At 38.7% G+C, this 68,011-nt stretch overlaps 5 protein-coding genes across 5 annotated transcripts in view; 1 reads left to right on the top strand and 4 right to left on the bottom strand.

Annotated features, from left to right (window-relative positions):
• Positions 1-6,443, bottom strand: part of LOC134825086 (uncharacterized) — a 10,497-nt gene extending 4,054 nt beyond the window's left edge. The window contains exons 1-6 of the mRNA XM_063837216.1: positions 6,334-6,443; positions 5,892-6,069; positions 5,114-5,279; positions 4,732-4,804; positions 3,639-3,825; positions 1,405-1,538 (exon numbers count right to left, since the gene is read on the bottom strand). Of these exons, the coding sequence (XP_063693286.1) occupies positions 1,405-1,538; positions 3,639-3,825; positions 4,732-4,804; positions 5,114-5,279; positions 5,892-5,993 (662 nt within the window). The 5' untranslated portion in view covers positions 5,994-6,069; positions 6,334-6,443. The remainder of the gene's footprint in view (positions 1-1,404; positions 1,539-3,638; positions 3,826-4,731; positions 4,805-5,113; positions 5,280-5,891; positions 6,070-6,333) is intronic.
• Positions 6,444-9,028: 2,585 nt separating this feature from the next.
• LOC134825110 (uncharacterized) lies at positions 9,029-10,991 on the bottom strand. The gene has a single exon (XM_063837249.1). It carries the CDS (start codon positions 10,797-10,799, stop codon positions 9,171-9,173), a length of 1,629 nt encoding a protein of 542 aa, XP_063693319.1. The 5' UTR covers positions 10,800-10,991; the 3' UTR covers positions 9,029-9,170.
• Positions 10,992-27,924: 16,933 nt separating this feature from the next.
• On the top strand, positions 27,925-29,529 carry LOC134825170 (U-reduvitoxin-Pr10a-like). Its single transcript, XM_063837320.1, has 3 exons — positions 27,925-28,011; positions 28,441-28,541; positions 28,883-29,529. Exons 1-3 carry the CDS (start codon positions 27,953-27,955, stop codon positions 29,152-29,154), a joined length of 432 nt encoding a protein of 143 aa, XP_063693390.1. The 5' UTR covers positions 27,925-27,952; the 3' UTR covers positions 29,155-29,529.
• A 675-nt stretch (positions 29,530-30,204) lies between these two features.
• LOC134825243 (adhesion G-protein coupled receptor G7-like) lies at positions 30,205-39,506 on the bottom strand. The gene is made up of 22 exons (XM_063837393.1): positions 38,716-39,506; positions 38,361-38,485; positions 37,919-38,126; positions 37,596-37,682; positions 37,182-37,351; positions 36,753-36,921; positions 36,278-36,442; positions 35,925-36,005; positions 35,635-35,813; positions 35,378-35,509; positions 34,984-35,084; positions 34,584-34,668; positions 34,295-34,417; positions 33,913-34,158; positions 33,542-33,730; positions 33,283-33,414; positions 33,007-33,117; positions 32,495-32,657; positions 32,216-32,318; positions 31,299-31,452; positions 31,004-31,138; positions 30,205-30,897 (listed from the first exon to the last, which is right to left on the bottom strand). The coding sequence occupies exons 2-22, from the start codon at positions 38,373-38,375 to the stop codon at positions 30,619-30,621; spliced, it is 3,027 nt and encodes a 1,008-aa protein (XP_063693463.1). The 5' UTR covers positions 38,376-38,485; positions 38,716-39,506; the 3' UTR covers positions 30,205-30,618.
• A 12,229-nt stretch (positions 39,507-51,735) lies between these two features.
• On the bottom strand, positions 51,736-60,509 carry LOC134825114 (aquaporin-1-like). The gene is made up of 6 exons (XM_063837253.1): positions 60,370-60,509; positions 59,923-60,009; positions 54,041-54,193; positions 53,531-53,736; positions 52,961-53,044; positions 51,736-52,722 (listed from the first exon to the last, which is right to left on the bottom strand). Exons 1-6 carry the CDS (start codon positions 60,491-60,493, stop codon positions 52,597-52,599), a joined length of 780 nt encoding a protein of 259 aa, XP_063693323.1. The 5' UTR covers positions 60,494-60,509; the 3' UTR covers positions 51,736-52,596.
• Positions 60,510-68,011: the final 7,502 nt, after the last annotated feature.

The raw sequence follows: 68,011 nt of genomic DNA, 5'->3' as shown, positions 1-68,011 counted from the left end.
ACTTGAAACTTTTTTCACAGTCGATTTTGGTCAACATCTACACGCCCTGCAAAATTTCAGATCTCTAACTCAATTTTAACATGATTTTTAAGGCACCTGAATATGGCGATTTTGGGTTATGTAAATGTACCAAATTTTGTACAACAGTTCTGGCGCGTATTTTCCGCAAATTTCTTAAAAAACCTCCACATGACTAATTTTTATTTTTGTCATTTTTGACATTCAATTAGAATTTTTTTGAACTTAAAATATGCCTGCTAAACTACTTTTGGTGAGACTTTGCCTGAAAAACAGTAAAGGGGTATAACTGGGGTCCGGACTCTAGGGCGTAAGACTCTAGGGCGTAAGACTCTAGGGTCTTAGGGTTAGGGTTAGGGTTAGGGTTAGGGTTTGGGTTTGGGTCAGGGTTAGGGTTAGGGTTAGGATAAGGGTTAGGGTTAGGGTTAGGGTGATGGTTAGGGTTAGGGCGCCGCCCTAAAGTCTCACGCCCTAGAGTCTTACTCTTACTCTTACGCCCTAGAGTCCTGGACCCGGTATAACTGTAAAATACATTGAGTCTAGTTAGACACGCCGCACGAAGTAATCTATTTGAGATAGAATTCGCGCAGCGGATTCTATTTGATAAAAAGCTACAAGTGCGCGCTAGCGCACGAGTTGACTTTCTCAGGTGTAAACCTGAGCGGGAGCGAGTGTTTACACTTAAATAAATATTGAGGGCGGAGTGTCTATGTATTACAGATGAGTCCGGGATTTTGAGTGAGAGTGTATAATCGCTATTGATCCTTATTTAGTTGCTTAATTTCGAGTAACTCGTTCAGGTTGAACATAATTTATTAGTATCTATCCTGATGTCAAATCGAGGATCAACACTATATAGTTATACTGCTAGCGGGAAGGGGCTGTGACCAACTGTTTGGCATAGCGGAGGTATTCAGATGGAAAACTTGTTTCACCCAGTTTCCAAGCAGGGATATAGCCGCACGTTGGCAGGTCATGTGACGTACGCACTTGTCACATGACGCGAAAACTAGTTGTTCAGTGGTCGCGCGCAAGTCACGTGCAAAACACTGCCTGACACACTCACTCATGCACCGCGCGTTGAGGGAATTCCCATAAAAGCACAGTATCTCGATTAACGGAATGATATTTAGATTAACGGAACGGATTAAATTTAATTAGACACGCTTGACAAGTTGAAAATGTGCTATCGAGGGATTCTGCGTGGGTGTCTATTGCTCTATTTGATAATATCCCGGCTCTTCCCGCGAATTGTCACTCAAAAACCCGGACGAATCTATAATAGTATAGGGCCGGGTAAATAGTTTAGTGAGTATAATTGCAACGGTCATGTTTGCCACTGTGATATTCGAATAATCGCAGAATAAAATGGGTTGAGCTACTAACTTTGAATCCACTTTGACTGCCGGACGCTTTGATTTCTCTGTAACTTGTGCTCCGAGGTCTATCTTGCGTCCCTCATATTTATCCGGCCCCGTATCATATCTATCGTGGACGGCTTGGTTAAATAAAACCTTAATCTGAAAATAGTACTCATTTAGTCATTAATCTGCTATGGTGGCTCAGACTCATCACCGTTTTTAAATTAATTTGCGGAAAATCAATAACAAATCAATTTCTGCTTAAATACCTACTTTAAAGCTTTAAGTTTAACTTTAATAATAATATAAAATTAGAATTTTATGGCTCAGATCCGCTACCGTTTTAAAATTGATTTGGAATAAAATACAAATACAAAGTAAATGAAAATCGATACAAATTTATTTTCAATTCGTTAGTTATCTCACTCACTAATTATGGTTTGTTAATAACATAGTCAACGTGCTGTAGTCTAGTTGTACTGTGTCATGTGGACGACCTTCCTTACCGACCCAACGGACCGGACTGTCAGCCGACACAGTGATGACGAGTTTGAGTTCAGATCACATTCTAGTAACTAGTAAGAACGTATTCTCAACACTCCATCGGGCCGACAGGTAGCGGCACCGCTACCGTAAGTTCTAAAGAGAGCTACCTGGCAAAACCACAGAGCACAGGTACACACTTAGTTAGTAAAAATCCAAAAAGGTGGTCAAAATTTGCCCTTCTTTGCTTAAAGTTTAAATAATTTTCTGCAGTTGTATTAAATCAATCCAAAAATAGTCACATCGTGTTTGCCTAAATTTTTCCTTTCCGAGAAGTACCCGCTTCATATACTTTATCGAAGTTTGAATATTGTCACTCCGCAAAAGCATTTTAGTACAGGGAAATCCGTCTGAAACAAAAATTTCGCCGCGGTTAAACCACGCACGATCAATTTTTACCTGGGGACCCCAGGCTATTCTGTTCATTAACATATAAAATAGAGATTAGGCGGCGCGGAATGACAGGCTGAGCGCGGCCCAGTAAGATCAATTTTCCCTACTTGTATTTTGTACCATTAATTCTTTCGAGTGAAAAGTGTGACTAGGGAAAAAATAATAAATGAGTGGGATTCGCGCATGGTAAAATTTATAAAAATTGACGATTTATTTGACCAATGTACTATGTAGCGCCGCGCGCATCAACAATAAATAAATCCAGAAAATTGCGGAAAATAACTTTGCGAAGGAGGAACTTCACTGTAATTAATTAACACATGGCTAGCGTCGCGCGCAGCATAACAGACCCTTCCAATACACACAATTATAGGGGAGTGGTCTATATTGCGAAGGAGCAGACTTTTGTCGACATCGTAGGACCGTCGGGCCACCTCATATATCCACTTTTTACCACCTTAAGATACTATTGGACACGTGAGGGCACTCCGAATAGAATTGCTCACCTAATGCGGGTTTTGACTCAGCGGGTAATTACTCCTACCCTTTTTAACTGCGGCAGTGAAAACCGCTCCTCTATTGTTGTTTTCAGCGTCTGATCCAAAACCAAATCCTGGGGTAACACGAGACATTGTAGCCTGTGAGCGTGTCAAATCCTGGGGTTACACGAGACGTGGTAGCCTGTGAACGTGTCAAATCTTGGGATTATACGAGACGTGGTAGCCTGTGAGCGTGTAGACCGCTCCTCTATCGATATTTTTGAGTGTCCGATCCAAAACCAAAGGGGTACTCCTAGGAGTTGCAAGTAGCAGGCCATGACCTCCCCTGGAAGTCCCTGTCTCTCCGTTGTTAACCCGGCGGGGTTGCACCAGGAGCGGTGGTAACAGAACTTCAAGACTCTCGGAGTCTGTTGTCGATATCTATGTTTAATGTATTTATGGTATATAATTTAGGAGTCTCTCTCTCCAGCAGCAGGAGTTGGGAAAACGCAGCAGGAGTTGGGGAAACGCGTTGTGAAAGCCATTGTAGGGAAGGCTTACTGTCGACGCCGACCAATCAAAAGAAGCCTAATTCACAAGGTTGTTCAGCATTTAGTAAAGTTGTAATACTGGTAAATGCCATTTACCCTTTGCAAGAAAAGCGATGGGCAAATTGTTTTCTCGAATATTTGCTGTATACGTAATAGCACAGCCACAAGGAAAACGTTGCAATGCTGGTGTAGTTAATATGTAGTAATATTATTAAAAAACTAGTCGAAAAGTCAAAACATATCAATAGATAACAATAATTAGGGGGCATCTGATATTAAGGAAAATAGCTCACCGTTTTCTTTGAAAAAAATTCAACGTCGTGCTGCAGCGGTTGTGCGTTGAATATCCAATTAGCTAAACGGCGATTATCATTCTTGAGGATCAAGTCGAAATCTTCACCAGCTTTGCAGGAGGTAAGGTTTTTTTGTATGTTACCATGAAGAAGAACTCGCTTCTGCTTCGTTTTTCTGTCGAGAACCCTGGACAGTTTTACTTATAAAGTTATACAGACTAGGTCTAGAGATGACTAGGGACGGACAGGGACGGACAGGGACGGACAGGTACGGACAGGAACAGATAGGGGCGGACAGGGACGGACATGGACGGACAGGGACGGACAGGGACGGACAGCTGGTACGGACAGGGACGTACAGGGGCGGACAGGGACGGACAGGGACGGACAGATACGGACAGGTACGGACAGGGACGGATAGGGGCGGACAGGGGCGGACATGGACGGACATGAACGGACAGGGGCGGACAGGGGCGGACTGGTACGGACAGGTACGGACAGGTACGGACAGGTACGGACATGGACGGACATGGATGGACATGAACGGACAGGGTCGGACAGGGACGGACAGGGATGGACAGGGACGGACATAAACGGACACTGGACAGGGTCGGACATGGACAGACATGAACGGACATGAACGGACAGGGTCGGACATGAATGGACATGGACGGACAGAGACGGACATGAACGGACAGGTTCGGACAGTGACGGACGTGAACGGACAGGGTCGGACATGAATGGACAGAGATGGACAGGGACGGACATAAACGGACACTGGACAGGGTCGGACATGGACAGATATGAACGGACATGAACGGACAGGGTCGGACATGAATGGACATGGACGGACAGAGACGGACATGAACGGACAGGTTCGGACAGTGACGGACATGAACGGACAGGGTCGGACATGAATGGACATAGATGGACAGGGACGGACAGGGACGGATAGGGACGGACAGGGACGGACAGGGGCGGACAGAGACGGACAGGGACGGACAGGGGCGGGCAGGGGCGGACAGGTACGGACAGGTACGGCCAAAACGATCAGTGACAAGGACGGAGGGAAGCATCTTCAATAAAAACTCACCAGTTTCTCCAAGTTCCACTATCACAGTTGATCACGGTTTTGTAAATAAGCTCTTTGCCACGATACAGTCCCGCTGAAAGGTTAATCATTACTCGAGCATTATAATTTCACTGTCTGATTCGTTTTCCCGATACCACAAATACTCTAAGATAATTTACTTTTGTGTTCGTTTTCTTATACAGCAAAACCCTATAAATTAAATGCACCTGTAAATCAGCTGCAAACCACAATTCACTATTTACTGCGGCCGGTATTTTCTTTTTCCCAAACTGTGTCTATTTGAAAATTGAGGTTTGGCCAGATATTTTGGTGTCGTTTCGATTTTTAGTATGAGTTGACATCAAAATAATAGGATATAATTGATTAATTCATGATCATTTACCTGAAATAGTGGTATCCTCTCCATTTGATTCGCCGATAAATTTTCCAAAAATGTAAAAGTTCCTATTCCAAAACACTTTAGTTATTTCGTCTTTGTTATTTATTTTTATTACGTCTTCGCTCCAGTAGCCAGCCTCGTTAGAATGTGGTATACGGTAGTCGTAGCCCTAAAAATAAATGTTGGATATCAATCAATCCTTTTATATTTGCTATTTATCGGACATTATTTGACCGGAAATTACGTGAACAAACATAATTTTGTACGGACATTAAGGGTTTCGACCTTAAGTTATAAGTTATAAAAAGTTGGTTTCATTAAAATATTGATATTTGACCAATTTACGGGACAAAATCAATCAAATATGGTGAGTATGCCCAAATATAGCTGTATGGTTTTTGGCTCATAACTCAGTAATTTTTTGTCTAATCTTGATGAAAATTTATATACGAGTTCAGGGACAACCAGCTAGAAGTACAGTACCTAAAATTTGGGTTTTAATCATGTTAACGTGATTTGGCATGATTGGGCATAATTGCGACCAAAAATGGGCCTTCCGCTTCGTTTTAACACTGAATATGCTGATGATGTCGACTTCAATGATGAAGACAACTTGGCAACGTATGTTGACAACGCGGCGGTTCGTCTTCGACAAATGTAGTCAAAACGTTTACAATACAAATTGTATTTCGTTTTACCGTGATAAATGATATTTATCAATATCATTTATGATCGCTCAAGAGAGCGAAAAACAAAAAAATAAAATATTATGAATTATCACCTGGCGATCTTTGGCGTCGAGATCAAAATCATCTATACACCCCACGCTGTAAGTTGAGCATGTCAAAAACAGTGAAAACACCACAACTAGTGACCGGATCATCTTCAGCTCTTCAAGAGCAAAGAATTTCAATATCAGCTAGTAGAGTTTCCAAAGGAAATCGTGTTGAATTGAGGGACTGAAATAAACAATAAATGAACATCCGCAAAATTCTACTTACCATAGCTCTTTTTTGGTGTCAAAATTATTCTAAAAGTAATTTTTCTTCATTCGAATAGAGCTATAGATCGAATCGGAATTGCGCAATAATCAATATAATTATAAAATAATAGTGAAGCTTTAAAATCAGCTTGATAAAGGTTAAAAAACCAAACTAACATAGATCACAACTCTTTAGTTTAGAATAAATACAATTCTATTAGCAGTCTTAATCTGGAATTACCTGTTTTTGGAGACAACAGATAATAACCAGTAGTACCAAGGTAATTAAACACTAAGAAAATGTTCGACTCATACAAAATGGTGAATAAATATCAAATAGCGTGTAATATTTTTAAAATTGCATTTGTTGTCGGACTCCTTGATGAAAGCAGTCCACATCGTTCTATGATAACAATGGATAAATAAAATTGCGTTTGCTTACTCGGTAACAATTGAATAATAGCATTAAATTAACCACAAAATAACCATCCCGTGTGCACTAATGGTACTGGTAACAAAGTAGTTGTACTATATTAATATGACCACCGCCGCCCGAACATAGATTCATGCGACACGCCATGCTCGATTAGTATTACCTGGGGACCCAGGCTATAATGTTCATAAACATAGATTAGAGATTCAGCGGAATGACAAGCTGAGCGCCGCCCAGTAAGATTAGTTCAATTTTGTCAAACCATGTATTTAAAATTTTAATTTAGTAACTAGGACCTGCAAAGTTGTTGAACTTGAAGTTGACAGAAGAAGTGAATCTAAATTTCTTAACGATATTAATTTTAAATGGCTCAGGCAAAACAACGACAATTCTCAGTGCTCCATCACCATGAGACTTAGCATTTCCATTTTCCACTACTGTACTAATTTATTTCTAATTATTTTACGGAAGGTTCCTGTCCTTGTTATTATGTCAACTCCATTGAGTCCATGACTTAGTGTTAAAATACTTCCCCGAGGAGTTATTGACAAAAAACTGTTTTGGTCACGTGACGGTAAAACACCAATCCTATAACTTTGTATGGTATTGGTAAGGGTTAGGATTGTGTGACATATTTAAACATATTATATTCACGGCGTGATGCTGCCTTTATGCTTTATGGGACGCAAATTTTTGCTATTCATTTTAAGTTAAGGGCGGCACCGCCCCAAACTTAAAATGGATAAAACACAACCCTAACAAGAATTGTCTAAAAAGAACCAAGATTTGTATGTGCAAAATTGTTATTTCATTTGCATGGTAACAATTAAGTTTCGAATGAAATAACTTGTGATTTATCTAATTGCTTACACAGGACGCACCACCATGATTACGTAGCGCTACTAGCATACTAGCATTTACGTACTACCAGCGCAGTGCTGTTAAACTAATCATGACCTCACATTTTAAGGGTTCAGTTAGCCATCAAATGTTAATTAGGATCATTTTTTACTCTGATCATGTGTTAGTTCAATATTCACATTTCGATTGTTTAAAGAAATAGACTCATTGATAGGTCTGACATCATGTGCTTTACGTTGTATTATTATATACAGCTAGTAGTAGTAACCATGTTAACGTGACAATTTGATGATGTGACAATAAATTATAAGAGATCTTTTATCCTCAAAGTACTGCACGATGTTTCATGAATACAACAATAAAAGTTTACAGCTACTCACCCAGGGACAATCAGTAATACTAATAGTATAAATTATAACTTTCAATTAAACTATTTATTTAGGGGGGGGGGGGGGGGGGGGGGGGGCCAACCGCCAAACGGTGACAGCGGGGCAGCCACGCCATATTTGGTCCAAATTAGGCCCAATTTAGCCAATTACCCTGAACATACCCAAAACCCAGGTTTATGGTGCTCTACTTGTAGCTAGTGGTCTCCTGAATTCGTATATGAAATTTCATCAAGATTGTACAAAAATGACTGAGTAATGAGCCAAAAACCATATGCCCATATTTGGGCATAAGCACCAAGTTTGGTAGATTTCGTTCCATAAATTGGTCAAATATCAATATTTTTCAATGAAACTTACTTTTTATAACAGGTAAGCCTAAACTACATATTCTCTGTAATTTTGAAAACTAACTGAGTTGTTAAAATTTTAATGAGATCAATTCCGCGAATATCGCAAACCAAGATACGGGCAATTTAGTTCATTTTTTGTGGTCTTTTCGCCTTAGTATCCACATTTAAACAGATATAAAGCTTCTACGAAGAAGAAGAGGTCAGCCTACATCTAAGCGAATCTGACTTTATGATATTCTTATTATAACTTTATAAATAACTAGAAAGCCCGTGGTCACAGGGAGGAAGCTATTAGTAATACTAATAGTATTCTTTGGTAGTCAGTTTTTATAGCATCAACAAATATCCATCACAACCGTTCAAGATACAGCCAATTAAAAGGTAGCTAGCACTAAACACAACGTAATTACCACAAAACCGATCAAAATGCCCCTCTCAAATCCTTGCACGTGCAAGTGCACTTTTAAGACCGTTACCATGGTTACTACGCAAGTTCATATTTCATATAATTTGCACGTGGGCGGTCGTACAGACAGCAGAAATAATTCTTTGAATTATAGTATAGATAATTAGTATTCTCAATTTTGTACGATATTCTGCATATCCTATTTTTAAATAAAATACTAATAAAGCTATTCAGAGGGTAGGTTTTCTGGATAATACTTTGCACACAATTTCGAAACACTTAATCATATATATACTATATTACTTGATTGTCCATGTCGAAGCATGCAAATTTTATAATTTGTTTATTTATCTTTTATTTTTAATTTTACATGTTGGGACTTTACTTTTTGTGAAGTTTGTCATTTTATTCAAAACGTCATTTATAAAATAATGTTCAATGAAACCAGGTGTATAGTCTTTGAATGGCTGTTCTAAGGTTAAATAATACAAAAATCAAAGTACAACAACTTTATTTATATTTTCATTATCAATACCATTCATAATCATAAGAAAAAAATTTAGATTTGAAAAGTCTCCAAAGATTAAACAGTTAGTAATCAACAACAACTGCGATGTTTTTTCTTCTATTTTCTCAGATTTAACATCTGTAAGTATATGAGGTTTTCTTCTTGTCCTTCTTTGCCTTCTCAATCGATTCCTTCATCTCACACTTCAGTACACCATCCTTATCGGCGCACGTCAGCGTTTTACACTTACCGTAAGCAGCACACGCTGCCTTAGCTGCATCCAGATCCCCCACAATATATCCCAAACTTCCGCTGTCCTTATAACTGGTATTCTTCTCAGTTTTCCAGCAGTCTGGTTTGTGAGCGTCCACGTCCAGATCATCTCCTCTACAGTGGATAGCACCGTGTCTCCAAGCTGCTTCCCCACTGTCGAACACAACATCTCCGCCAGGAATGAGACTGAACAAGTCCTTGTAGGCCACCATCACTGCTCCAGCTTCCCACATCTCATCTGGAATCTTCTCACAGAAAGTTCCTTCAGCGTAAAGCTTTGTCACCTGATCATCGCTCAGCTTTGATCGGAACATGTTCAGGTTGTACAGACTCCCTGCAAAAGCCTTGTTTGCATCGTAACCTCCTCCAACTGAGTCCTGCTCCTGTCCCACATTCATCACACCACCAGCATTTTGTGTCTTTCCCGTGGCTAGAGCACCTTCTTTTACTTTCGCCCCGTCCACGTAGATCGCAGCACCACTGTCTGAAGCCCATGTAAAACACAGGTGATACCAAGTCTGCTGGTCTAGTAAAATGTCTGTCAGGATTTTCTCTCCGCTTACCCAGAAGCCAAGGGTGGCCTGTTCACCTAGGATGATGGAATTATCCAGACCTGAAACTGCGTAACTCAGGAAGTACCTAGACTGGTCTCCGTATGTCTTGAAGAACCAGGTGCAGATGGAGAACTCTGCGAAATCGTCTGCTTCGAAGTTGGGAGTGAACTGCAAGAAGTTTTTCGTGCTAGCTTTCGACTGTGGAGGGAACCTCATGATTTGCCCTTCACTTGGATCCTCAAGGTCAATGCAGAGCCCATCAACAACGGCCAAATTTCCTGTCATATCCTGGCCCAGAATATCAGCATAAGAGATGATGGGGTCCTCCTCAGTGGAGCCGAATCCACAAAGACCTGTCTCGTAAAGGAATGACACTTCAGTGGAGTTGAGAGCGTAATTCCACACGTTGATGTTGTAAAGTCTGCCAACGTACGCTTGGCTAGCGTCGAAGCCTCCTCCTACAGAATCCTGCTCCTGTCCGATAACCAAGTTACCTGCTGCACTCACGCTAGCGCCCTTTTTAAAGTTCTCTTGCGTTGCTGCTGCTTCTCCGTTGACACTGATGACGGCTACTCCACTTTCTGAATCCCAGGCTGCACAGACGTGCACCCACTGGTTCTCTAAACTCCCCACGTTAGCTCCAAAGTTGCTTCCAGCAAAGTAGAAGACGTAGACACCCTTTTCCCTCTCTCCCAAGAGAATCTCGTTGGTTGATCCTGAGACCGCGTAGCTGAACCAGCATCTTTTATCATCGGAGTAACTCTTCTGCTGCCAGGCACACACGGTCAATCCAGTCATAGCAGGTAGATCAGTCTTGTAGCTGATGTAGTTGGCAATGGAGGCTGAGGGGAAGTTGAGAAGCTTGTTGTGTCCAACCCCATCACCGGTCACCAGTCCCACCACTGCTAGTAAAGTTGTCAATGCAAACATCATCCTGCTGATATCAAAATGAGTGAGCTGTGTTACTGTGTTATTTAGAATGCTGCTAGGTAGTGTGAGGTATGATATACAAGAAATAGATCATTTCTCTAGTAAACAAAATCAGAAGTCAGCAACTACAGTAAATACAGAATAGTTCTCTCAATGTAAACAAAAGACGTGGCAAACGTAACGTGGCTCCCTGCCGCTCCCGTTCCAATCACAGTACCAGGAGCGCAGTTACCCGTAAATAAACATGAAACAAATCGCCGCAGGAGGGTGAAATCAGGGTAAGTGACTAAAGGACAGAGGGCGCCAAGGAATGTAAAGCGATCCAATGCAGGGTACAACGTCTCACCCCCTAAAGAATTGGAATAATTTAACTTGAAAAATATTATGACAAACAACTCTTAAGTGGCCTAACAAACTTTAAGAAGAATCTTAAAACAGGAGAACTCTATAAAACTAATCATCATCCAAAGTATTCATCGTCCGAATAACCGACATTTTAAAAACCTCATGCGATAATAAAGTCCTCAATAATAACAATTCATAATAAAGTTCATATAAGGACACGTTCATTGAAGTTTGAGGATATTGGTAAATTTCTAAAATAGCATTTAGTGGCTTAATTTTAGCATCAATCAATCTAGCGTATTCATAAGTTCTGAACATTAGCCACGTGACCCATACTCCTATATGCACTGCTCAGAAATAAAATTTATTGCTTTTAGGCACTATAATGTAAAAAATGTCACATTTTTGTGACATGGTTTACCATAGCTGCTCAATTAGCATTTTTTGGTCTAAAATATAGTAGATAAGGTCAATCTAACAATTATGATACAACGTAGGCCTAAAGGGCAGTGATCGAACGGCTTTAAAACAATATTTCGTAAACTTTGTCACACTCAGAAAACGAGACCTCTTTTATAATTTCTGTCACATTATATGGAATTTGAAATTCTGGGTGAATTTCCGAAATCATTTATATCTGATTTTGGTTTGGAAGGCGGGAAAACTCTATATAAGGACGATACACGGATACAGTTGATTCAAGTATAGGGCTGTTGATGTAAACATCGTCATGATACGACATCGTAAATAGGTTAAATTTGAAAAAACTATGATTATTATAGAATGAAATAGTCTGTGATTAACATATTACGTGCATTATAAAATGGGCATGTGTTTTTATATTTCCTGTATCTCTGTATTAATCATTTCAGGCTATAATTAGAACTGTTCACGTGAAAAAAATTGTATCTTAATTTTACAATGACGTATGTGACGAAATTTACATTTCTTGACCCTTTTTTGAAGAACCATACCTCGGTTAGAATTCAATGTTCTTCCAGGAATTATTGGTTGGTTATTGCTCAGCAAATTAGAACTCAAGTTTAGCAATGCTGAGTTTAATTTTACTAAGTTACTGAAATGTGACGAAATTCACTTTTCCTGCCCCAACAGTATAATTTCAATGTGACGAAAAATTGGCATCATGGGTTTCAACATTTCTTGTATAAATCCATTCCAACTATAATAAGGACTGTTGATATGAAAGAAAATCTATCTAAATTTTAAAATGACATATGTGACGGAATTGACATTTCTTGCCCCTATTTTGAAGAACTATACCTATTTATTAAAAATAACAGAATCTAATTTTGTTCACGATAATTATCGCAAATCAAAGAAGGGAGCGGATGCCTTAAATGGATACAGTCTGGGCGAGAGTCATCAATAGATAACCATTCGTTGAAATATCATCCCAGAGTCTTAAACAAAGAACTTAAACTTAAAGAGAACTAAATGTTAGTGAACTGGAAGTGGAGCAGCTATACAAGGACAGCTGTGCTCATCATAATTGGTCTCAACATTCCTCCTTATCTGCTTACTTGTATCAAGATATATATCTGTAGTCTCGTAGTATTCAAACTGTGCTACACTTCAGTCTGTTACTATGATCTATGATAAATTTAAATTTGTAAATGTCCAAGTAAAAGAAGGCTGTTCTAAATAAGAATTCCACTGTAGTTTGCTTGCATCAAGAATCAAGATACTTTGGCCTTACTAGCTTGCATCAAGATGTAACTTATAGTATGGTAGGTAAACTGTGCTACACTTCAGTATGTTACTATGATCTGTAATAAATTTGAATTAAATTAATTCATTTGGGTTTTTATATTTCCTGTATCTCTGTATTAATCATTTCAGCCTATCATTAGGACTGTTCACGTGAAAGAAATTGTATCTTAATTTTACAATGACGTATCTGACGAAATTTACATTTCTTGACCCTATTTTGAAGAACCATACCTCGGTTAGAATTCAATGTTCTTCCAGGAATTATTGGTTGGTTATTGTTCAGCAAATTAGAACTCAAGTTTAACAATGCTGAGTTTAATTTTACTAAGTTACTGAAATGTGACGAAATTTACTTTTCCTGCCCCAACAGTATAATTTCAATGTGATGAAAAATTGGCATGGGTTCCTATATTTCCTGTATAAATCCATTCCACCTATAATAAGGACTGTTGATATGAAATCTATCTAACTAATGCAATGGCTGATGTGACGAAATTTATATTTCTTGCCCCTATTTTGAAGAATCATACCTCGATAAGGATATAATGTTACTTTATTATCATACCTATGTCGATAAACTAGACTAATTATTTTGCCAACAAAAAGCAAATAAAGTTATAATATTTTTTTGTGACGAAATTTACAAATTTTGGCCATGTTCACTGAACATGGCCAAAATTTGTAAATTTCGTCACAAAAAAATATTGTTCAGGTGTTGAAATTTTTCCAATGTTAACATATCACTGCCATAGTATAATAATTTATACATGACCGGTGTGTGGTTGAAATATTGTTAACTTATCCATAGTAGTACGTAATATAGGGTGTTTAAGTTGGTATACTAATATTTACTCAATTTCACACATGTTGAGATATCATACAAATGTATGTGACAAAGTTAACCTATTTCTGCCTTCTGTATTTGTATTTGCCTATAACAATGAAATATGTGAACAATTCCGAACACATTTAGCTCACAAATAATGCTAGACTATTCGGCATTTCTTGTCAGGATGTCATAAACATCCCTCATATAAATTTCTTAAATTTGTGACGGAGTTTACATGGTGCTACCATTTAACGAAAAAAGTCGCTAAATATGTAGATAATAGTCATATGCAACTATCCTATGAATTGGAAATTCGAAAATTTGGTCAAACACGGCAACAAGGGGTCCATATAAACTCTGTCACGGTTTTATAGTGTGACAAAGTTTACAACTCACTGCCGGCAGCATTTAAGCGATATCTTATCGTCTGATAAAGACATCGTTATGCGACAAAGCTTATCTAGACGAGGAAATGATTATCCTAGGCAGAGAGGGTTTATATAATGTCATAGTGTGACACATTTTACATCTTCGTGCCATTCAGTAGGGTCACTAATATTTACCAATATCCTCAAACTTCAATGAACGTGTCCATAACTCTGAACGTTCGATAAACAGTCCACGATCTGACTCTAGACTCTTGTAGACTCGTAGGTGCTAGTCTCCTTGTCGTAGCCAGAGGTTGTAGTGTGTAGATGATGATCCTTCTTCCTTTCTCCAAAACTGAGTTTTTAGAAAAACTCATTCGTCTTGATGCAGTAGGTACGCAGAGTGCCTAATGAGGTATCAGACTGTCAGTGATATAATCTGATGATCATTTCAAACTGACTGTAACTGATTACAAGCTGTAACTGACTGTAACTGATTACAAATGAAGCAATACTGCATGAATACCCTGCATATTCACCGTAATCCACAGTGACTTACGTCATTCTGAAATATGTGTCCAAAGTACTTCATGAGACGTGTACTAAGATGTGCATCAACTTGCACGGTTAAACCAATCAATGATATGGTTATAGCTGGGGCTTGTAGTTTAACGACTTACTTCCCCAGCGCAAGGTCGGCACATACTAACGCTCTATCCGTAGCTCTTCGTACCCCTAAATAGCTGTAGGAAGTTCGGTGCATTTCTGGCTCGGGTAGGATTTCTTCTGGGAGGTGCTGCTGTTGTATCCGCAGTTAGCTCCACGAATAGATTGAAGAATGGATTGTAGTTTGCACATTTTTCTGTGATGAATATTCCCTTCGTTTCCGTTTAACGATTGGTCCAGACAGCATGTGCTTCATAACCAGCTTGTGGATTGTAGTTAAGTAGTTACTGAAGACAAATAACGTGCTGGAGAAACGCAAACATTTTCATGTGGCCAAATATATGAATATTTAGTTACTTATAAGCTTATATACGGTCGGAAAACTAATTCTCACAATAAAGGAGCTGGTAACTAAATGCTAAAGTAGCTTCAATTATTAGTTACATTAAACAGACGGCACGTTTTTTTGTAGACGAATCCTGCCGATAAATGACGAGACGTGGTGGTCTGATTACTAATGGACACCGTACTCTGAGTTCTGACTCTGAACTGCACCGTTCAAAATGGAGTACGAGATGGAATTGGAATTCAAGCCAATGTTCAAATTCCATAACCAAATAATGCCCGTTTTATGGAATCCACGCCCAGAATCCGGACCTATTAATAATTCTTTACGCTGATACTTTGTCTCTCGCTGATACTTCTCGATGATACATTGTCTCTCTTGTCTCTCTTAAGACTTAGTTATGATCTACATTTAACATTCCAGATTTTTCTAAATGAGCCACAGGCAGTTGAAACCAACTTAATCAACGTATTCTTGGACGATATTTGAGAATCACCCCACATGAGTCATGACAAAACGCTTCTCTGACAAGTTTTAGTTACCAGCAAGAAACTGTTTCGTTCACGTGATAGACCATATAATGAAGTTAAATTTCTTGTTAGAGTTAGTTTGGGCATTTGCTTGGGTTAGGGAGTCGGTTATAACGTTAGGATAGGCGTCTGAGTACAGCACTTATAGGGTTTTGGTCTGTAGGTTGTAGAATCCGAATATATTATTTTGAAGTCCAATATATGACTCCATAGTCTATACCACTGATCTATGAGAAAGAACTGGAATAATGATTTTTTTGTACATCCAATGCGTGTAGGAGGACAAGGTTTTTATTATTTGCTACAAGTGGTTCTGAAAGTGTACATGTTTAACTGTTGTTTAACTGCTGCAGTCTTTTCCAAATTTGTAATTATTAAATACACCAAATTTCAAAAGTTTGATCGGAAAATGATCCAAAGACTGCATATGTGCCGAACCGCAATGCCGACAAGAATTTTCAAAGTATCATCATGAATCTGAGGGGAGAAAACCTGATAGTCACTCAATATCGTTAAACTTATATTTTTATCCAACCGGAACCGGTATAAATGAAACGATAAGTTTCATTTAACAATTCTTTATTCATAGCAAGTGGTTGATTAAAATGAGATAGGGTCGGTTTCCCAATGATCTTAGAAAAAGAATCAGCTTCTCTGTGATCTTAAAAAGATAATTAATTTAAAAAATGAAGTTTTAATCTAGTGGTCAAGTTTTTATAATTTAATTAACACCATTTCAGAATATGATTATGACGTAGAAATGTCGATACGTTATTCAGCTATTTATTTCCATCGGTCTTCACTGAATCTATTCAGAAACAATCATTAAATTTGAATGAAAGAAGCATCAAATCATGAAACTCAATAACACTACACGATTTAATCAGTTTTTATAATTTTCATTTCTATTATTTCAGGATTGCCATCATTGGCTTTAATGGTGTTTTGGTTCTCTTTCGAATCTATATTTTGTGAACAAATTCCTACCACTTTTTCGTAACATCTTCCCGAAAGAACGGAAAAGAAATCATTATAAAGTACAGGGTTGATGACAGAGTTGATTGGAAGGAAGACTATAGAAATGAGGGCATAATAGCGAGTTGCGTCGATAACACCCCACGAGTGTAGGCCAGAAGCTATGGTAACCGGTAGCCAGCAGAAAAAGTCTGTCCCAATAATAAGTGATATTTTGCGCTGTAATCTTCTGTTTCTTTTCCTGATCTCATGTCCTGCTTTCTCCTGAGTGAGCACTTTGGAAGTGGCACGGGCCCGGATATTAATGAAGATGTAACATACTGAGATTATTGCAAAGCAAATCATGTTCATTGATATGACAACCCATGCATAAATTCTCTGGGGGTCATCTGATTTTACAAAGAATTTGAAAAGACAAACCCCTTCATTGCCGTAGAAATTCAATCTCTTTCGACCAAGTGCATCTTCTCCATAATATTTGGTAAACATACCATCAACTAGATCATTTATCCTCCTCCATTTCAGATTTTTCTCCTTTATTTTTCCATAGTACTCCTGTAGGGTATCAAGATGGAGTCCTTTCCCAGGAGCTCCGATAAAAAGTTTTATTGAAGGTTTATAAGTCATTCCATTGACGAAGAAGTCTTCAAATTGAGGCACCAAAGGAACTACGGCTATTGCAGTAGACATCAGAAAAATAACCATTGTAATTAAACAAATGTTCCGAATAGCCGACCTGGAAACTTCACCGCTGATCCGTGCCCCATGTTTTACTTCCACCAGCCTGGTTATGCCAAGAGTTGCCATGGATAGGAGAGACATTTCGTAACCAAATGTGCTGATGACACCAAGTATGTCACAATGCACACTTGATAGCCAATTCAGCTGTTCAAAGCAGTAGCTACTCCCATAGATTACCGTATCCGTAACCGCAATATGAAATAGATACACTCCAATAAAGAGATCGCCCACATTAATGAGAATTATCAGAATTTTATTGTTGAGAGCCGCCTTTGACATTTCTTTATTCAAGCCTGTTAAAGTTCGTAAAACCGAAATCATGTTCAGAGTAATTGCTGCCACGGATATACACCAACATGTGATCTTGAGAAACGGGCTCTGTATGATTTCTTTGCCACAGTCAGAGTTACACTCGTCCGAGAAGTCAAGACAGTCAATTTCTCCATCACACTTTTCAGTTATTGGGATCAGCTGATCTTTAGATTCACACAAAAACACATTGGTACAGTATTGTTCGTCAGAACCATCTCCACAATCATCTACCACATTGCAAACCTTGTCATAGTTCAAGCAAACGTTATTGTCACAACGGAAAAAATCATGTTTGTAATCATTTCCTGATTTGATTACAAATGTAAGAAAGTTATTTTCAGCGACTGTATATATTCTTTTGGAATATTGCTGAGGGCAAGAATCGTACTGTATCCTGTTTTTTAAAGGGCAAATCGAATTTTCACAAAACCCTGCGCAACTCAGTATCAGGTAAAGTTCTCCGAAAGTATAGTCACAGTTAATCATTTTATCAGGGTGAACAATAGACAAAATGGTTTGGACTCCGAAAACGTCAAAACCCGAAAGGTTGACTTCACTGCTAACACATTGGATTGCTAGTTCATCCATACTCTCAAGACCAGGCAAACAATACAGCAAAATTTTAATTGCTCCAGATGATGTTTTAACAGTTATTGCTTTCTCAAATGTTTGACTGATCATATGCGATATCTCACACATTCTCTTTTCGTTACCACAGGTATCAATTCCGTCACAGAGATCTTTGAACTCTATGAATGTTGCTTGATCATTTTTACAGAGAAAAACCTCCTTGCACGGTTCATCGGCTGAAACCACATATCGTTTAGTCGCATCAATACCACAAGTTTGCCACTCATCCTCCTCATCCATTCCGTCTAAACAATCCTCCACACCATCTCTCACCCATTTTAAAGGTATTTCCAGTGCATGCTCGTGCTTATAGGCTCTGTTACATACCTTCTCCGACATGGAGAAACAGATAACCAATTTCTCGTCAGCCGCATCAGGACAATCCTCAATGCCATCACACAGTCGGTGTTTATGTACCTCACAGGTGAGAGATACTCTTTCACAGACCTGGTCTATTCCGTTGTCGCATAGTGAAGGAACTTTTGGTTCACCATGGCACACAAAGAATTTAGATACGGTTGACTTATGACCTTTGATATTGCAGATCAATCTTGAACGGTTTGGGTCCGTACAGTTGGTTTGATCCAGGAAGTTATCGCAAAACGTATCAATATATACTGTATTTGAGAACTTGTCGACTGTAAACGGAGCGCTGCACCTCGTATTATTTAAAATGGGAACAAACCAAGAAGTCGGCCCCTCGATAGAGTACAAATCAAAGTGCTTCAAACATTTCTCTCGTATGTTCAAAGAGTCAGGGTCTGGACAGTTCATTTCATCATCATCATAATTGTTGCATAGATAAGCTGGATACCCATTGCATACTTCACTCGGTTTGATGTATTTGAGTACTTGCTCCCAGCCAATGCAGTACATACCGTACAGATAACCGCCACAGAAAGCCTCGTCCTCACACATGTAGTGAGCATCACACCGGCCATTACATACCGTGTTCTTGCCAACTTTCAGGCCGCTTCTTAACTGAACTATATTCCCAGCTGTTTCGGTTTTAGCAGCACAGAAGTTTTTTGTTAAATTGAAATTAGCACATGAGCTCTGTGTATGAACAGAATTATATTTAAATTCATAACATATCGTGTATTCTGAAGCCGTTACGGCGGGAACAGTGCCACCAAAAAAAGAGGTACGACTTTTATCAGTTTCACAAACGTACTTGTCACAAAGTGCAGCAGTGGTAGTCGGGATCTGCAGTGAGTCTCTAATGCCACAGTATTGGTAGAACTTAGGGTCGTTGTCACAGATTGAGCTGAATGCTGTGAACTCTTTGACACTCCTTACTGGATCAGATATGTATATTGCGTCAGAATGTGAACATTGAAATACAGTGTACCCTAAATCTTCCGTGCAAACTCTTTTCAGGAAGTTATTTCTCTCCACAATTGGACAGGCACCCTTAAAAGGACCGCAAAACAACTGATTGGTGCGCTCAAGGTTCCCCGTCATAGGGGTTAAAGGTTTCAATCTCAGTTGGTACGAGGAGTAAGCAGTGTCATTATGATCCACAGAACAGGACACGTCTTCCATTATGAAACGATGATATTGATCAGTCATCAATTTCATGTCATTACTTGGATTATAATACTCAAAACAGCTGTATGCAAACGAGTACCCCATCGTTTGGCAAATGTAGTCCAAGAGACAGTCTTGATCAAGTCCTGGAATAACATCAAATAAGACGGGTCCCGAGTATTTGCCAACCTGAACGAACAATAAACCAAATCCATTCGTTGCTTGTGCTCCCTCGCCGTTAAGAAGGTAGAATGTTTCCTCGCCTGGATAAATGTTTTTTTGTGAAATCTTCAGCGACAGAAAACATTTTTTTAAAACCATTGGCCATTACAAAACCTTTCATTTTTATACGTCACTCTTACCATTTCGAGTAACAAAATAAAGCAATTTAGATAGAAATCAACAAACAAGATAGATAATGCATATTATCTATCTTGTCTATTTAAACTAATTACAACACTACAAATCTATTACATTGATTGAGAATTATGTAATGTAACGTGATGGAAATATATTTTAAACGGGCATATCCTGTCCAAACCCAGGATGCACTACATGAAGAATTCGTTGTAAGTTTGTTTGAAAAGCGTTAATATATACTTACATTTATAGAAAGGATGTAGACTTGAATACAGCACTAGCAGAAACCAATACATGACCTAGTAAATTTCAATAACTCGCTTTTTTAAATCTCTCTTAAATATTGCAGAGCAGACGCATGCAAGTATAGACGCGTGTCCACTTAAATATTCCCATTGTAAGATTGTTGTTTGGGCCAAGTGTGATGGAGTAGTTAACTTACATTTGAAGAAAGGATGTAGACCAAGCACGTAGCCAGGTGGGGCTAAGATGGTAAGTTCGTACGGTACGTACCTTTAAATTGGCTGTACGGTACGTACTTAATAAAGTACGCTGAAAGGTACAAATCCAGTTGATAGCAATGGAAACAAAAACTAGACGGTACGTGCGACAGAGAAGTAGGGTAAAACCCTACACTGATGCGGAATCAGAACCTATGAAGCTTATTAATCCGTCAATATACTGGAAATATTTTGGAGGAGAACTTTTTCTGCTTAAACAGTTGGCCCAAATAGTATTCAGTGTTTTAAGTTCTTCGTCAATTTGTGAGACCAATTTTAGAGATTACGAGTATATTATGGACAAGCGTAGGTTGCGACCTGAGCTAGCTGAAAAGCTGGTGTTCGTATACTGCAACAAAAGGATGAAGCTTTGAGTTTAACGATAATTACAAGTAGTAGTAGTGTAGTACCGGTTAAAAGCGATCCGGTACACAAATTTTCCTCTTAAATCTTTTATTGTTTTAACCACTGTGTTTATTTTCGACTTCTATCTCAAAAATTATGATGATAATTCATAATACTAATCAAAAATTGCAAGTAATTCACTGAAGTTGATTCTAAAAATTTGAAAAAATTGTACCTTACAGTGCCTGTACGGTACGTACCTTTAAAAGTAGCTGTACCGTACGTACTTAAAGCCCTGTACCGTACGTACTTGCCATCTAAGTGTGGGGGGCCGCAGCCCCCCCCCCCGGAAAAAATTGAACCCCAGAGGAGAAATAAGCCTCATAGTCCCCATGGTCACCTGGTAACTGGGCTGTGTTTATGACTGTAGGCTGTACTGTTTAAACGGCAGGCAATTGACTTCAAAATCGTCCAAATCTTCAAAATTGTCAAAATCTTAAGACTATGCATGAGGCCTGAGTAAGTCGTCAATTTTGATTGGAGAATGCAGATTCATGTTGTGAAGTTACCAAATTTACGTAAGTACTTGATTCTTTTCAGTCCCAGCTTATTGCTGTCCTACAAATTTCTTTAATGCCAAATGTCGTCTAAAACACCCTATTTCTCAAAATTTTTCCGGGTGGCTGCGCCCCCTAGCCACCCGCACAGGGGCTCCGTCCCTGGACCCTGCTAGCTGGGGGCCGCGCTCCCAGACCCCTGCCGGAGCAGATGGGTTGGACGCGTCAACTCGTTTCGCTCGCCGAGGGGCCCCCTGCTAGTTTGGAGAAAGGATGTATAGACTTGAAGCAGCACTAGCAGAAACCAATACCTAGTAAATTTCAATACCTTACAAGACATTTTTGTGGCGGACCAATTTGCGACGACCGAAATTTTGGCGGTCCGAAAATATGGCGAAATTGAACAAAAACCGTCACATTTCGGACGTCACAGAAAATAAGGGTATTTTTCATCATTTTGTTTTCTGACACAAAGGAAATTCAAAATTTTCTAAAAATCGGTAAAATCATGTTGAAACAAAATGAAACTTATAAATCGATTTCTTCATCTTCCTCTAAGGGGTCCGGCTCGACTCTTTCAGTTTCACTTATTGAGTTTGGTATTAAATTGTTTATCTTGACTTAGTTTCTTATAAAACGTTGATGTTAGCACATAAATGTAATTTATTGTAAATTTAAAAGGTATTACTTGACATTAAATTCATCATGGAATATTGTGTTTATTTGTCCCACCATCATATCACTAACTTTTCAAGAACAAAATGAATCGATGAAGCCACACTTATTGGAATAAGCTAAAAATAATGCGACGGATTCTATTACGACGACCGCAATTTTGGCGGTCCGAAAATATGGCGAAATTTCGGAAAAACCGTCGCATTTCGTACGTTATGAAAATTCTTGTAAGGTAACTCGCTCTGACTTATAAGATAGAGAAGGAAAGATATTCATAAATATTGAGCAGACGCATGCAAGATTGACGTGTGTCCACTTAAATATTCCCATTGTAAGATTGTTGTTTGTGCCAAGTTTGCAGGAGTACGTGTTTATCCGTGCCATTTTACTGACACCACGGCATCAACTTTAAGTTTTAACGCGACTTTCCGCAAATTGCTGTACAAGATATACAACTGAAACTTTTTTGACTGGGTCAAATACTTTAATGGCCTCCAAATCAGAATGAAAAAATAATAAATTGGCCAAGGAATAGGAATATTAGTGCCCACAATTTGGACTCCCAAGTGGTGTCAAAAACGCGAATTAAATAGGTAATAATCATTTTAGTCTCTCGAGTCTTGACACCACTTTAGGGTTAGACGGGTTCCTGCTAGTTTGGAGAAAGGATGTTCATGTATAGACTTGAAACAGCACTAGCAGAAACCAATACTCTTTAGAGAAGTTTGTGAGCCCGTACGTCACTCAGATCAGCAGAAAATACTGTGAGGAGGAGTTCATCTTGGATACCCCAGACATTATTTCTCAGATCAACAGCTACAACAAGGAGACGCTAAAAGGCGCTTCTAGAAACTTGCAGCTCTTTACTCTAGACGTGGCAGCATTATATCCTAGCATCAGGCCTGAACTAGCGCTTACTGCTCTTCAGGATGCCCTCAATAGTGATACCAACTTCCCACAAGAGCTAAAAGCGGCTTTGCATGAGTTCACTGACCTGATTTTCCGGGAGTCCTTTGTCACTTATCAGGGAGATGGATACATTAACAAGGAGGGTATCCCGACGGGAAATTGCATCTCAAGACAAGTGGCAGATGTGACGATGCATTGGCTATTGTTTAAACAGATCAAAGGAAAGATGAAAAACTTGAGTTTGGTAGACCTCTGGAGGAGATTTATTGATGATGTACTTGGGGTGTAGTTAGGAACAGTCCGACAGTTCAACCTATTCGTGGTGCAACTGAACAAACTGGCAGAACCATTTGGAATCAGATTTGCTGACCAACAAATCGGTAAAACTGTTAATTTCCTTGACATCACTCTAACCTTGGATACTTACAACCAGATCCAATATAGACTCTACAGGAAGGAGACAGATGCTAGGAATTACTTGCGAACGGATAGCTTTCATCCTCACCATGTATTCAAATCTGTGGCGTTTTCCCAGATGATACGAATCATAGAAAGGAACTCGCAAGACTCAACCTGTGTAGTAGACTTGATGGAGCTGAAAGCAGATTTATCTAAAAGCGGACATAACAGCGTTAAGTTAGAGGAGATCGAGCCGAGAGCAGTTGTCAGAGTACTGGAGAACACCCACGGAGCCAACAGGTCTAAGGATAGTGAGAACGCGGATAACTTAGTCTTTTCAGTACAACACTCTTCGGACAACATTCAGCTGAAGAAGTTGATTCACGAACTTGGACCGGACATCAGGAGGATATGTGGACATTATATACGTGTGATATTTGCCACACGAAAACATCCTTCAATCGGGAACAGGGTAGTGAAGAATCGACAACTTGGAAATAAGGCTGAATGTCCCCAAAAAACATCACAGAAGTGCTCAGCGGTCAGCCCCTGGATGCAAGACTTGCCCGGTATTGTTCGATTTTGACTCTAAGATCATGGTAAACGGCATGGAGCTTAATCTAGACGAATCCCTCACGTGCAAAGATAAGCACATTATTTACGTTGCACAATGCCAGCAGTGTAGAGCTATTGAGGGATCTGAGGACACTTACTTTGGGCAGACGTTGACTCCATTCCACATTAGGCTCAATGGGCACCGGAACAAGTTCAACATTGACGACCGTGCCCTCTACGAGCACTCAGCTTTATCAATGCATTGTTACGATGTACACAAGGACACTTTCAGTTTTGACTGTTTCAAATTCGGGATTGTGAAAAAGACTAAACCTTCCCTATTAGATTGGGAAGAGGCTAGATTTTGTGCAAAGTTTAGGACCAATGTTTGGGGTTTAAACAGGATGGAAATACAAAGATAGTTTTTTGAGGTTTTTACCAATATCTGTAATTTATTAATTTTACCAATTTTGTGCCAATTTTGCGTCATTTTTCTTTATAAATTTTATCTACCATGCTGACAGTGAAACAATTTGATCGTATTCCAATTTCTGATCGACTTTCATGATATTCTCTAATCATGACCTTTTTATAAATTTTTGAATCTCTTTGACTGAGTATTATGATTGACTTTATCTGACTAATTTATTTCTTTTTTGTAGGCTCTAGCGATGTATTAAACGAAGTTTCCAAGCCAAATTTGTGTGTTTCCCTTCGTGTCCAAAATCAATCATACATGACTTATACTAGTAAATTTCAATAACTCGCTTTCTAAATCTCTCTTAAATATTGAGCAGACGCATGCAAGATTGACGTGTGTCCACTTAAATATTCCCATTGTAAGATTGCTGTTTGTGCCAAGTGTGAAGGAGTACATGTTTATCCGTGCCATTTTACTGACACCACGGCATCAACTTGAACGCTTTAATGGCCTCCAAATCAGAATGAAAAAATAAAAAATTGGCCAAGCAATAGGAATATTAGTGCCCACAACTTGGACTCCCAAGTGGTGTCAAAAACGCGAATTAAATAGGTAATAATCATTTTAGTCTCTCGAGTCTTGACACCACTTTAGGGTTAAACGGGTTCCTGCTAGTTTTGAGAAAGGATGTATAGACTTGAAACAGCACTAGCAGAAACCAATACATGACCTAGTAGTAAGCTTTGACTAATTAAGATAGAGAAGGAAAGATATTCATAAATATTGAGCAGACGCATGCAAGATTGACGGGTGTCCACAATTATATATTCCCATTGTCCCATATTCCCAAACTGTTCGTCATCGAGCTTTGAGTCGTCTCAATAGTTTTCGACCCAAGACCCTGCTGGGGGCCGCGCTCACAGACCCCTGCCGGAGCAGATGGGTTGGACGCGTCCACTCGCTTCGCTCGCCGCGCCGAGGCCCCCCCCCCCCCCCAAAGAAAACTCCTGGCTACGTGCGTGATGTATACTTAAAGTTAAAACAGCATTAGCAGAAACCAATACATGACCTAGTAAATTTCAATAACTCGCTTTCTAAATCTCTCTTAAATATTGAGCAGACGCATGCAAGATTGACGTGTGTCCACTTAAATATTCCCATTGTAAGATTGTTGTTTGTGCCAAGTGTGAAGGAGTACATGTTTATCCGTGCCATTTTACTGCTCCTCGATGGTAGTATATGGTTGCAGAAAGAACAATTTTGGTTCTAGTCAAAGCATCACATATCCATCACCGTGCTCCATTTTGCTAGAACTGGTGCGCTACTAAAAGGGAAAAGGATTAAATGTTCCTTTGTTATTTTTTTTATGATACCTTTTTTTGTTCCAACTCCTCCGTCTCCATTTTTTCACGATTGAAAAGCACAACAGCTTCATAAACGAGACGAAATGTTTCACCAAATGTGGAAAAACTAAAACTTTAACTTTTGCTTCCACCCCAATTAAACCTACAAACAACCCATACTTCAATATATTGGCGTGATTGATGAAACATAACATGTGCTGGCAAATCATTCATTCCCCATGTCATTTTGGAACAATCATTAATACAAAATTTGTGGTAACTTACCGTTTTACAAATCAGAAATCGACCTAGAAATTAAATTTGGTGATGGAAATGAATTTATGAGAAGAGTTGATTTACTAATTGAGATACTTTAATTACCAAAAAGTGAAATAGGCCGCCTGAGACCTGAGTTTAATAAATCAATATCTTGATCTTCACTTCTGAAGAAGTCATAGTACAAAATACGTAAAAATTCAAGGTATCGAATAAATTTAATGAGCATAATGATAAATACCCGCTGATTATCTTATCATAACCGTTTATACACGGTTATTTTAAAACATTTTACATTTTATGCTATTGTGTAAAATTGGTATTTTTTCGTAGATTCCAGAAATTTCCACGGTTCACTTCTTCGAGTGAACAAGTTTTTCTTAGGCACGTGGTTCTGGCATATTATGGTTATCGGACAGAATGAGGTTTAAATCACTTTACATCTTTAGATCTATCGAGTAGTGGCAACATTTTGCAGCCCAGTGGCGTTTTGTGGGCGACTTAGAGGTGGCGGCATGTTGCCAGCATTGTGGTATCCTTTGTATAAATTCTTCACTATCTCTATGTTCGTAGAAATATTTCCTTTACCCTCATGAGCTGTTGTCCGTATAGATTGTTTTAACAATTGATAAATGTTCTCATGGTTCCAAATCTTATGATTCAACAAATTAACTCCTAAAGTCCTAACTAACGCTTATGCCTAACTAACCTTATGCATAACACATTATACATTATTTTATTTCCTCATCTTTTTTTTTGTTGTTCATCTTCTCGCACAATTAAGTCATTACATTACATCGTCATTAAGTCACCGTCATGTGAATGTTTGCAGCTTTCCATACATTGATTGGGGTGTCTAGTGGTCAAGTTTATGTCTAGTGGTCAAGTTTTATGTGTGCGGTGTTACAGGTGCAGTGAGTATGAGTGTGACTCTTATTCCATGAGGTCCACATGTCCAATCAGCGATTTGGTAACACCTGATTTATTTTCTCTCCCTAACAATATCATCTCAAGTTACATTTAACAAGAGAACAGAGAGTTCATTGTAGCTGTTCGCAGCGGTACGTGTATTTCCCTGGTGATTCTAAACTCTTATTCCAACGTTATCACTTATCAGTCGCCATAACTAACCTGATTAATATAACTTATCAACATCCATGGATTTTGAGCAGCCTCCAGGCCTCCTTGATTGAATTATTTTGACGTTAGATCTTTAAAAGTTTACATGAGCCTCTCACCATATTTCTATATCATACGTCTTGACGTATAATAACAGAATTATTTAATAAAACAATTATTTACTTTTACGGCACAATCAAACAATATCAATAATATATAATTCGATTTGTTTTGCAAGTGTCGATAAGATGCACAATTCCCTTGCCAGCAGGAGAGAGATAACATAGCCCGTTGCATGCCCTCCAAAATTTGATTAATGACCGGCGAGAAAATCTGCCCTTTAATTTCTACAATCATTCTTTCCAAATAACATATTTCTTTATCACAATTTATAAAACGTTTTTATTTTATGTCTTAGATGAATAACACATCACAGCTTTATTTGCAATAGTCGTTTTCATTGTACTTCTATTTATAGTCGTTGTTCATTTCAATAAAATTTAGACACGTGTCTATTAGTACTACTACTTAAATAGCCAAAACATAGAAAAGACCAATTCTCTGAAAATTGGCCAAAAAGTAATTACGAAGTATGACGACCCCTAACATTTTTATGGGGCACTTTGATCACAGCTCCCTACGAAGAAGAATATTTTTATTATTGTTTATTATTCATAAATATTCTTTCCAGACCATGTTACGGTTCGCCCTGCTCGGAGCTGTCTTGATATGTGCAAGTCTTGTTGTGGGCAGGTGATTTTTTAGTGTAGATAAATTATTTTATAGTGTAAACGATCAATCATAATATTTATTAATGTTATTTGATTGTTGGGGACGAAGTTATCAGAGTCTCCCACTCACAAGAGCGAAAAAATGTTTATTTCTTCATAGTGTTTAAACATAATATGATTAATACGATGTAAATTTATGTAATATCCTACTGAAGTATTGAGATTGTAGGCTCATGCTACCCAATCGTGGATTTACCACTAGGTCCCCACTTGAAGAAGTGGGCTGTTCATAAAACATGCTAATTCCATGCTAATCCCATGCTAATTACATGCTAATTACATGCTAATTACATGCTAATTACATGCTAATTACATGCTAATTACATGCTAATTACATGCTAATTACATGCTAATTACATGCTAATTACATGCTAATTACCACTACTACTAGGTCCCCACCTGAAGAATTTGGCTGTAGATATAACATGATGGTCCTGAAACGTGGACAGAAGGTGTACAATGGATGTGAGACATGCAAATGCCAGAAGAACGGTAAGTAGATGATAATATAGGCTCTTGTTAATATCAATTAAATATTAATTACTTGCTAATTACGTGCTAATAACATGCTTATCACATGCTAAAGTGCTAATTAAATGCTAATTGTATGCTAATTACATGCTTATTGCATGCTAATTTGATATAGGCTCATGCTAATTACATTTTTTTTATGTTAGCTTTACAGCTTTCCTTAGGTGCTTCAGTATATAATATATATATATATATACAAATGCTCGCAGCTAATTGAGTAATTGTTCCATTTATCCAAATGTGTCAAAATCATAGCTACATGTTCTCAACTGAAACCACAAAAAACCTCTAATTTTCCTCAGGAGAAATGAAATGTAGTGAGGGAACTATCTGTTGCCAATACCTTGACAAAAAAGGAAAGACTAAACGAGCTGCCCCTGGTGACTCCTACAATGACGGGTGTAACCAATGCACTTGTGGAGAAGAGGGCGGTATGGGAGCTTGCACCCGGATGGCATGTCCTGATAAATGTGCCTACAAGAACTGGGATTTGATCTCGGGGTATGCTAAAAAGGGAAAGGTTAATGCTTACGACGAGGAGGAAGACTGTCCCAAGCAGTGCAAGTGTAAGTGAAGAACGGGCAGGCAACTCTTAAGTGCAGTAAAGAACCTTGTGTTTATTTCTAAACCATGAAGTGTAAAACGCCTTGTGTTTATTTCTAAACCAAGTGTAAAGCACCTTGTGCTTATTTCTAAACCAAGTGTAAAACACCCTGTGTTTATTTCTAAATATTGTAGCGATAAACAATTTTAATCGTATTGACGAAAAATATCTCTCCTGTAAAGAATGAACAATATTTTTTTAACTAATAAAGAATGAAGAATTTGAAAATGTGTAACGTGGCACAGTTAGAAATATGTTGATAACTTTTTTTAAATATGTAATATGATTTGTATGGTTAAAATTGTATTTTTGATTTACTATAATCTTATAATATAACATGATAAACTTTCAGTTGACTTATACAAATTAAATCTTTCGATATGATTTTTTTGCACTCACCATTTTAGTTAGAAGTTTAATTCTGTAGACGAGTAAATTAAACGACTCTAAAATGTCAATAAATGTATTACAAAATTTCATTTCCAGTTTGGACAGTCTGTCAGTCTTTGAATAAATTAGTATTAGTACCAGTACCAGTACTTAAAAAGTTATTAACAAAAATAAAATGGACGTATAAATCAAAAGTGTTCGTTGTTGAGCGCAAATCCGATTCCCACTCTGATTGTATCCATATAACTGTGCTTCGAAGCATTACCTCGAGTGTGCCGCAATCCCCAAAGCGATATTTGGTTCGTGCCCGGATGTTGCCCCAACCGTGCCCCAACCGTGTATCGACTGATAACCGAATATCTAACAGGGTACATTCTTCACGTGTGTCATGGGTCAAGAGATAGGATTCAATTTTTTTGTGAGAGAAACGGAGGAAGAGAGAAAAGGAAAGATCAAGAGGTGTTTTCTTTCTGATGCTGGTTAAAGACTAAAGAGCACGATATATAGTAATTTACCTCTGCAGCTTAAAAATTGTGTCTAAACTCGAAAGTAGGATACGTTGAACCAAATATAGTACAAGTAAATTTATATATATAATTATTGTAAGTTTGAAGAAGAAAAACAGTTTGATAATTCGGCAGAAAGATTTGCCAGTTTCGATATAAACTATACAACGATCTGATATGTTCTACAAAAACTACGCAATAAGTATAAAATTAAATTAATCGAACACTTCTGAAACTTATGGTTATAAAGTAGACGATACAAATACTTAATTTGACAAAGACATAATTCTAAGTAATAATAACAGTGTCTAAAAAATTATTTTAGAATCTAATTCCATAAAAATGTGTAGCCTGATGAAAAATCAAATATAACCCCAACAACAACAACAAACTAATTAACAGAAATCAACAGCTTAATTTAAATTAAATTCTAAATAAAACACCCTTAGCATCAGTCACAATGTTAAAACAACCTCATCCTCTCGTCCTTACACGATTAAACAATCGTCAAATTAATCAATTAAATTTAATTAATTAATTAGATATTTCCATTTTCCTCGGACTTAGCAGGGAATGCTGTATCATAAGTATGATCATCAGTGTCCTTATCACTAGCAGCGGCTGCATTCTCATACACGTTTTCCGTGTCCGGAGTAGCGGCGGCAGTGGTGGCGCCCTTATCTTTAGCTGGAGCGGTGGCGGCGGTGGTGGCGGTGGAGGAGCTGGAGGCCACCTTGGTCTTCAGTCCGAAGGTGGTTAGCCAGTGGTTGGTGACCTGTTCGTTCAGGACTACGTAGAAGAGGAACACGCAGATTCCCTGAAATTTGTGGTTGTTATTCAAGTTGTTAAAATTAAAGAATTATTTATTATTGTCAATTAAGCAATTAGGAGGATATAGGAAGTTAAACTTAAAAATGAATAACCTGAGATGAATTAAGGAGGATGAAGATGTACTGGAGCGTTATCTGAGTGCTAGGTTCTGGAATCGTCATGAATACGCCGATCAGCCAACCAGTGCCGAGTAATGCCATTACTCCCACTGCTGCCTTTATTTGTCTCTGGAATTAAACGGGAATTAAACGGGAATTGAATGGGAATGAATGAATTGGGGCAGTATTAAATGTTCTGAAACTATAACTTGTAGAGTTTAACCCAGCTTGCTATGATGAAAATTGTCATTATTAAAACAGCTATCTAAAAAAAGTTATTGTTACTCACCAAAAGTAGCTCGCTCTCAGTAGCAGTCGCACTTTTAGATTGCTTGATGACCCTCAGCACCAAGATGAAGAAGACAACGTTAAGAAGGAGCGCCAGCATCAGAGGCAGAAAGAAGAAGACCCAGAAGGGAATACCTCCGGGTTTTAGAAAACACCTGAAACAACACGTGTTAAAGTTAGTCACGTGTTAAAGTTAGTCACGTGTTAAGTTAGTCACGTGTTAAGTTAGTCACGTGTTAAGTTAGTCACGTGTTAAGTTAGTCACGTGTCAAAGTAAGACACGTGTTAAGTTAGTCACGTGTCAAGTAGGTCACGTGTTAAATTTAGTCACGTGTTAAAGTTAGTCACGTGTCAAGTAGGTCATGTGTTAAAGTTAGTCACGCGTTAAAAGGTTAAAGTTAGTCAAGTGTTAAGTTAGTCACGTGTTAAAGTTAGTCACGTGTAAAAGTAAGACACGTGTTAAGTTAGTCACGTGTCAAGTAGGTCACGTGTTAAAGTTAGTCACGTGTTAAAGTTAGTCACGTGTTAAAGTTAGTCACGTGTTAAAGTTAGTCACGTGTTAAAGTTAGTCACGTGTTAAGTTAGTCACGTGTTCAAGTTAGTCACGTGTTAAAGTTAGTCACGTGTTGAAGCTAGTCACGTGTTAACGTTAGTCACGTGTTAAAGTTAGTCACGTGTTAAGTTAGTCACGTGTTAAAGTTAGTCACGTGTTAACGTTAGTCACGTGTTAAAGTTAGTCACGTGTGAAAGTTAGTCACGTGACAGGAATTATCAACGTGTTATCAGGACGTTTCTGTAAAAACCTGTCGTACAAGTTTCATCAGAACTCTGTATAGTATAACTATACTTGTATAGTATAAATTACCTTTTTAAACACTATACTGTTGTGTTCAAATATTGCTATATGATTCTACTTACATGCTCTCAGCAAGAAAGTCTGACTTTACAACTGAGTAATCCCCAATAGTTACTGTCTTTGTGAAGGCGAAATATCCAATTATTGGAAAGATGATCGGCACACCTGCAACGAGTAACGGGTAAAATGTTATAATCCAAATATTTTTGTTACCATCTTGTGTCACGTGTATACCTCTCTATGATTGGCTAATTTATTTCACGTGACCAGAATACAGTTCTCTGATTGGCTAATTTATGTCACGTGACAACAACAACACCTCCCTATGATTGGCTACTCACCCCAGCAGAGCAAGTTGAACTTGAGCATGTATTTGGAGATGTGAGAACCGAACACCTGGACCAGAGACAGGTACATGAGGATCCCCTCCACCACCATCCACAGGAACACCACCAGCCAGAGGTAGTGTTGGATAGCCGCGTACACTATGCACCCCGCACTGCCCTGGAGAGTGAGACGTGGTGATTAATGTAATTACCATGGTTACAACATATTGTTACCATGGTTACAACATATTGTTACCATGGTTACAACATATTGTCACCATGGTTACAACATATTGTTACCATGGTTAGAGAAGTGATGATTGTAACTTGTAAGTTTTAAGAATAAATATGAATAATGTAGTTTGATAATTCATATAATCATGAATCAAAATAATTCAACGGGTAAAAAAAGTTTTGTTTGCAATTATTTGAACTATTTTTAAAATAAAAGTTTTTTGTTAAAAAGTTTGAAAATTTTCATCTTAATTCATTTTTTTAATTTTTACATTTTTAATTGTTTAACTCACCGGTTTGATGGCTCCGCTGTCATCAGACTTTACCAAGGCATTCTGTAGAAGAAAGAGAAAACTAGCCAGGAGCAAGGAGAATGAGAAGCAAATGTTGATCTTTGTTGACCTCTGTTAATAAGGATACTGTTAGTTAATTATGTAATTAATTAATTCATAATTCAAGATATTCCAAATCTGGGTAAAAACTCCAGTTTGAATCGGAACACCCACCTGTTAAAAAACAATCAGTAACTAATCAATTAAATTAATTAATTAATTGATTAATTAAATCACCTGTTTTCTGATTGGGGCGGCAGAGGCCAGACAGACTATGGTAAGTGAGAGACAAATCATGGACAAAGAGAGGATTATCGTGGACATCAGGGTCTGGGACTTTATAAAACCCGGGTCTATCGGGTACGGAGACTGAAATTAGGATGGTTAGCTTTTTGGGGGAAACCGTAAATTATATATTGTCTCAAACATTTTTCACTCAGTATTCAGTTCCACTGTAACTTCAATTAAAATTAACTCTAGTTTATAACTCTCTTACCATCAACACAGCAAAGCTAGTGTTGTGCTGACAAATACACAGCACCTTGCTATCTCCCTCGTTCTTATCATACACCGTCTCACAGTCCGCTACCCAAGTCTCCGTGTGGGTGTTAAAGGAGTGGCACGTGTTCTTCAGCTGGGCTTTCCGTCCGTCCGGGAATGTTTTGATGCTGGTGTTCCTGCCTCCCTGTGTGTGAGATGTTTGTTATGAATTGTAGAATTTGGAAAACGTTCAGATTACTTTTAAACTTTTTAAGTTATCTGAAAGTTTTTAAAAATCTACACTTTAGTTTTCCAAAATATATATTATATAGTAAGATAGTACATATAAACTACTTGTAGTATTACAGTAATAGTGCATGAACTGACCACATTAGCAAGAGGCTTCATGTAAAGTCCCAGCTTATAAGGCTTATCTTTATCCCCCACCGCGGACACCTCCACCACCAGAGAATTAACCAGTTTAGCCTTGTTCTCATCATCAGTATCTAGCGTAAAGTCATCTTTCATCTGATCTGGGTCGGGTGTGGAGTCGGTGTTGGGGAAGAGGTTGGATTCTTGGAATATTAGGACTGCTACGTCCTTTGCTAGGTCCCCTTCGTCTTCAGCTGACACCTGGATAATTATATGTAAATGTATGACACAACCTGACAACCAATAAATACCTCAAAAATATCAAGTTTAATAATAACTTAGATAAATGATTAATTATATAACAGTTAATTAAATAACAATTAATTGAATAACTAACCATTAGTAAAGGTTCTTCACCACTTGTTTCCACCTTTAAATTGCTCAGGCCCTTCAGTTCACTTTTGGGTAAAGAGAACTTGGTAGTTCCACCACCCTCTGAAACCTTTGCTCCTCCTGTCACCTGGTGAAATTGGGAATTAGAATACAGCTCTCTTATTGGTTAGTTTGTGTCGCGTGACTTACGTAAATATTACACATGTTTTACGTATTTCTCACATAATTATAACTCATATTTTCGCATATTTTCTACTAACGTATTACAAATATTACGCATATTTCGTACATACCTTCATTACAGCGATATGAGTGGAAGTGGCCAGGCTATTAGCGTCTTTTGTGTTACTCGTCACCTTTGTCAGACTTTCAACAACTCTGAAGAATTGACTATAAGACATTTACTTTAAAACAGTATAACTTTGCAGAGTATCCCATCGCACGAACATAATTTCAATCTAAAAAATTTGGAGTCTTTTGTTTGATCAGGTATTCTTTCTTTACAAGGCTTAAGTTTTATGTCAGTGGATAGTTAGGAAATAGTGAACACATGAACGTATCAATGAAACTATTGCTGGAATGAAGTCAAAATGCCTGTTTTACATAAATCTTACAAATTTCTTGTATAATTATAACGCATATTTTACATATTTTACATAATTATTACGCATATTTAGCATATTTTCTACATACCTGTTCAAGACATTGGACCTCTGGTTGTTGTCGGTGGTCAGATCTCCCTCCACGATGTTGGAGACTCCCCCGATCAAGTTACTCAGTACCTCGTCGTTTACCTGTTAGAAGTGAGGTAGAGTGTGCAGTACCAATCATATTAATGCTTTTCAAACAAAGTTACAACGAATTCTTCTTTATAAGTTTTCAGAAACTACTTAAAAACGCGATTTCTAACACGTGGCAGTGATTTAATGGATTTTAATCGGTTAATACTGGATGCTGATTGGTTAATGAAAATCACGAGTCAGAAACCAATGAGGCTCACCTCCCACCAGAAACAGATTTACAGGGTTATTCAAAAATAATGTTGGGATTTTAAGAATTAATAAAAAATCAAGTATATGAAGCTGACCTCGTCTTGTGCCTGATCTGATATAGAGTCTATGATCTCAGCAGCCTGTTCTAGGTCACCCAGTCCGTTGGAGTTGAGACTGTCTTCTGACAATTTTTTGAATGCTGCCGACAATTCTTTGTTTTTGTCTCCCTGAAAAATATTGAGTTGATAATAAAATTGAGTTATACTTCAACTGAAGAGAATTGTCCGGAGAAGCTTTCCAAACATATGAGTTACTCATTTTGCAAGATTTATAAAATTCTAAAGAATTGCACCTGCTTGTTTAGTTCCGCATACGCATTCGTCACCCTTGTTTTACTACAGTTATAAAACGGCGTAAATCCCAACTTCCCACCCTCCAGCTCCACGCAAGTGAACACAGCCTTCAGATCGCATACGACTGCAGGGTCAGGATTCGTGCAGTCGAACTCGCAATTAAACGCCTTCTCCTCACCTAGTAAAAGGAATAAATTCAAACAATATACACATAATATAACAATAACCCTATATAAAAATTCTATATAAAAATTCAATAAACATCTTAGAAAATTTCATTTCTTCTCACCTAGTTGAGCATGTCCGAGGTCGTAGGTTCCGTAAGCGGAGATGGTGTCGGAGGTGGTGACACACGCCTCCCCCGTATCCACTGAAACAAGTGGGGGTTAGCAACAGTTGTCAGGGGGTTGTCGAGGCAGTTGTCGTGGAAACGGTTGTCAGGGGGTTAGAGTAAGCTTCAAGAACTGAACTTGTCGTATTATGGTATTGATTTCTGAACCTGACTACCAAATTGCACAAACTCCAACTTAAATAAATAGATGAATATAATAAATGCATATATATATAATTATATATACAATCAAATATAAATCACTGATCAGTCAAAATGAAACTCTTACAGAAGATACTCTAAATCCTTACTGAGGCATTTGTTGAACTCGTCCACGGGTAGTTTTTTATCATTTTCTTTCATATCTTCATTTGCTATCATATCCTGGTAAGTCTGTCCTAGACAGTCAGTGCAGGTCTCAGAGCCAGCTGATGAGTGCTTGTGTTTTTCACATCCTTTGCAGACTGGTGCTCCAACTGTGGAGGAGAGGGTTTTTAGGTAATATGTGTTATAATTATGTGAGTAATATGTGCAATATGAGTAATTTGAGTAATAATAATATGTGCAATATGTGCAATATGTGAGCAAACTTCTGCACAAACTGTGGTAGATAGAGTTTAATATTTAACATTGAATCTCACAATTGTGGTGCTTTAACCGGAGGTTTACAGCAATATATTGCTAATCCCAAACTTGGGTCAGATAACCTAAAAACACACTTAAACATACCAACTACCAATCGTGCCTAGTTACCATGGTTACATCTTCATCCTAAAATACACTTACCACTAGAATACTGGTTAACAAGACAGTCGGTACAAGTCTCATCAGCAGTTAACCCCTCCCTGAACTTCCCTCCTGGACACGACCTGCACACTACAGTTGAGCAGGTTAATAACTGGGTTGGAGTAGTTGGGTTTTCAGCACTGCAGCCCGCTGTCTCGAATTCCTTTCCCTGGGATTAGTAAACAGGAATTAAACAGGAATTAAACATGAAATGACCAAGGAGAACACTAACGAACTCGTTTTGGTAATACAGCAATTCATAAAGACTATCAGAACTCTAAAAACCGAGAGTATATTGGTATATTGGTATATTAATATATTGGTTGGCTTTCCAAATTTTTTTTCGCAGTAAGTTTTTAATTTATTAGTTTATTGGTTAAGTTTCGAGTTTTAGTCTATATAGATTAACTAATTAACTAATTAACTTACAGCAGGACAATCCATGCAGCCGTTCTTGTCGCCGTTAGCTACTTGATAGTTGAGGCATACTTGACAGCCCGGCTCGGTCTTGTGATCAAATTTAACAGTGTAGAAGATGTTTTTGGATGAGTTGTCACAGGGAGTGCATGTTGTTTTACCCCGTTCGTGGTTTCTTTCTCCTGTAGGAGCAAACAATTTACCTTAAATATGCAATATAGGCGAATATTTTGCGTTTTTCTATTATTTTTAGTGTCAAAGCTTTACATGATGAATTCTCTCAAAGTTATAGGAAAAAGGCTAATTTGAATAATGTGTTTGTAACGATCACGCTGAAATTAACCACCAAATAATTACAATCACATTTTTTAATTAGTTAAATAATTACAATCACCTTTTCCCACACTAATCCATTTTAAAACTCACCATCATTGCACACTTGGCAGTCCTGCCCAGATTCTGAATGTTTTCCTGTTCCAGGGTTATAGTATCCTTTTTCACACGGGAACTTATCTGGAAAAGTACTGATATTAAACATCTATTATATTATTATAAGATAATACAGATGAAAACGTAATTTTATATAATTCCAAACTAGTTAAGCTGATACAGCGATGTAAAAATCCCAAAGATTATCAATAAACTATAATAACGAAGCCTTGACAAAAAATGGATACAATAAATCAGTTTATGAAGAAAAAAACAGTAAATACTTCAATTAATAGAACCAATAAGGAGTAAATATTTACCCCACGCGTTTCCACCGATGACGATCTCAGCAAGTTTCGAGGGGTTCGCACTACCTTTAACGTACACTTTATTAGCTGCTGTGTTGGGGGGACAGGAGTAGTCTCTTGAACCTGTGGAATCTGGCAGTTTCGCCTCGCAAGGGATTCTCTCAGCAGGCTGGTTGGATTGTGCGGATGTACTGGCACCGGTTGGGAACTCAACTTCTACCTGAGGTTAAAAGGATGGTTCATTTCTCGGTTAGTGCTGGTACCGGTTGGGAACTCAACTTCTACCTGAGGTTAAAAGAATGTTTCATTTCTCGGTTAGTGCAGGTACCGATTATAAAGTTATCTAAGATTATCAGGGTATTTGACGCCCATTCAGTAAGTGACAACCAAGGCATTAAAACAAACAAAAAACAATAGCTCAGCTAGGAAAAATAGCGTTTTTAGGATTCCTTACCGTCCATCCGTCCATGTCGGCCGTGTCATCCTTAGCGTACAATATGACCTTGTAAACCCCCCACCTAACTACCGCGATAGAGTCATCTTTTGTCGCGAGCGTGATTATGAACTCACTTGCTGACACTAAAAGGGATATTGTATAACTCATGTAATCTAAATCTTTCTAATTTCTAATTCTATTCATGCAATTCTCTGTTTTTTATCAGTCTCATTATTTTAAAGGAATTAGGTTGCCCATGCTTATTAGGTGTGCTTTGTGGTCGGATAAGGATTATCAAACGGTTACTCAATTTGTAATCAACATCTTGGTTTGAATTAAGATTCAGGTACATGTTTGTTATTAGAATAGTAACCTTCTTCAGCTAGACTTAGGTCGTTTAGTTTGGTATAAATGGTAACGCCACTTTGGTCCACGATACTGGTTCCAGTGCCGCCTTCAAGTCCATTCTTCGGAGAAAGGTTCTCAAATCCCTCCAAATCTGGGTAGGTCGGTCAAATTTTGATGACAGAAACCTACACCTTATAATAAACACGGAAATTGAACCTCAAAATTTATTTTTATTCTATACAGCCAGGGTAGTAGTTTCTAGATCTCCCTGTCCCGTTACCATGGCCTGGTAACAGTGTAGTTACCATGGAGATAGTGTGAATTCCACTATCTCCCTGTCCCACTGCCCCTGTTCCAACCCACTACCCGAATTGCCTATTAAAAGGATACGACACCACTCTCACTCCTCTGTAGTCTTCTTTTTGCAGCGGACTGGGAAATGAGAGTTAGAGTAAAATATATGTTATCAACTCACGCTAACATGAGCTGATATATGGGAACTAATTTACTAATAAACACGGAAATTGAACCTCAAAATTTATTTTCATTCTATACAGCCAGGGTAGAGTAAAATATATGTTATCAACTTCGATAACATAAGCTGATATATGGGAACTAATTTATAAATCTAGTTCGGATCCGAGTAGGAGATTATTCTCGCACAAGATTATTCTCAATTTTCTTGTTTTGTTCCACAACTTAGTCTCGAATACTATATTCCTCCCTTTTCCCTTTCCTTTCCCCTTCCCTCATTAGTTTTTTTCAAAGGATACATTTAGTTTCTGCTGTTCTTCGTCTGGACATTTATTTCTCTCTAAGGAGAAGTATTAGTGTTATCAACAAAGTGAGCACACGGATAAAATTGAGATTGACTAATTAAATTAAAGTTCAGTCCTAAAACATGGCACTGTGTTGTCTACCTGCTGTCAACCTGCGCATCACACTGCTGCACGATTGTACAACTGGGCACGGACAAATTTGTTTAACTATGTCAAACCATATAAAAAATCATTCAATATCAAAAATCTTAAACAAAATTTAAAAATTAATAGGAGAAAAAATTAGTTGGTTACTTGGAACAACATCTCTTCGAATAGAAGCACCGCAAACGAACTGGCTAAGAGAGAACTGAGCATCAGCAGAGCGAGCTACAGATTATATAGCACCTGCTCCTAATCTTAATACGTATGATGCAACTCTAATAGTACAGCTCTCGTTATCTCAGCCTCCCGCCCTGGGTACAGCAGCTGGGCGGTGGAGATAGTGGAAGAGGCGTAGCCCCGCCTCTTGCACGAAGGAGCGGCGCGGCGCTGGGGGTTGTGTAAGAGGCTGAGTGGTGGTTATGAACGCCTCCTGTGATTATCACAGGGTATCCTGCGAAGGCTTAGCGAGAGCTTCAAGTAAGTGAGTAGGCTGTGGAAGAGGGGGAAGTTACCAAAAGGAAAAGGGTCGGTGCCGCATCTATTTATAGAATCCTTTATCTTGAAAGCAGCTCACTGGTTACCCAAGGGAAAAGCTAGAGCTTTTGCGTTTTACGGCTAACGTATATAACGGGATAAGAGGATAATCCCACTGTTGTTAGCCGTGCTGAGAGTCCACACTGCTCTCCCTCATTGTGTGGACTAGGGACCCGGACCTACACTAGCTTCTATACCCTGGGTTATACGTGCAGGGCCTGGATCAGGCTTCTTAATGTTGTTGTTTAAATGCATGAGCAATGAGCATTGAGCATTGAGCATGAGATGGCGCCTTGAATCCACGGGCTGCACAGCTGTACGTGGGTAATGACAATATTATTCCGACAGCTTTACAATCTGCAGATGGTCGAAATGTTTGTCATTACTCGCTTGTAATCTCTATTACAAATCTGCGGTAGATCTCTACTACAATGGCTCCCTCACTGGCAGGGAGGGAGGGAGACAGGGGGACCATTGAAATATGGTCATTATCCACCGTACCAAAAAATTGTCAAATATTAGCAGAAAATACAGTAATTTCTATATTAATATCAGTAAAGCTGTGATATGCATAAAAAACAAATCATCACCTCAATCTTCATCTCTGTGACAGTTAAGCAGTTAAGTTGAACAAAAATACGATCGTATTCTGATGTTGTGGACAAACGGTGAGAAAATCCACTAACTTTACAGTTGAGCAGCTGACGTGGATTGCGGAGAAGTGTGCCGGGAATGGTTGGGGATGATAAACACCCGGACTAATTTACAATGAGCTAGAAAATGGAAAACAACACGCCTGAAGATCTGTCGCAACGTGCTACTTGAGCTGGCAGGTGTCTGCCTAAACTCTTTATAACAAAAAGGGACCACGCTAAGAAAATTGTCAGCACTAATTTAAATGACCAATAGTAAGTGAGCTATAAATGAGACTTAATATTAATAAAGCACACTGACTTGCACTACTATTATAACGCTGTTGCATCATGTAACATGTTGGAAGAGTAAAGTTTAAGATCTATCAAATGGTTGGTTTTGCTTTTTAGTTAAGGACTGTCTGAAGATACGAATGTGCACTGTAGGTTGTAGAGTTGTGTAATGCTGAACTATAGATTGTTAGAACTTTCACTTCAACTTATCTACAGCTACTTACACTTCCACTTCCACTTTCAATGCATATTTGCTTAAAAAAACGAAATGACTTCGTTTGACTCAGACTTGACTTTATGCGTGAGTTAACAAAATGTCCATGACTAAAATTAAATCAGTAACGATAATCTACTATTATTAATAGCAGTTTTCAAGTTGGTACCAACTTGAAAATTATTGATCAAACTCCTTATCTGATGAAGATTTAAAAGAAACTACCGGAGTGACTTAAAGTATTATTTCATATGCTGTCTCGTTTCGTTTACTTTTCCAAACCTAGCTGGCAATTAAGCGTATCATTTTGACTCATATCACTTCTTATACCATCCTCCACCATTCACTCTGATTTCACCGGCGACCTTCCCCAGGGTTGCCACACCCCAGAGGTAGGCAGAGCATCTCAATGCTATCCTCTCGTGGGCTATCTTGGCCCAGCCTCTCTTTAAGCGGTGATGGCACTGATGCGGGCTGTCCAGCGACTTGGCTACAAGGAGCAGTACGAGCGAGTTACGACGGATCCCACTACTGGTCAGAAAACCTACACTCCTACCCGGATCTGGATACGCAGACTGTTGATCCTCGCCTACATTCCTACAGCGGATGTCCCAGACGCCTTCTTCAGTATCCTGGACCAGATGCCACCGACCTTGGACATCGACGACCTCCTCGCCTACTTCCAGACGACATGGATCCAGGGACTCACCACCTCCTCTGGTACTGGACGAGCCAAGTTCCGACCACTCTCCTGGAACGCTTACGATCGGACCCACTTCCACACGAACAGAACGAATAACTTCGTGGAGACCTGGAACAAGAAGTTCTCCGCTATCCTTGGACACTCCAACCCCACCATCTACAACTTCATCACAGCACTTCAGATGGAGCAGAGTTCAACAGATGGGAATCACGCAGCCTACCTGGTCGGAGAGAACCCACCGAAGAGGAAGAAAGCTCACAGCGACTGGCGACAAGGACAGGAGGATTCACCGCATCGTGCAGAACTACCACTCTTACGAAGATGATGCCTTGATTTACCTGGATCTTCTCAGAAGTGTTATGTGAACTATTGATTGCTCTAACTTCTTGATAATGATTTGTGGGATTCAGATATTATTGCTATTGAGTTATACTTATATAAACTTTTTGATTTTCAACAACTCAATATTTTTTCCCGATCCATGACTCAAAGTGCCGGAGGCACAAAAGAGTCAAGGACAAGGGTTAGCGAACGAGGTTTTTTTTTGTATATGGTAGCTTTGCGACCGTACCTGCGAGCGACCGTACCTGCCTACACACACTGTAATCGCCCACGTGACTACCTGCGCAAAGTTATTTTGCGGAATAATCCAAATTAGCTAATTGTTGGCGCGCGGCGCTGAACTGACCAAGTACATTGTTAATTTCACCATGTACATATCCCACTAGGCACTAATTGATAGCATACTATTATTATTTTGAGTTACTTATACTATTTTGCACACATCCGTGTCGGGTGTCAGGTTGCATAAACAATAAGCATATGGTTTTTAAAAATATACACGATTTTCAAATTCAATATGGAATTATATTAACTTGGTGGCGCTCGGCCTGTCACTTCGCCATATCTGCATACTTATAAACAGTAAAAACTGGGGTCCCCAGGTTGTATAGAAAATGATAAAATACGCCATCACGGATCGGGAAATTGAGCGGCCATGCACAAAAAAAAAGCGGCCGCATTTCTTGTTGATTTACATTGTCTGCCTAGCCCTGAATAAAAAAAATGAACTACTAAACTAACAAGAATTATACAAAATGATAAAGAGAAAAGAAAAAATAAAACTTATAATACGAATCTAGAACAAAACTTAAAAACAAGTTGAATGTGCAAGTTCTGTCTTAGGTACAATTTCTAGTAGTAGTAGTAGTGCCGCAGTACTGTCCAAAGTAATGGGTGTCATGTGATCCGCCGTTCCGTCCAACCTTTTTGGAAAGTACCGCCGTACCGGCCTGCGCTGTACCGTCCTCCGCCGGACTGTACACCGCCGCAGTGACTTCCGCCACAGTGACCGGTTCCCGTACGAAGCTAAGCCGCACGCATTTCCTTGCTCCCAGACCGATAACAAGCAAAATACATATCATAAATTCTAATATATTGGATTTGGAAACACTGCGCAGAATGGATGTCTTAAATCATAATTTTGTCGTCACTTATAATCTATTGACTTCAAAGTTAAATTTTAATTAAGTATGTATAGATAGGTGGTCTGCATGGTGGTAGGCAGGTATACTGAGTTAGTGTTACCAAGTATAAATATAATTACTGTATACTGTGTATAGAGAGGCATATTATAACGAGCAAATAGTGTTAGAAAGCAAGCGTGTAGACTGTAGATCCTAATATCTGCCGGCCGCACGATAACCCTGGTTATCTGGGGTCCCTAGTGTGTAGATCCTAATATCTGCCGGCCGCACGATAACCCTGGTTATCTGGGGTCCCTAGTGTGTAGATCCTAATATCTGCCCGCACGATAACCCTGGTTATCTGGGGTCCCTAGTGTGTAGATCCTAATATCTGCCCGCACGATAACCCTGGTTATCTGGGGTCCCTAGCGTGTAGATCCTAATATCTACCCGCACGATAACCCTGGTTATCTGGGGTCCCTAGCGTGTAGATCCTAATATCTCCCCGCACGATAACCCTGGTTATCTGGGGTCCCTAGCGTGTAGATCCTAATATCTGCCCGCACGATAACCCTGGTTATCTGGGGTCCCTAGCGTGTAGATCCTAATATCTGCCCGCACGATAACCCTGGTTATCTGGGGTCCCTAGTGTGTAGATCCTAATATCTGCCCGCACGATAACCCTGGTTATCTGGGGTCCCTAGTGTGTAGATCCTAATATCTGCCCGCACGATAACCCTGGTTATCTGGGGTCCCTAGCGTGTAGATCCTAATATCTACCCGCACGATAACCCTGGTTATCTGGGGTACCTAGCGTGTAGATCCTAATATCTCCCCGCACGATAACCCTGGTTAACTGGGGTACCTAGCGTGTAGATCCTAATATCTGCCCGCACGATAACCCTGGTTATCTGGGGTCCCTAGCGTGTAGATCCTAATATCTGCCCGCACGATAACCCTGGTTATCTGGGGTCCCTAGTGTGTAGATCCTAATATCTGCCCGCACGATAACCCTGGTTATCTGGGGTCCCTAGTGTGTAGATCCTAATATCTGCCCGCACGATAACCCTGGTTATCTGGGGTACCTAGCGTGTAGATCCTAATATCTACCCGCACGATAACCCTGGTTAACTGGGGTACCTAGCGTGTAGATCCTAATATCTGCCGGCCGCACGATAACCCTGGTTATCTGGGGTCCCTAGCGTGTAGATCCTAATATCTGCCCGCACGATAACCCTGGTTATCTGGGGTACCTAGCGTGTAGATCCTAATATCTGCCCGCACGATAACCCTGGTTATCTGGGGTCCCTAGTGTGTAGATCCTAATATCTGCCCGCACGATAACCCTGGTTATCTGGGGTCCCTAGTGTGTAGCTCCTAATATCTGCCCGCACGATAACCCTGGTTATCTGGGGTACCTAGCGTGTAGATCCTAATATCTACCCGCACGATAACCCTGGTTAACTGGGGTACCTAGCGTGTAGATCCTAATATCTGCCCGCACGATAACCCTGGTTATCTGGGGTCCCTAGCGTGTAGATCCTAATATCTGCCCGCACGATAACCCTGGTTATCTGGGGTCCCTAGTGTGTAGATCCTAATATCTGCCTGCACGATAACCCTGGTTATCTGGAGGCCCTAGCGTGTAGATCCTAATATCTGCCTGCACGATAACCCTGGTTATCTGGGGTACCTAGTGTGTAGATCCTAATATCTGCCCGCGCGATAACCCTGGTTATCTGGGGTCCCTAGTGTGTAGATCCCAATATCTGCCCGCACGATAATCCTGGTTATCTGGGGTCCCTAGCGTGTAGATCCTAATATCTGCCTGCACGATAACCTTGGTTATCTGGGGTCCCTAGTGTGTAGATCCCAATATATGCCCGCACGATAACCCTGGTTATCTGGAGGCCCTAGCGTGTAGATCCTAATATCTGCCTGCACGATAACCCTGGTTATCTGGGGTACCTAGTGTGTAGATCCTAATATCTGCCCGCACGATAACCCTGGTTATCTGGGGTCCCTAGCGTATTTTAAGCAGAATAAGGCCTTCTTCTACGATATATAACTAACTATTAATAAATCATAACCCTCTACCTAACAGATAACAACTAGCCCGGTTCATAAAACAAAAATATTATCCAATAATTACGGCGATAGGCTTATCTGTTGTTCCTTAGGCCAAATAACTACCAAAAAAATTTTGAAGCTTCAACTCCAACCGGAAACACCCCCACATGCCACGCCCATTTTTTTCATCAATTTTTAACAGGTAAAAATCTTCATATCATCAATTTAGGCATGAAGGAGTGCTTTAAGTGCTCCAACAGTTTGGGGTCTAATAGTAATGGTAGAAAAAGGTTAACTTTAGTCAAAGTCTCAAGTCTCCACGGCGCTTGGTTTAGGCGCACCGGATCTCGCGTCTCGCGCCTCCGCCGCGAGATTTGTTGCGCCAAAACTAAAGGTCGTAGAGACATGAGACTTCGACTAAAGTTAACCTTTTTCTACCATTACTATTTGAGTATCACAGTTTCAGAGCTCTAAACACATTCCTTCATCCTTAAAACAACAATCATATGGATTTTGCCTGTAAAAGTGGAACTGATCCTTTAAAATCAGCAGGCTGTCTAATCTTCGTTGCCAGAGGAATATTTTCGTCAAACTAGGATTTAAATGAGGTTCTTATTTCTTCATAACTCGTCACTGATAGGATCAGCATCGATGAGGTCCAATAATTCCTTCATAGCTCGTCACTGACAGGGTAACCGATTACTTTTAATAAGGTCTGATGATTTCTTCGAGACTAACGAGGATACGTCAAGACAAAGTATATATTTGGTTTGCTAATAGATTAAATACGACAGTTTATGTTTAAGAATAAAATAAAATCAATATCAAACAACATTTACACATAAAATCTAATAAAGCTTCCTAAGATCGTCCTTGGTCTCCAGTCCAAATCTCTTCCTGTGTGACTCCACCGCTTGGACCAGTTCCTGAAAGGACTCCTCGTCTCTTGTCATGTGTGAGTTGAGTCTTGTTGCTAAGGCAAGTGCCTGTTCTGATGAGTCATTCAGAGGAGTGAGTTTTTGAAGTAAACTACGTGACTTGCTGTAAGAAGGTGTAGATATCCAATCCTCAGCATCCAAGAAGGTGTGTGGAACTTCAAGTAGGCTGAAGATCAAGGTTGAACGAGGACCGACGAAATCAATCAGGGAAGATTCCTTAGCGAGGGCTGGAAGCGTTGGTTTTCTGATTTCAGGCAGGACTGATGGAAGTTGACCAATCTTCTTTGCGATCAGGTTCCTCGTCTCCAAAGATAGGGATTCGTCAAACACAGCCAGAGGGACGAGATCCTCAGTTAGGTACCAGGTGTGTCTGTTGATAACCTGCGCTGTGGAACTGGATACTTTCTTGTTCACCTTCGAGAACTTCTGGATTCTCCTGTGCAGCTTTAGGTCGTTGCTGATTTCAGGCAGGACTGATGGAAGTTGACCAATCTTCTTTGCGATCAGGTTCCTCGTCTCCAAAGATAGGGATTCGTCAAACACAGCCAGAGGGACGAGATCCTCAGTTAGGTACCAGGTGTGTCTGTTGATAACCTGCGCTGTGGAACTGGATACTTTCTGCTCCAATCACAAGCTCCATGATGTGATGACGGCAGGCGAGCCACAGGAGTTGACGGGAAAGGAGTTGCTGAAGAAGGACACAGCTCCCATTTCGTATCCCTGTATTGGAGGATGTGGTATCGAAACCACAAGCTATGATCTTATCCGTCAACTCCCACTCGTCCAGGACTGCTTTGACCGTCTCTGCCTCCACCTTCCCAGTTGAGGATTCAGTCTTAGTGATGCTGAGGATCTTGTTCTCCGGATGCTGAATCAGGACAACAGCTAGTCTGTTCACCTTCCCAAAACCGTACAAGTTTGGTAGGAGCTTCCCGTCGAAGTTTATCTGACCGACGTCACAGGTATAGTTCTCCTTGATCGTAGCAGCAACCTCCTTCCTCGCAGTAGCCCGATGTCGTCTTGCTGTAGATTTACTGAGAGATATTTTGTTAATGTCCCCACCCCCGTGATTAGAAATTGCTGCAAACATACCTGTCATCTGAGAGTTGGAGAGATTTAGCCGGTCAGCAACAGGGCCCAGCTTCTTTAAGCAGTCCTTGGAGATGTCGACTGTAGTCCCAGATGGGCGAGAGCAGAGGCGTTTAGGCGTGTACTCCTCCGTAGAGGATATCGAGTTCTTCGAGTCACCGTCGGGAGAGGGTTCCAGGGTGAGCGAAGAGGAAGGTTGAGGTGTAGTAGCTGTAAGGGAAAACTTGAGAGATTTCTCCGCTCGTGCTAGTTTCTTTTCCACTGCTACTTTAGTTTGTAAATCCCTTGTGGAAGAGATCGTGTTCTGCCAATGGTTAAGAAGGAAATCACGGTCTTCCTCTGTGATGAGATTGGATGACCTTAGGGAGGGATTTGTGATGTCGAATAAGCTGTCCAACGTCGATAGGAAAGCGGCTTCCTTCTTCTTATGGGCTTCGGTTCCTCGTCGAGATGTAGGAATCTTCATGATTTGCTTGTAGTCGAAATGAAGTTCTATCATACGTTTGGTAATAGTAGATCGACAGTTCAAGATATCTCCGTATCCAGCGTACTCCCAAAGCTCCACCAGTTCGGTCTTTACAATCTGGACAGCTTCAGTTAAGCTCAAGCTGCCGTGATTCTGCTCCAGCTCGAACATGATCCTCCGAGTAACTGCGCCATATGTTGGGAGTTTAGAGAACGACAGCTTCTCAAGCAGGGTTGAAAGAAGGGGAAGTTCTCTTCGTGGTAGTTTTCGTTTAGGCATGTTGAATGTTGATTGTAGAGATTGATAATTAGATAGTTATTGATAATTATCATTCGGCTATATAGTACAATTAACTGTGCTGTCAGCTATAATCAACAACAGAGTTGACACCATGTTGGTTCAAAAATCAACATGTTGCCAACTGTTGAGGGTGGCACCTGTTGTGGGTGGCACCTGTTATGGTCCTGACACCCACCTGTAAATCATGTGATCGAGGATGGTCTATATCGTCTATGCTAACTTGAAGGGAATCCCACTAATGAAATATCCAGCAGATAATTATTAAATATATCTTAACAGGTAAAATCTATAAAATTGTTGATTAAAGCATGAAGTAATGTGTTTGAGACATTGTTGATGTGCTTTCCTAATAGTAATGGTAGAAAAAGGTTAACTTTAGTCGAAGTCTCATGTCTCTACGACCTTTAGTTTTGGCGCAACAAATCTCGCGGCGGAGGCGCGAGACGCGAGATCCGGTGCGCCTAAACCAAGCGCCGTGGAGACTTGAGACTTTGACTAAAGTTAACCTTTTTCTACCATTACTATTAGACCCCAAACTGTTGGAGCACTAAAAGCACTCCTTCATGCCTAAATTGATGATATGAAGATTTTTACCTGTTAAAAATTGATGAAAAAAATGGGCGTGGCATGTGGGGGTGTTTCCGGTTGGAGTTGAAGCTTCAAAATTTTTTTGGTAGTTATTTGGCCTAAGGAACAACAGATAAGCCTATCGCCGTAATTATTGGATAATATTTTTGTTTTATGAACCGGGCTAATAACAACACTGTACGTTTACAGAGTGCAGTTTGTAATACTTGATCCATTACAATCCTCGGTAATTAAGTAATTAAGTAATTACCTGACCCCTAATTGTCAGACGATAACCACATGACCTACTCAACAATACGCTCAGGCAGGTGATTTTCTAAATATAGATTTAATAGTAAGCCTCACAATGCTAGCTGGAACTATAATAGGTAATTATAGTTAGTTGGTCATTAGTATAACTCTATTAGTCTACTAAGCTACTAAGGTACTAGACGCTGAAATCAACATTTTTCCATTCACCCTTTTGTAAAAAGGCAATAGTGAAAGGTTACGAATGGACGTTTTTGCAGAAAAACGTGGATTTTGGAGATAGTGGTAGGCGGGTCTGAATATGGTGTCAGTTCGTTAATTACCATGTGATAACTAGTGCGCAGTGAAGCGCGAGTGTATTGCTTGCGGAGATGTAATGTATATAGCTAGCATGTCAATGAATGCGCGGCGCGATCAGAGAATTTTAATGTATACTATGTAATGTATAGCATTACGTAATAAGCCCAATTTGTACGTGGCATGCGTAATATAGTGTACTGATGTGTATCAATATTATTATTATGAAGTGATCTGATTGGAGCTTATATTTATAGTTATTGTAATTGGAAATATAGCGTCCGCAGTCCGCCAAAACGAAACAACGGGCGCAATTCTTGTTCAATGATAAATCTCTGCAAAGGGGGGAAAGGCTAAACAGAAAAATAAATTATGAGGGACATAAAGAAGAAATAAATCCTCGTGTTTGACAACAGTCTTCAAATATACAAGTTTTATCCTTTGTAACTGCGGAGTGCGGGGCCTGTAGTTATGGAAAATTAAAGCATTATCTAATTATAATAGTATAACGATTAACGGTAGTACATGTTGTTCCGTTCAAGGACAAAAGAAAATCGCGTTTATTTACACCAAAAATCACGGTGCCACGACAAGCAAAACTCTCGAAAATCGCGGCATGCATATTTGGTATATTTAAGGTACAGTTCAAACGAGCTTGATTATGATATCCTAATCATATGACTGAATTTTTTAAAGAAACGAATCACTAATTGGGCTACTGGGATCAGGGATATACTAATCTTACGACTGGATGTTAAAAATGAAGAGGAGTAATATTAATTTATTGTATTGTGAAACTTAAATTTAAAATATTATACCGGCCAGACTTCTGCGGGCTAGAAAACTTGGAACAGTAAACAAAATATTAATTTGATTCACAGAAATAAACTCGCTGTTCCATTTTGGCACGGTACCCCGAACAAACCAGTTTATGCTACTCTATCGCAGATTTGGTTCGCAATCCACCTTCATGATGAGGAGATACAGTTATTATCTCATAGTCACGTGATAGTAGCTGGCAGAGTCACGGGATCGAAAAAGGATTATTAGTGAGATAAAAGTCAGATTATATACGACTATCCTATGTAATCTGATAACAATATTTTGTTGAGTAGACTGAGTACGACTCTTGGATTAACCAATGGCATTGCTCCATTGTAATCACGTTATACTGTCCTAGGTATTCTCTCAGAACAATGGAATCGGAGGGTGAGATCGAAGCATCAGAGGGGTTGTTCACTTAATCGATATGTAAACGTGTGGATCTCGTAGTAGGCCAAGTAGCTCTCCTCACAGGCAGACAGGCTTGGTCTCTAAACGTGTGGCTCTCCTTACAGACTGGTTCTCTTTAAAGTTCCAACAGACTTGCTTTAACCTGAACCAGAGCCCTCTCACACTTATTGTTGATGGATGGTACTCGTCTAAATTGCTTCGAAGTAGCGCGCAGCTTTCTTCTCGAAACGTGCGCCGGGCTAGTCCATTATTATTACCCTATTGACATACTTAAAGATATTATGGATCAGATCGAAGCTGAAACATATGAACGTGGGATTCTTACTTTCGACAAAGAATAATCGAAATAGAACCGATTAGGAAACATAACGTTTTATCACAACGTATTAAAATTTAACTTTTTTGCAATATAAATCTCTCGCTTTTAATAATTCCGTTCATCTAAAAATTATTTATACGCCACATCAAGTCATTCATTCAATTTCAATCGAAAAATTATTAGACGTCATTTCAGTAATACCATTTGAGTAATACCATTGTCCTTAGCTGCTAAATTATTTAAGTTGACTTTTTCAAGTACAGATGAGTGCATTCATTCTGGTGAGGGAGGAGTTTTATTGAGATTAAAATAGAACTCCCGTCTCGCTTTCATATTAAAAAGAAATAGCGTCAAAACTATTATTACCTTAGGTCAGTGGTCACTACAATCCTGGAAGAAGAAGCGACCGATTTCATTCTCGGTATCATTTTGTATTTACGGACGGTCATTCAAATTAATATCATTCACTTTTGTCTGGAAAAGAGAGACACTGGCAGCGGTCCACTCTACCCAATTATGGGTTTTAGTCAAATTAACAACCAAAATTTGTTGGTGTGCACTTAGACGTATACGCATTTTAAACCAAACACTAAGTTTGAAACACTAGGTCATGCACTAGGTTTGAAACATTTCAATCTAACCTATTCTTAAATGCTGAGCAATTGAGGATGCAGCATTTAGAGATTTTAAGATTGGTTGGATCTAATTCCGATGATGTAAACACATGATGTCAGTTCAAAATCTATGTTTGTTCAAAATATTTCTAAATATAACAGTTCCTCTTTTTTTAATTCACAACATCCTGTCGTACTGCTCAAACTTTTAAAAAGGACCAAAGCCTAAAATCAAAAGTTATAGTAAACAGATTATCATTCATCAAAGAGTAATAAGTAACCATGGTAACCATGGTTAAGTAACCATGGCAATAAGTAACCATTCAGCATACCAACGTTTCAACAAAACATAAGTTGTAAAACTGAATGAAAATTTAGTGCATAATCATGCATAAACAATAATGGAGATACAGTGCAGATTAAAAATACTAAGTACAAACGTAGTACTGTTGTTATTGGCAACAGACAAAAATAAGTCTCTTAATAAAACTAAAGAAAATGTTCCTCATGCCACTAGCAGCCCAGTATGAAAAATCCCCAAAGATAACATAAAATTAAGACTTAAATGATCGAAAGCGATTTTCATGAAAATTGTTTCAAATCACAGCCAAAAGTTTTTGTCAACTTGAGATTTACTATGGCTTCACAACAACAACAAAAAACAAAATCTGAATAACAATTTAAATGGAAACAAAAAGAGAAGAAAACATCTCAGTTTAACATTTACAAAGTTCATCGCGCGCGCCAATTATACCCTAACGAAAATAAAGCAAATATTTCGTATACCAAATGATTATCCACTCCATCCACGCCTCCAAAGAAAAAGTTAAGTGTTTACCAAATTTAAAATAAGATTATAACATAACCGACATTCCCGTCCAGCCTACAAAACTGCTCTCACACCTTCACTCAACATCCATAGTATTCTAATGCGTGCATTAGCTTGTTGTCATGACGACAAACAGCATTATCACTTTCTATTTCATCTCCTCTCCTTCTCCATTCTCAATGCCTTCGTAAGCGGAGGCGTAGTGGGGGTTGAAGACGAACTCGTAGACGAGACCACCAATAGCAGATGCGAGGATGGGCCCAAGAATGTAAGCCTGTGGTAGTAAAGTAAAGTAGAGGACAAAATAGATCATAGTTTTGTTGAAATCACTAGTTCCGTGTAGTGAAATTTAACAATCCATCTAACATTAATTGCATCAACAAGACTTAAGTTGCAACAACCCATAACAAAACACATCAAGATATAATTAATCTAAAGCTAATAAATCAATTAAGTTAATGAATATAAGGGCGACGGTAATGCTTGCCAGCATTGTGATAAAATGAGCTTACGTAGAAGTCTCCCTTAATCTCTCCAGCTACAATGTTGGTAGCGAGGGCTCGGGCAGGGTTAATTCCACATCCAGTCAAAGGAATCTGAGGAAGATAACCATAAATAAACAAGGTGTATGGAAATATACTTATTGGGATTAGATACTTAATGCTCAAATGACGAAATTGAAGGAGGCAACCATATATAAACGAGGTATATGAAAATTGTATTGGGACAAGGGATAATGGACCAATTATGAATTGGGACAAGGGACAAGGGACCAATTATAAATTGGGACAAAGGATAAGGGATCAATTATAAACCAATTATAAACCAATTATAAACCAATTATAAACCAATTATAAACCAATTATAAACCAATTATAAACTAATTATAAGCCAATTATAAACCAATTATAAACCAATTATAAACTAATTATAAACCAATTATAAACCAATTATAAACTAATTATAAGCCAATTATAAACCAATTATAAACCAACTATAAACCAATTATAAACTAATTATAAATCAATTATAAACCAATTATGAGCTAATTATAAGCTAATTACAAAGAGGGCAGTACTCACGAGGAACATGTGAGCGACAAAGATAGCGATACCGATAGAAAGGGGTTGGAGGTACCCAGCAGCGTGCCCTCTCTTGTCATTAATAGTAGCCAGGACAGTCAGAACCAGGAAGAGAGCACCGAGGAACTCAAGAATCAGTCCTTTAAATCCGGAGACGGACATGGCGACTACTCCTGGAGTACTGCCGAACACAATCTTCAGGACCACTGCGAGGTTGGGTGATTAGTATTAGTTAATTCACCTTATTAAAGAAATAAGTCCGTCAATCAAGAAATAAAAAAAAGTTCATAAATCATATATTATCAATACTTCGGACCAAGCATTTCGAAATTTTATAGTTTCAATTTCAGTAGATTTCCACAACGCTAAACAAGTGGTTAGAAACGGTCACCATTGGACTATTCACGTTTCGACATAACCATGTTAATCATGATAACATTAACATTGTTAATTCATTCACGATAAAGTTCATTCCAGCCCACCCCACGTATAATAATTAACAAATCTCACCAGCACCGATGATTCCACCAATGATCTGAGCAACAGAGAGGATAGCAGCACGGTACAGAGAGAGTTTACGAGCAAAGAAGAGTCCGAATGAAACAGCGGGGTTGAGTTGTCCTCCACTGATGTCAGAAAAGAGATGTACTATTCCACCAATACCTGCAGGAGTATATCCATGGTTACACTTCTAACCATAGTCCCAGGTCAATATCTTTTTCGAATGGTCGTACTCAGACTTTCCAAATGTCTTACTTACCAATTATCGAATTAACCGTAAATTTAATTAACCGTGACTTTATTTAATTAACATTTTACTGACCGCCGTTGGACCAAGATCAGCTGGTGTGGAAGAGCAGAGATTTTAATTTAAACAATACATGTCAACAAGGGAATAAAAACTCTAATGTACTTTTTATTAATGGAAATTTCGTCAAAATTAATTAATGAAACGTATCATGAATTAATCTCGTGATAATTCTAAAACAATAACATGGCAAACGGTCATGAACAAACCTTTATTCTGATTAGAACTTTCTACATGCTAACGTATTTGACTCTTAAAAGCAATAGAATGAAAGGGTGAAGTTCCTTATACCTACATTATGTTTATCTATCACATGCTTTATAGTTGTTAGTAAGCCGCTTACGAAAATTCAATGCACACAGTTCTACTTGAGTCGCTTGCTGCCTCTCTTTGCAGACGTTTTACTGTAAGTGATGATGCAGTGAGTCTAGCTAAATGGGTTTGTTCATGAGCGAACCTGTGACCGCCTTCCGCTCTGTATTTCTCCAAGATTTTCTTAAAGAACGGTTCAGCAACAATCAGTGGCGGCCCATTAAGCTTTAAAAACATCTCTTTCTGCAGTCTTGTATCATCGAATTTTGGATCGCCGTTGGAGAAGCGACCATGATATGTCTCCATTATGGATCCAAATGTTTCCATAAGTGCCTCTGATGTAGGGATAGTCATAACTTTGACTAAGAGGAATAGGGCACCCTTTAGACACTTGTCCCAGTAACTGCGAGATGTGAATAAACATTTGACAACACGGTCAAAGGTTACAACGAGATTTCGACGGGTTACTTCTTGCTTTGCTAAGTTCAATTGCACTTTCAAATCATGCAGGGCAACTTGAGTTATATGGTGCCTTAAACTCGAAGGAATGAGCTGCTTAAGTATTTCCAAATTCAGACCTTTGTTTGGATTATAATTTGGTAATAAAGACGGGACTGTCAGCCAAATATTAGAGGTGCATTGTGTAGAATGTTCGGCTTGGCGAGCTTCAGGGTAAAAGTTCTCACAGTCAGCACACATTTCATGACCTCGTGTTATAAATGATTTTTTCTGTTCTTCAATGTCGTCCGTCAAGAAGTTTAACAATGCGGCACAATTTGGTAGAAGCCGTTTTGTATCATCTTTCCAGTACCCATTCGCAAACCAGTAACCAAGAGTATATCTCTTTAGGAGATCAATAAATCGGTTACAACATTGAACTGCTGCTCTCACTGTATCTGGGAATGTAGTAGGAGTAAATCTTCCTTGGCGGAGCAAATAACGAGGACCAAAGTACTGCGATGGTCCAGATTGAACTGTCCGACAAAAATGACTGAAAATGAATCTTTGGTCCACAGGCATTGTAGTTGTATCATAGGAAAGATGAATATTGGACAAAAACTCCTTCAGCATCACCGTGAGATTATAATACTGATGAACAAAGAGGAACTTATCCTGAAATTTTAGGCTGAATGCAGATAAAGGCTTCATAACATCTATAAGGAATGACAGGATTAGGCCGAATCTTGGACAGTTTATTTGAGTTAAATAGGCTTTACATGTAGATGCTAATTTATGAGTTGAATTTGAAACATTTGTTAGGGCATCAACTATCACAGGCTTCATTTTCTGAAAAGTTTCTAGCTGGTCTAAACCATGTTTTAAGAACTTTAAATCTTTTAAAGTTTTGGGTTTCAGGAACGGAGTCCCCATGGAGCGAGATGAGGCGAGATATGTCTCAAATATGTTATTCTTCAGGATATTATTGACTTTCTTGACGATATAACGTACATTTTCTACAGCCCAAGAGTTTCTTAATGCATGCTTGAAGATGAGGTCCACGATATGTGCCCCGTCCCAAACTTCAGTTGCTTGAGGGTCGTCGCTATTTATACCGTAAGATGCTCTCAAATGATCGTGAAGTTTCAAGTTTAGGTATTGACCGTCATAAGCTGACCCAGAGTAGCCCTCTGTAAACTGGGTATTCAGGATTCCGTATTGAGTCAACTGTTCTTTTATTTTCGTTGAGAGATAGAACCCGTCAAACTGTTGACATGCTGGATGTCCAACGTAAACATAGTTAATGAAAGGGGTGGATAACGAACTATCGAAGCAAGGAAAACGAAAACCAGCTAGTTGCCTTGACCTACTCTGAGATTTATCTTTATCACAGGAAATACCAAAAGTTATTACTGTCCCAAATGGCGTAAGTGAGGATAAGTAAGCTTGAAACCTCCCGAGAAGTAAGTCATATCCACAATCTATAATCTTAGGTGGAAATGCAGGGGAATGATTTTGAAACCCAACATTGGTTTTTTCCTGGTAACGTGCTGCAACCGAAAGCGGGAAACTTGCGTATGATCTCTGGGATTTTACATTCTCATACACCATTCTAATCAAGTTAAGCCCGGCCCCTGTATCCGAAGTTATGAATGAGGGTATTAAATTCTGCCTTGTCAAGTAAGTTTTTGCATTTTCCTGATGTCTTGGTAACTGTATGTGACGTTTTAAGGCACTTTTCATGTCTTTCCAGCGTCGAGTAGTTGTGCGTCTATTGGTTCCATTTGTTGCAGTGTAGACTGAGGCTGGCACTCCAAATGAGGTGTTATCACAGCATAAGCATTCAATATCGCCCTGATTATTTATTCGAAAGAGTGGTTCTGCTGTGGTTATGTCACTAATACATGTAGCATTTTGCAGAAGATTTAGTTTTTGGTCTGTTCGAAGTATATCTGTATGACCACGTCTGTTAATTCTACTATTAGCATTCAATGTTGGTGGTATTGCCACTGTTGCTCGAAGACCTGGAGGAATGACGCCACGTGACAAACCCGAGAAGGCAACAGAGGGTCTGTGTACTGTTTGCTGTAAATTCTGGCCCATGGTGTGTTGAACGGATGATTGTTGAGTACTAGGACTGAGAAAATTCAACCAATAAACAGCATTGTTCCAAGCAGTTTGATTGTCCACAGCTGTAGATGATGTTACATTTCCTGAATTGTGGCGTGACGAAGAAGGCAGTAATGGTACTGCACGTGTGGCCGGTAATATTGGATTTAAGGTGACAACTGATGATCTCGGCTGAGAGCCTAGATTTGTGGAAACTCCTGTTACCGATCTGAGGCGAGGAACTGAAGCTGATGTTATAGTTGCTATAGGAAATCTGAAAGTTGCACCAATCTGGGTATTGGGGACACTTGGACCAGCTATCACTGCACCAATCTGGGTATTGGGGACACTTGGACCAGCTATCACTGCACCAATCTGGGTATTGGGGACACTTGGACCAGTTATCACTGCACCAATCTGGGTATTGGGGACACTTGGACCAGTTATCACTGCACCAATCTGGGTATTGGGGACACTTGGACCAGCTATCACTGCACCAATCTGGGTATTGGGGACACTTGGACCAGCTATCACTGCACCAATCTGGGTATTGGGGACACTTGGACCAGCTATCACTGCACCAATCTGGGTATTGGGGACACTTGGACCAGCTATCAATGGCTGAAGAGCTACTGGATGAATGGGACCTGGAGGAAGTGTGACTAATGGTTGCACTGGTAAGGTAAACAAATGAGGTCTTGTTGCAACGAAAGGAAACCCTCCTCTCGATGAAGGAGGGTGAGATGGTTGGGACGAGATCGGCGCGGCCAAACTGCGTAGTGGTAACGTCTGTTGTCCTGGTAAATTGTCCCGTACAGTTGTCCAGAGCACTTGCTGGTTTCTGAAGCAATTTTCGCGAATCAGTTTTACAACTGTTTAAATTAGTAACGTCGATCATGATGCAGCTATTCAAGCAGATAATAATTGGAGCACGAAAGTTCAATAGAATCCTACCCCTGACTATCTTAGCTCACGTGAAAAATCAAGATAGGTCCTGGTTTTTTGCACACTGACGTCATACTCATGTGAGCAGTGATCATAAAAATAAATGGTCTCGAAAGAAAAAAATAATCGGCATAAAAGCATGATACTGCAAATGCAATAAAATTTAACCTGTGATCACGTCGACTTTCATGTTGTTTCTTGTTATTGTCCTTGAGAATTGATCCGCAATGTGAGCAGCGAACAGTTTTTCTCTGACGAGATACATAAGCCATAAACTTCTGTCGACTACGTTAGTATCATTTAATGAATGTAAAGTTAACCTCGAAACCAAGTAAATAATTGAATAGGTGCAAATACATTCTTCCAAGCTTGAGATTCTAGCTTATTTATTCATTCGACATTATAACGGTGGAAACCTACCTTATATTGCAAACTTGCTGAGAAACTGTGGCCACTAAACCGAAAGTTAGATCCGCAAATACAATTGGTAGTACAATGCAAGAAATCCTTGTATCTCAATGAATGGTAGGATGGCCCTTAATAACAGTCACTGATTAAAGTCTAAGTCTCATGAATCATGATGTCAACGTCAATAAGCAATGAGAGGATAACGAGCAGTTGGTAAAGCCGTTCACCGTTAAGATATCTACTACCAACTTTACTGCTACTTCAGAATCATTGATAAAGTTATTAAACATAGACCAACTTCAATCTGAATTAACATGTTTATAATCATGTCATCTTTAATATGATAATATTCAAAATTAAGTGAACAATCAAACGGCAAACCGGAAAGTAATTTTTCCCTGCGGTAATGAAGTGATGACAACAGTCAACACATTTAGACTTTCACTTCCTCCGAATTTGAAATTATATGTACACTCTCTCCGCGTTCTCTCGATATCCCGGCTAGGTCTGCGGCGGTCTGTGCCTGTCTTCAACTAGTTATTCTATGTGATGTTATGATAGCACCGCGTCCTCAAAAAAATTAGTGGCACTCAGCCGTACTCATGGAACTCAAAACGTATCAAACTCAAAGTATCGAATTTGCAATCAAGACCAAGACCAAAATTACCCTCAATATTAAAGTATCAAGGGAAACCGAAATAAACTTATGAAGACAGTACGGAGCCTTGCTCTGCCCGGGGACGGAAGGAATTCTCAAAATTCAAACATGAGTGTAGTGTGATGATTATAGTGTTATAGTGCCGGCGGGCCCGCCAATGTGTCCTAAATCGATTCTATTGTCATTATACGAAGAACGTTTATGATTCAATCTAGCATAAATTCGCTAAACTGGCTGCGCTAAAAATGTTTAAAATGACAAATTTTCAAACTTTTCACCGAATTCGGTCGTACTCATTGGTCTTGCTGAGTACAACGATATTGACCTAGGACCATAGTAACACTACACTTGTAACCATAGTAACACTACTACTACACAGTTACTGCAGGAGTATATCCATGGTTACACTTATACAGGTAACAATAGTAACAGTGCTACTACTACACATGGTTGCACTTAAGTACAGGTAACCATAGTAACACTACTACTACACAGTTACTGAATTATAGCTGGACTCTGGAGCTAGCAATAAATAATGAATAATGAATAATGAATAATGAATACTGAAGCAACCTTAAACTCTTAAAATTTACTGTAGACGTCTGAACTCTGAGCAAGTCAGTGTGAGCAATCAGTAATGGCGAGGATTAACATTATCTGATCTGATTGTTTTATTGATAACTTTGTTTTAATGAATTGGTTAACATGACTAACCTAGACCGAAAGCGAATCCGATTTGAAGAATTCTGGCAGATCCCAAGATTTCGTCCGCGGGTTTGTCAGTAATAGCACCCTGTACACCTGCAAATTAGAGAAATTAGAGAAATTATAGAAACAGTAGTAATTAATTAATCACCTAATAGCTTGGCGTCTCATTTCTGAGACAAACAAAAAACATAAACATAGTTTTTTAAATAGTAAGCATGCGGTAATAACTTCAATATTTATGTACTCTATTTATTAATGGTTGCGTCTCTGTGACCAGCTTTTAAGTGATAACTGAAATTAAATAATGTATTTAGGAATGTTTTTTAATATATTGAAACTTGTTAAAAACTGTCGTCATTTTATGCGGTACACCCTGTATTTTTTAATTTAATTATCAATTTACATTGTAATACTAATATTTAACATGATATTGATAGTTAATTATCTATATACCTCCACATCCTAGGATGATTAGGAAGAATGTTCCCAGCATCTCTGCTATAATCTCCCTCACTAGTTTCATACTAATGCACCCGTCATCGTCGATAATCTTGAATCCGAAGATAGCTACGCCCATTGTTCACAAGTTTCTAGATTGTGCGAGATTGTTAGCTTATTATTATTAAATAAACGTTCTAAACAATGGATAGTTAAGAACAACGCCCAAGTCTAATCCTTCCTTGAAACAAATAACTAAAAATCAAAACTTCACTGTAGGTTCTGCCAATATCCCTTGTTAAATTATGGAGGTATTATGGAATCTAATATAATTATTTCACAGGTTTCAATGGCAAGAACATAATTTAAATTTTATGACATTTATTACAATAATAATTATCGCAATGCAATTTAATTCGATATCTAAAGGAACGTGGAAGCTGTATGCGCATGGTTTACATTATTTAAATAACTATGAAATTGAATCTTCAAGATGAGTAACGAATAACGATACAAGGAAGGTTGTGAGGTAACCATGGAGCTAAAAGTGTTATTACTCAACAGCAAGGTCTGTAAATAAATTAAATTAAATAATATAAACTGTCACAAATAAGTTACCGTCATAGAGTTTCAATAATATAAGACATCTAAAAATAACAGGAATGTTGACAGAAATTCAGCATAACGCCGTTAATTAATATAATAATAATATTATTAATAAAATTAAACGGATAATGCTGAAAATTCGTGTCCGATCTGGCGGCCGACGACTACACTTCGAGAACAAACAATTGTGGCAGCTCAGATTACACATTCTGCACTATATATTGAAACAATTTCTATAACAATTTACTGAAAAGCGAGTGTGACTTTTCACATCTCACTGCTCTGAAAGAATCTTCATGAATAATTAAATTCGAGTGTTGGCGGTTAAACTTAAGACTCTCTAGACATGCAGTGTACAGATGGTCGTCACTTCCAATCACGACAATGCGAACAGTGTGAAACAAAAAATGTTCACGGAGCCATAACTTCGCTTCCCAACAATTTGCAGAGTTAAAAATGAGCAACCAGAAGCACCTACTAACGCTACAACTAATGTAAGGTAAATCACAAGGCATTGTAAGACTAAGGGTGAAATAAAATGAGAAGTTCAAATGTTTTAACGATATCCAGTATCCATTTGTTAATAATTAATTCAACAATCTATGTTATAGTATTTCCTGACTAAGAAGCAGTCAAGCAATTCTTGATGATGTAACTTATTTAAGTATGTAATGAAGTTATTTAAAGAAATTTGAGCTACTCATGAAATTCAAGTGCAAACATTAAATAAGTTACTATATTCCGTGAGAAAAACGTCTCAATTTCTGAATTAAAACAGGACACAGCGACGCCAATTAATTCGTCATTATAAATACATATTAACAGTTGTTTAATTAGGAAATTTAAAAAAATAAATAAATACAGACGAGAAAGATAAAACGATAACAGGACGTGTGTGAGTGTTCCTAATCAATATAGTGCGCTCTTTGCCCCCACAACTAGGTTTAACCGGTTCAACAGGTTTTATAATTTATACAGCTCATTAGGTTTTGTCACATATAATGTGGGGTGCTCACACCGCATTGAGCACGAGAAACGAGTGACTATGTGGATTGTATGCGGAGGGAAAAGTATGCGGAGTGAAAAGAACTGTGGAAATGTTGAATTTATGAATTTAGCAACATATTTCATTAACAAATTGAATTATTCAACGAGACAAGATTATAAGTTTTATAAGCTTTAATAAAAGTTGAATACCGTAGATCAACAACAGCTCTAAACAAAGGGGAATGTGACCTTTGCTCTGGTGAGCGGCTTGAAGCCAATAACTGTTGGCTTTAAGCCAACTTTAAGCCAACGGGCGCCCCGGATCTGTAATCTTATGCCAAAACATCATGATAACGGTAAATAAGCAAACAAGTGACTGTAACTTTGAACTCAAGTAAAGCTGCCACGGTCTGGTAACTTCAGGTTACCGAACATGCATATTTGTACGCATAAATGTAGTATATAATATTATGTAGTATATAATATTATGAGTGTAAATGCAATATTTTGCTGATAGAAGGATCTTGAACTTGACTAAATCCTAATTGATCGAGTGAAGGTATAAATCCCCGGTGAGCCAGTGCGGTTTCCAATAAAAACTATTTTCTGATAAGTGGAAGATGGCCGGGCTGAAGTAACGTGAGTCACTAAAGTTGCTAGTAACCACTGAGTTACTAGATCTGCACAGTGGTTACTATATCTGCATAGTGGTTACTATATCTGCATAGTGGTTTTTGATAACAACGAGTAAGCACTATTCTTAGATAATTGGAAGACGACCTGGCCTGAAGTCACCTTGTATTTCTATAAGAGTATAAGAAGTTACAACCCTGAATCTACCGTCTGATAAACTAAATAGCAGTACACAGCACATGCATGATTAGACTCCACCAGACTAAATAATCACATGATCATAGGACAAAGATCAGTGTTATATTTTAATAAAATATAACACTGTAATTTTAATAATCTTTAAAGCACTGCTTAACAATTAACATGTCACAGCCGTTAATAACAAAGATTTACAAACATTGAGCAGTAAGCCGGGAGCAGCCTTGTTCTACAGACACATTCTAGATTGAAAGCGTCCGTGAACACATATACTTATAGACACATTTTTTTTATTATTAAATACTTTTCAAATTTTACAGAGTACAGCAATAGATGAATATAAAATAGAATCGTTCAAAATATCGCCCCCATCTGTAAAATATGATGGGCACCCAAACACGGTAAACACATAGTGAACTATGTCCGCAGTAACTTGGACCCATTACATCGAATTAATCTAAATCCAAAAATTTATGAAAAACTATTTAAGAACAAACAAATCCATGGTGAATAACTGTGGATATAGAGTCAAAATTGGTATTTCAATACGTCAAATTCCAGATACATTAGATACAGGTCTGAAATGGTCATTAATGTGTGAGAAGGTGTGCGGGTGAAGTGTGATATGAAGTTGAAAGTATAGGAAGGTAGATAAAAAAATTAATAAAACAAAAATAATAATAATATGGGGAGCAAAGAGACTAGGCTAGACTGTTGTTTCACTATCCAATAAACATTTCCATAGATGCTTAGTGACCTCAGCTTTGAAAAGACTAGTAGACACAATCTGTCTTACCTGTAAAGGGAGTCCATTCCACAGTACCTATATGGGTTCTGTAGAAAAATGATTTTGCCAGTGGGCTATTTGAGGTACATGTGGTGTGTGAATTCTGACTTAACTTAGGTAAAATTGATGACACAATAGACAGACTGTCGAGGTGGCAACGTCTTAGTCGAGAAGTGCCCTGATATAAAGAGAGATAGTGAGGCAGCGATACAGGAATTAAATTGTTAAGAACTTTGTGGAAAAAAATAAGATCATTCAAGTCAAACTTTTGAGACAAAGGGAGAATGTCGACAAGCTTGCACTTTTTGACATATTGCTCAGGTGGATAACTGCGGCCCTCTTCAGACAGAATCCATTTAATAGCTCTCTTTTGGAGACTTTCTAATTTATCACTAAGTGATTTATTACAAGGGCGCCAGATTATGGAACAATTTTCGAATTGGCTACGAACCAGGGAGAGGTAAAGCGCCCGGCGACGTTTCTGATCAATGACAATATGGCCATCTCTTCTGACCATACCAAGTTGTTGGCAGGCCTTAGTATAAATTCTGTCGCACTGACTATTCCAACTTAGCTTAGGAGTAACATCGACTCCAAGATCTTTTTCTAACTCTACATACACAAGAGGAGAGCCATCAAGATTATATGCGAATGGAGGAGATAAAGATGGTTTTCCTGAAACAATAAGCACTTTACATTTTGCTGGATGGAATCGCATTTTGTTTCTTAGTGCCCAGTCAGAGAGATAGTCTATATCCATTTGTAAATTAGTATTATCAGAAGATGAATGTATTTTACGCCAGATTTTTGTATCGAAAATAAAAAAATAAAAAATTAAAAACTTTTTTTAATTAAAAAAAACGTATGATTGATAAAACGTATGATTGATAAAACAATTATTTATTTCTACGGCACGATGTAGTAATATCAATAATGGTAAGTAAATCAGAGGAGGCTTGAGGAGGTTTCAAATTCCGAAGGTCGCCGCTTATCGTAATTTTGAGAGCGATTGTGCTTGAAAGTAGCTGGCGGACACATAAAGTTAAACGGGTGTAGACCTACAAACGTTTAGCAGTTAGTTTGAGGCCTACTCACGTTACATGTACCAAGTCGTGTAGCTTTATTTGATTTGATTAAGTAGTGCTATTGAGTCTCATTTGATGATTCTTTCAAGAAATTTTCTGATTAGAAAATGGTCATCACTGAGTCTATTCAGAAAAAATCAAACATTTTCTTGAAATAGCCCTACTCTCGTAACACACGTATATAATAGACATTTTATGGTAAAGAAAGGAGAGTAAATCTCAGATTAATAAAATATATACTTCCTGCGCACTGTAGGTCACTACTACTCACATTTTTAGGATTTGAGAAGCAGGTTTTGGAAAATGATAAGCAAGATCTACTACTCTCATTTTTAGGATTTGAGAAGCAGGTTTTGGAAAATGAGAAGCAAGTTCTTCACATGTCAAGCATGAACTTGTGAATTTTGTGAATCGTGCTCGTTGTGTATTTACGAAGGTATTTTCGCGAAAGAACGCAACAACTTCGAAACTATAATATGTTAATTATGTAAAAATTAAGATAAACAACAAAGGACGCACGTGGATATTGATATGATCAGTATACCATTTGATGGGTGCGCTGAAAAGCATGCAACATCACAGTTATACTGTACTAGGTTTACTTCATCTGACACCAGTAAACCAGTTAACTGTTCAGTTGTAAGCTCACTAAACGGCCCCTTTAAACGTCTACCCAGTTGGTGGACTTAGCCTTCCTACTTAAAGTACCTTAGTTCCCAAAAATTTGTGTGCCATTATATTGAGCACAATTTATTTGAGCCCGAAAAATTTGGGCAGAAAATTTGAACTCATTTGGGCGACCGAAAATTTGGGCACAAATTCTTCGAAAAATGAACGATTTTCCACGAAAATTTCAGTTAGATATTTGCCTTAGTTCATTATTATTCCTTATTATTCCAGTCATTTTGCTTTCAATTTTAAGCATGTAGGTGGTAGCCTGAGTTGTTTCACATTATGAAATTTACGATCTGCCCAGTAACTACTAAAAATACAGTGATGATGGCACAGTACAAAATGATAGATATACATACAATAGTGATATTTAGTCTCTCAATCAGATAGTTAAGTCTACTTACACTCAGCATATATCTTATCATACCCCTTTCACATACAATTATCATTATGACGCCTCACCAGATGGTCGAAAGGTTTGGCCAGTGTCCAGTTCTTTGAGAAAATCCTTCTTACCCACATAGAATCAGTTCGAGCCTCCATCAACAACCCTGAGCAGAAAGCGCTACTGATATCAGATGTGTTTCGGGCCCAACACACACAGACACTAAAAGATCTGATGACAGCCAACAACTGCATCCTACAGAAAGTTCCAGCTAATATGACCCATCATCTACAGCCCCTGGACATATCTATCATGGACTGGCTAAGAAATCCATGCGCAATAAGTACGAAGATTGGTACGCGAAAAACATATTAGTGTGTCAGCTCAATGGAGGAGTTTCATCAGACAATGTGAAAATTGATACCCGCTTGACAGTGATCCGTGAAGTACACACTCGTTGGATCAACGAAATTTTTGTATATGTAAAAGAGAGGCCAGATGACATAAGAAAAGGCTTTGAGAAGTCGGGTATAACTGATGCTTGTAGATCAGACTTTACGGTGGATGATAATCCATTTGCAGATCTTGTTTAAATCTCTAGCTATCCGTACCTCTAGCCATTTGTTTTATTAGTAGCTGTTAGCTATTCCAGTTATTTCTATTCATTTAAAATATACCGTAAGCCTTTTTACTTGGTCAAGCCATGAATGACAGATTAGAAAACTAAAATTTCAAATATTATTTCACTTGGATATGAAGAAAAAGCCATCTTTCTATAGATTTCAGGGCCACAGGCCGAATGCCAAAAGTTTGGTTAGCAAAAAATTTAGCAGACGGAAAAGATTTATGCAATTAATTTGGTCTGCAAAAAATTTGGGCGAGAGGCCCGCTCAAATTTTTTGTCGCCCAAATTTTTGGGAATTAAGGTAAGTAAGTATAGTAGATGTACAGCAATACTAAGGTAATGGGACTACTGCGGACCCTCTACCGGCCAAACCTTGTTAACAAAGCCGCAGTCAAGGTTCGGTGAACGGTAGTTAAAAGCGCTTAAGGGACATAAGTCATTGTGGTAGAGCAACATCATGTAGTGGACATCTTGAGAAATGAGTAGTAGGTAGAATGTAATATGAAGGTAATAAATTGACAACAATAAGCAAGAAAGTATTGACTATTGAAGTAGAAAGGGTGCCCATTCAACAAACAAACCAGTAAACTGCATGAGTACTATATATAAGGGGTTTACTTCACTCGACACCAGTAATACACTGCAGTATTACAGAGTCTCTAAACTCTAACCTTTCTTTTACAGGTCTCCTAATTCTCTGATTGAATTGAAGACTAGTTACTTTGTAACATTGACTCACTTTAGGTGATATCTCATATCGCGTTTCATGAAACAAAAGGAATTAGTACAGTTAGGTGTCAATGTTTGGAGATACGAGACCATGTAAGAAGAGAAGAAGCAGCTGTTTTATTTAGCACTGTCAGTTCCCGTGTACTCCTAATCGTGGTAACCCGTAACAGTGGTAATGGTGGTAACAATAGATTTAGAAGTACTGGTAATGGTAACCCGTAACAGTGGTAATGGTGGTAACAATATATTTAGAAGTACTGGTAATGGTGCTTTTGTGGCAATAGTGACCTATTGATAATGTTAACAATAAGTGGCATACTAATAGCTTAATAGTAACCCTACACAGCTATCATGTTAAGAGGCAGTCAAACTAGCGGTCTGCGATGAATGTGGACTTGCCACCCCAACATTAAATCTGTTACATCGCTTCCTGTTAATATAAAACTCCGTAACTTAAAAAGGATCTGAGATCTGGCAACACTACACGTAAATGAAATGTAATGTTGCAGAAAGTACTACAATCAAATCTTTAAGTCTGGTTGATGATAGATAAATCATCCCAATTAGAGCAGATCAAATAAAAAACACGTCATGGTGAAGGCTTAAATATATTGTCTCTGTTTTTTTTTCAAGCGACGTTAACTTATCATAAAGCAGATGATAAAGGTTTTTAACCCATTAGGGACGACGAGTTTTAAAGTTTGCCGATTTTGATGCCGTTTAACACACTAGGTCACATTACAGCAAAAATGAGATATCCAAATAAGCTAATCTGTATCTCGTTTACTTTAAAAGATACAGCTATGGTCGCACACGACCCACTCGTCCGGGTCGCAAACGACCCATCACGGTTTTTCGGCTATTACTTCTGAAACAGAGACGTTAGGATAAAATAAAAACTGTAGCATAAGTTAAAAACATATGGTCAATACTGTCTGACTCTAACTTTT

The sequence above is a fragment of the Bolinopsis microptera genome, chromosome 13 (assembly GCF_026151205.1).
Source record: "Bolinopsis microptera isolate Bmic1 chromosome 13, MBARI_Bmic_1.0, whole genome shotgun sequence".
In the NCBI taxonomy this organism is placed as follows: Eukaryota; Metazoa; Ctenophora; class Tentaculata; order Lobata; family Bolinopsidae; genus Bolinopsis; species Bolinopsis microptera.
This window is presented reverse-complemented; position numbering and strand designations above follow the sequence as displayed.

Excerpts from the sequence above, each read along its gene's own strand:
- LOC134825110 (XM_063837249.1), bottom strand. The coding sequence starts at position 10,799 with ATGATGTTTGCATTGACAACTTTACTAGCAGTGGTGGGACTGGTGACC.
- LOC134825170 (XM_063837320.1), top strand. The coding sequence starts at position 27,953 with ATGTTACGGTTCGCCCTGCTCGGAGCTGTCTTGATATGTGCAAGTCTT. Across the intron at positions 28,012-28,440 it reads GCAAGTCTTGTTGTGGGCAG|GTCCCCACCTGAAGAATTTG; the intron begins GTGATTTTTTAG and ends CACTACTACTAG. Across the intron at positions 28,542-28,882 it reads ATGCAAATGCCAGAAGAACG|GAGAAATGAAATGTAGTGAG; the intron begins GTAAGTAGATGA and ends AATTTTCCTCAG.
- LOC134825243 (XM_063837393.1), bottom strand. Across the intron at positions 35,510-35,634 it reads ATGCGGAACTAAACAAGCAG|GGAGACAAAAACAAAGAATT; the intron begins GTGCAATTCTTT and ends AATATTTTTCAG. Across the intron at positions 33,731-33,912 it reads TGAAGCCTCTTGCTAATGTG|GGAGGCAGGAACACCAGCAT; the intron begins GTCAGTTCATGC and ends TCTCACACACAG.
- LOC134825114 (XM_063837253.1), bottom strand. The coding sequence starts at position 60,493 with ATGGGCGTAGCTATCTTCGGATTCAAGATTATCGACGATGACGGGTGC. Across the intron at positions 54,194-59,922 it reads CGGATTCGCTTTCGGTCTAG|GTATTGGTGGAATAGTACAT; the intron begins GTTAGTCATGTT and ends ATACTCCTGCAG. Across the intron at positions 53,045-53,530 it reads TTGTCGCTCACATGTTCCTC|ATTCCTTTGACTGGATGTGG; the intron begins GTGAGTACTGCC and ends TATCTTCCTCAG.